The 61,227-nt window shown below is 32.3% G+C and overlaps 2 protein-coding genes across 2 annotated transcripts; both read right to left on the bottom strand.

The window, feature by feature from the left end:
- Positions 1–6: 6 nt before the first annotated feature.
- On the bottom strand, positions 7–6,491 carry LOC115886276 (cadherin-23-like; the record flags this gene model as incomplete). The annotated part of the gene is made up of 13 exons (XM_030905367.1): positions 6,480–6,491; positions 5,994–6,388; positions 5,660–5,937; positions 3,080–3,493; positions 2,776–2,990; positions 2,450–2,723; positions 2,117–2,385; positions 1,912–2,050; positions 1,591–1,837; positions 1,132–1,537; positions 885–1,073; positions 695–827; positions 7–636 (listed from the first exon to the last, which is right to left on the bottom strand). Coding segments are annotated over exons 1-13 (3,601 nt in total), but the record flags the coding sequence as incomplete, so codon positions are not given.
- A 23,282-nt stretch (positions 6,492–29,773) lies between these two features.
- LOC115886277 lies at positions 29,774–55,837 on the bottom strand. The gene is made up of 10 exons (XM_030905368.1): positions 55,637–55,837; positions 44,750–44,947; positions 41,695–41,847; positions 40,490–40,665; positions 35,832–36,110; positions 35,623–35,771; positions 35,426–35,531; positions 33,771–33,987; positions 33,192–33,341; positions 29,774–30,078 (listed from the first exon to the last, which is right to left on the bottom strand). The coding sequence occupies exons 4-10, from the start codon at positions 40,639–40,641 to the stop codon at positions 29,941–29,943; spliced, it is 1,191 nt and encodes a 396-aa protein (XP_030761228.1). The 5' UTR covers positions 40,642–40,665; positions 41,695–41,847; positions 44,750–44,947; positions 55,637–55,837; the 3' UTR covers positions 29,774–29,940.
- Positions 55,838–61,227: the final 5,390 nt, after the last annotated feature.

The raw sequence follows: 61,227 nt of genomic DNA, 5'->3' as shown, positions 1-61,227 counted from the left end.
AAATAAATACCCTAGCAGTGTCTTGGAGTCCTCCAGTATCATTAACAACCACCATAAAGTCAAAGTATCCTTTCATGCCTTGCTGGGGATCGAAATTTAACTGGACTTCTCCAGAATCTTTTTCTACAATGAACGGGACTCTGGAAAGACTATCTAGACCTTCTGTAAGGGTCATCTGGACTTTACCAACTAGGTAGTAAGACAAAAGAGCGTTTTGACCGTCGTCTGGGTCTTCTGCTTTGACTTGCATGAACTTGGTGCCGAAGGAAGTTGCAGTGCTGACACCTCCAGTGAAAACTCTTCTGGTAAATCTGGGAGCATTGTCATTGACGTCTTTTACTTTCACTATGACTTTTAATTGAGTGTCATCGTTTACGTCAAAGAAATGTTCGACTGAAGGCGGATGTGAACAGTCTTCTGTGGCTTTGACGAGTAGTAAGTAAAGATCTTGTTCTTCTCTGTCCAAAGGCTGAGTTACTTGGACCGTGTGTTCAAAAGGATGTAAATAAAATATTTCGTTTTCATTCCCAGCAACAATGAAATAACATACAGGAGCAGGAGGTCCTTCATATTCCAGCTCATCACGATCGATAGTTTTTGGGAGAGTCTTAATTTCAATTCCTGGATCTTCGTTTTCTGAAAAAAAAAACACTAATTTATTCATCAAAAACTTCAGAATTTTTTTGTAATTTACCTGTAAATTCTATGACATATTCGTCTTCAACAAACTGGGGTTGGTATTCATTAACATCACTAACATAGACGGTTAAATCGAGGTCAGAACTTAAAGGTGTGGGCATACCTAAATCGTAAGCTTCAACACGAATCTAAAAATAAATTTTCAGAATCTGAATGTTTAATAACTTTTAAAGGTACTAGATTACGTCAAATATTTTTTGTTTTTTCCTATCCAGAGGTAATCGTAGCTCTAGTATTCCTGAAACAGGCTGTAGAGTGAATGTTCTCCAATGTCCAGCTGGGTCAGTCTTTAGTTTGTATCTAACAGCCCCATTACGACCTACATCTTCATCCGTGGCTATTATTTGGACTAAGGCACTGCCCACTGTAGCATTCTAATATAACAAAAAATAGTATTACATTAATAATGATATTAAAGTATTTTAAACCTACCTCTGGGACACGTAGTGTTGAATTATGTGGAGGTGATACAAAAACTGGAGGATGGTCGTTATAATCCATCACGCATATCCTTACAGCTTCTTCAGTTAGTAAACTAGGGTTCCCTAAATCCTGAGCCCTAAGTATCAAGGTATAGTTCCCATGTCGACCCCTCAAAGAACTTCTAGTTCTGATCTGAGACGACCACTCAGACACCTGGTACAATTCAAATAAATCTTCAGTGTTTCCATCGGATATATCGATTATAACCTGGCCATTTGGAGTGTTGGGGTCATCATCATCTGAGGCATGGGCTAGAGTAATTGGCTGGTTGACTTCCTGGAATTCTGTGATGTTAATACAGCCTGTTTCGACTACTAGTTCTGGTGTGTTATCGTTTACGTCCAAGAGAGTGACACTATAAAGGAACTAAATTAAATAAAACGTTATATTAATGGTCGCAATACATACTTAAGATGTTTAAAAGCATTTCTGCTTTCCCTGGCGTTAAATCCATATTGGTAATTATCCCAAGCTTCTATAATAAGCATATACGAAGCTCTGTCTTCTCTGTCTAGTTCCTCAGCTACCCTTAATACTCCACTGTCACTGTCAATAGCAAATTTTCCTTGAGACGATACTCTATCCAGGATATAGGTTATTTTACCGTACTCTCCCGAGTCAGCGTCTGTAGCTCTAATTGTACTTATTTTACTGCCTAAAAATATACGTCTATGTGAGATCCCGATAACCTAGAATACACGATATATCAAATAACAATTATGTGCTAACCTGGCTGAATATTTTCAAGTATAACGAGTGCTTTGGGTTCAGGATCAAATTCAGGATTATTATCGTTTTCATCTAGAATTTGTACAAGGACTTCTGAGCGTGTTGAAAGACTGGGTACTCCAGAGTCGACGGCTTTAATCTTTGTAATAAAAGAAAAAAGAGATTTGTGTATTTTTAAAACTATTTTTAGACTCAAAAGACTTACAGTAAAATTGAGCCATTGATGACTTTCTCGATCGATTTTGCTAGCCACTACCAGATCTCCAGAACTGCTATCTAAGTGAACTAAATTGTTGTTTTGTTGCTTACCCTCGATCTTGTAAAATATTGTTTTGTTTTTGTCTGGATCTATTGCTCTAACTGTGCCGATTAAAATACCATTCTTGCCGTTCTCTTGCACGCTGAATTTGTAGAAGGGTTGGGTAAACTTAGGGTTATTATCGTTAACATCCTCAATCTGAATTTTAAAAGTAGCTGAAAAAGTTATATCATAAATACCAAGAGAGAAAATTCATTAATACTTTAAAAATAAAGATACCCGAGTCTATTTGTTGTCCTGTGTCAGAATTCTCATCTGAAACGATCACACTGATCCGGAACATATCAATTTCTTCCCTGTCAATCTGTTTGCCAACGCTTAGGACTCCAGAGGAAGGTTCCAAATTGAAATAACTAACGCATTTAATATCATCAGCTTTTAAAAGAATATCTCGCTCGTTTTTTGCTTGACAATTGTCTTGGTCGAGCATGTAAATCAACTTGGCTGTTTCGTCTGGATCTCTAGCCCGTATTTTTGCTATGACAGTTCCAACCTAAATATTAGAACACATAAAATGACAATAAAGTTAAACTAAATAAACTTACGGGGGTATTCTCTTCCACTGACAAATCTTCTATGTCCAGAAGCTCAGGGTTCTTATTATTTACATCCTGAATCAGGATTTCCACTGTTACAGCTGCATGGAGTTGATTTTCTCCTTGACCGCCATCCAGAGCCAAAACGTTTAGAGAATAGAGACTCTTTCTAGGTTGTGACAGATCTGGATCCAGGTTTGCACCACTTGCAACTGATATAACACCTAAAAAATACTTTTATCTATCAAGGAGGTCCCAAGTGGGCAATACTATGCCGGTCAAGCTTAATCACGTGACTAAAATTCTCAACTACCTGTCTCAGAATCGATCACAAACTTATCAAGAGCTCCTGTTTGAATTCGATAAACTATTCGATTGTTTGGTGATGATCCATCCAGATCAAATGCTTCCACTTGTATGATTTGAGTACCACCTTCCGCGTCTTCTGGTATAGAAGCATTGTAAAAAACATAATCAAAGAAGGGAGCATTGTCATTTACGTCTTCTATGTATATATGCAACGGAACCTCGTTGTAGAGGCTCGGAGTCCCGTGGTCTCTAGCTCTGACAGTAAGGTAAAGTATTCTGACATTTTCCTCTTCTGGTCCTTCGATGTTTTCAAAGTCAATCGGGTGCTTGGGTTTGATTATGCCGGTTACAGGGTCTATAGTGAAGTTTTGGTGGAGTTCTCCGAACAGTAAGTACTCAATTTCGCTGTTTTTTGTACCTAGTTAGAAGAAAAATCATTTATACAGGGTAATTCTAGAATTTGAAAACTTTCGCAGAATCGTAACCTCATTGTATTTTATTTTGTATTATTAAAATTTTTGTCTAGTGTTGTTACGTTATTGGTAAATTCAAGAAATTGTAGAATTTGTTATGATTGTACAAGGTTCGTCAAAGAAATCAACAGACGAGGACTACGTTCAAATTTAGTTTTAGTTCTTTTTTTTCGTCTAGTCTAGGAGCTAGCCTATGTCACGTGTGCCGTTGTATGTCCCCTAAATTTTGTTGCGGGGATTTGTTAAGCACCTCTAGGAGTAATTGACAAAATTGGTCACATGGTCCAGAACATGGTCATTCGTTCGCAATATTTAAAAATGGCTGCCAAATTCTAAATTTTTTTTGACTATATTTCCGTAAAAAGTGCTCCGATTTTGCATTTTTAAAGATCGATTTACTCCTCTTATGAAGAAAAAAATTGTAAACAATTTACTGACAAATTTATTAGTTATTCGGATATTTTTAACATTTCCACTTAGCGGAGGAATCTGGAATATTTTCTTTAATTTTATTGAAATTACACATTCTTGTGAGCCTCCTGTCAAAACAAAGAATTATTGCAGTCATACTTTGTTGATTGGGTATCCCGGAAAAAAGATTCAAAATATCACTGCATCTATTCCAATTTACCTGGTTGGCGTTGTTAAAGATGGTAAACCAAGGTGTTTCAGTATAAAGAATGGCAGAATTGAAGAAGGACGTACGTTGGAATATATGAAACCCATATTTCTCACATGACACTGACTACAAACGTAAAGAACGTAGTTATTTGTTCTACCGATACTGATGTTTTTGTTAGTGCACTTTACCACTAAAAAATTACGACAACAGATGGACCACAAAAATGACAGCATGGTACCCACGAGGTAGACCGAGGTAGAACCCACGAGGTAGAACTGGTAGAAATGCTGGAAGAACTGGATACAGCAGCTAGAAGAATAGGCCTAAATATGAACTACACTAAAACTAAGATCATAACAAACACAGATGAAAACATAACAACCAGAATAAACCAAGAAAAAATAGAACAAGTTGAAGAGTAATTCATCTGGGACAAATGATTAAACTGAAAAAGGAAAACCAAACAGCTGAAATAAAGAGACGAGTAACACTGGCCTGGGCAGCATTTGGAAAATTAAGTTCAAGACAAAATCAAATATGGATAAGGTAACAAAATCTCAAAGATCTATGGAAAGACAAATGCTACATGTAAGGCTGGCAGATAGAAGAAGGAATGAGTCGATCAGAGGAAAAATTAAAGTAAGGAATGTTAGAAGTGAAGTAGCAAAATTGAAATGGAAGTTTGCCGGTCACAATGTCAGACAGAAGGATGCTCGATGGAACAAATGCATCGTAAACTGGAGGTCCTGGGAGAATAGAAGAAGTAGAGGAAGACCTCAGATGAGATGGGCGGACGATCTGAGGAAACATGCAGGCACAAGATGGATGAGCACGGCAACAGAAAGGGAAGAGTGGAAGAGATTGAGGGATGCCTATGTCCAACGATGGACCGAAGAGGCTGAATAGATAGAAAGATAGACCCAAGAGGAATAAAGATATTTAGTAGAAGACCGAACCTGAGATGGGACCATGATATTAGGAAATTAGTAGAGATAACTTGGGCACGCATAGCCAAAATAGTTAATAATGGGCCTAACTAAAAAGAGAGTATCTAAATATGTGAGGAAGGCTGCACCATAACTGGAAATGGTTGCTGAAAATGATGATGATGAAATGCCGATGATTTCGCTTCTAGCAAGAAGCTGGTTGAAATTGTGTCTTGACTATATTTTTATTAGTATATCCAGTTCGTAATGCGTAATAGTCATAAATTTGAACCTTAAGGTACCTCTACCAAATAGAGAGAACAACTATGATCAGGTGATAAGGATTTGGCAAAACAAAAACATTAGATTTCTCTAACAGATTATAAAACTTTTGAACGCGGATTGCTTTATGCAAAACAAAACTTAGTTAAATTAAAAATAAACGTTAGAATGATATATATCCGGCTAAACTGGAACCTGGATCACCTTTGGATGTAATTCCAGACCTGAATCTTTTAAAATACCCGATTACCCTGTTTTAAATTAACAAAACATAGCTTTACCATTCAGATCAGCATCTCTAGCCTCAACTTTAAGCACTGCCTCGAAGTTTTTCTTGTTTTCCAGTAACCTAGCTTCGTATTTAGTCTGAACAAACACCGGATTGTTGTCGTTTTCATCCTCTATGTTAATAATAAGCTGTACGGTGTTTCTGTTTCCATTTCCTAAGTCGTCTCGGGCTTCAACTGTCAAATAATGCCTAGAGACTTGTTCTCTGTCCCATGAAGGTCCTCCTTCCAGTTTTACAGTGATAATTCCAGTCACTGGATGAAGATTTAATCTAAAAAAAGATTCTTTAATGAAACTAAAACATTTTTTCTTGTTATTTCTTCATACAAATTCGAAATACTTCCAGCAATGTTAGTGTATCTCACACCGGTTGTACCAAACGATCCAGAATCATCGTCAAGCGCTTGCACCCAGGCTACGGTAGTACCAACCTCGCAATTTTCTGGCACCCAAACCTCATAAGAAGTCTTTGTAAATTCGGGATAGTTATCGTTTCTATCTAAAATATGTACTATAACCGGTACTTCACTGGATTTAGGACTGACTTTAACTACTTCCTTGGCTACAATTGTGAAGTTTAGTAGTTTTATTCTTTCGTAGTCCAGTGCAGTACTATTTTTGACTTTAATAGTGAATGTAGCTTCGTTGGTAGCTTTGTTAGGGGTCAGTTCGAATAAATCTTTGGCATTTTTGACGTACATTTGGAAGGTACCGTTAATACCCTGGAATAAAGTGTTTTAGTTAGAGTTTTCATATAAGTTTTTGGAAATTCTGGACAAAGTAAGCTCTGAAATCCTGGATTTATTTATGTACAGTTTGTCTCATTAGAGAATATCTGACAGTGAGAGTTGTTATTTGTCATTTTAATTAAAAAATAAACTGTATAGGGTGAGTCAACGGTAGAGTAAAATCCATTATCTCATTTGTTTCGAGGTTTACAAAAAAACATTAAATATAAAAGTTATAGGGACGGTTAAGATACACATTTTAAAATTATTATAGAGTATACAGGCTGCTTCAAAATTGTGGCAAATATTGTGATTAAGATGCTATGTGGTTTTCGAAAATATATTTAGCGAATTCTCGTATACAGGGTGTTTTATAATAGTGTACAAATTTGGTCAAGAATTTTTTTACCGAAAATTTACAATTTTTGAAAAATCGAAATTTTAACTATGTACGACTAATCTGCATTGAAATTAGAAAAAACAATTTGGTGTTTATTTTTAATTTTTTGTTTTAAGGAAAATATGATTTTTTTTCGTCATACATTTGGTTCTAAATGTAACAAAAGGCATTGTACATTTTGCATAGGCACACAATATACTGATATAGCGTGTATCTTAAACTAGCTGTACAGAAATTTCGACCGATGAATACAGGGTGTTAAAAAAATATATTTAATATTAAATAAACATAAATTTTATTATAATTTATCTACTTATTTTATAAATAAAAATATTATTCTGATTTTGAAGGTTTTTTCAACTTGTGTTAGTTATGTGCTTTTAGATACACTTTATATCAATAATTTTTTGGCATGTGCAGAATGTACAAAGCTTTTTGTATCATTTAGGACCATCGTATGACTAAAAATGCATATTTTTCGAAAAAACGCCGTATTTTCCTTAAAACAAAAAAAAATAAAAACCCGATCAAATTATTTTTTCTAATTTCAATACAGATTAATCGGACTTGGTAACAATTTCGATTTTTTAAGAATTTTAAATTTGCGGTAAAAAAGATTCTTGATCAAATTTTCACACTCTTATAAAACACCCTGTATACGAGAATTCGCTAAATATATTTTCGAAAACCACATAGTACATTAATCACAATAGATGCATCTAAAACCTGGTCCAAACCGCATCCCAAAATCTTTTTTAGTTCAAGAGATATTCAACTTTAAATTTACCTTAAAATTTTGCTTGTCCCGATAATTATGTCCGGCAGTTTATTTGACGAAATTGTCCAAAAGTACTAGTTAAACGCTTTTCTTCACTTACGCACGCCAGAAAGAAATATAATAATAATCGTATAAATTTTGCCCTTTATTAAGTTTTTTTTTAAACAAAAGCAAATAAAAATAGTGTTTAAAAAAGTAATTTAATAATGTTTACATTACCTATCGGCGTTTCTTTGCCTTCTTTCAGTCTTAAAACGATCTCAGTTTGGCCATCAATAAGAAATCTTGGCGGTCTATTGCACGCGCTTCTTTCCACACGAACCACCAGCAAACACAACACAACGTAAACACTAAAACTAACACTGATCCGTGCCGGTTTAAACTTGATTTTCACGAAAAATCCGGTGAATGTTCTCAGGAAGTTCTTCATTGGCATGTTCGTTTCTTGCATTCGAAATTTGTATGGCCTGTAAAGTCGTTGATTCTGTTTCTATATTTGGTTTTCCTTTATTTGAAGGTGTTTTTTGGGAGTATGTGGAGGATTCTGGATATTTTGTACCTCATAGTGTTGTTCTCTGAAATGGAGAAAATATAATTTGTATTAAAAGATATAAAACAAATTAATTTCTGGGGACGATAATGCAATTTTATCGTCGTGTATAAAACAATATTTTTTTTCCATTAGCGAGTTAACTTTTAAAAAATATTCAGAAATTATTATTTCAAGAATCATTAGAGTAGAAAAATATTGTGCTGGGTTGGCGTTATTTCTATGTAATTTGACAATTGAATTAGATAGCCAAAAACATTTAAATAATCCAATGAAAGTTTAAAATCAGATTTAAAATCTGATTAAGTTATTCTAACACTACATACCAAACAAATAGGCGGAAAAAATGATAGTTATTAATAAACAATGCAGAAGAATAATTACTACTATTGTATTTTTTAGGTTTTTATTTTTTATGTTGTTTTACTTAATGTCTCCATTTCAGTTATTTTGTGTTGTTGAAATAATATTTTGAAATACAAATAAATCAGCTTAAATGAGTATTATATTATTCCATATCCCCTTATTTTGTTCTATATCCCTAAAATCGTCTCAATGCACAGCTAATAGACACATTTGTTCTATATCCAAATCTAAATCTATTAATATCTTTTTAAATAAAGCTTCTAAACACTTCTAAAAGCAAAATAAATACATATGTTTGATAGGTTTTTATATTACCCTTAATTTATATGTTTAATAGAACCATTTTGGAATATAGTGTTCACGGATATCCATCAGTTTAAACTTTAAACTTTGTTTTCTCAGTTTCATCGAAATGGTCTATAGAAAAATCTTATTCTAGGGTGACGGTATACCAAATCTCGTTTTTTTATCTGAAAAAATAAATAAGTTATGGAGGCGAGTCTCTTTTGAAGAACACCCAGCCCAGTATACCAATTAAAATTTCAAATTGTCTCTGACTGTTATATTACTTTTGAATATTTTTTAAGTATAAAAACATAGATATTCTTATGAAAGACAAAGTAATAAAACACAAATAATATAAAACTCACATAGAAGCATTTTAAAGTAGGTACTCGCGTTCTAGTTGCTTTTAAGAAACCGAATCCCTTTGAGAGATGAACTGTAGATTAGATTTGCGCGACTTGTCATATTATTATTGTACTCCTAAAAGCACTCTTTCGACTTTGAACTGCGAAATAAAGGAGTTGTCTTTGCGAGTTTGACTTTGTGAACTCGCACACGATAAAATAAGCGAGAATTGGTAGGTATACTAGGGAAAATCGAATCTAAAATAAATAAAGAAACTCGGTTATTTTAGTTTTAATTTGGCCAATAAACCTATGAATGTGGAATGTTTAGAGAGTTAATCACCGCGACCTCATAGATCTATTGTGTGTTCCTTCTTCTTGAGTTATAACGAGTTATAACTCATCATACAGTCTCAGGGGCTTTAACAAAAAGCCAGTATCTGAGATTGCTCCACAGAGGCCAGCTCCTCCATCCTCCACATCAGACGTACCAAAGTTCATGGCACGAATGGTCGCCGTCTCTGCGCACTCAGTAAGGCTCCTGGTGTTTCCATTTTGTTTCTCAGCTTCAGCCTACTGAGGTGTTCGTTGAGGAGACAGTGTCCTGACCCCCGAAGACAATCCGAAGATTGTTTTACTTAAATCAAGGAAAATCTGATTTTTCTCGGTCGTAAGTTCTGAGGAAAATTTTCGAGTGTCTTAGACCGTTGGAGGACAATTCATTCCAAGTTACGGATGGAGTCTTCCAGATTCTTCAGTTCCGCTTTCAGTTGGTTCCCGTTTGGAAAACAGAACGGTTCTGGTCCAGTTAGTAGAGTGTTCGCTCCTTTCTTCGCTAGATCATTTGCTTTTCATTGCCTTTATCCCTTGGTGAGCAGGCACCCACAGTAGGAGTGGACTTTATTTTTGCCTAATTTGTTGAGCTTGTATTCTTTGACCAACTTAAAATTGATGGTTACTGAGTTGATCGCGTTAAGTGCTGCTTGACTATCGGATAGATGACAATTTCCGGTTTTCGGGATAGTTCCTATCTAAGATAAATTGTACGCATCTTCAATAGCGTAAGTTTCTGCCTGAAGGATACTGGCGTAGGTGCCCATTGCTCGGGAGTATTTAGTTTCGGCCCAAATACTCCTATCCCTGTCCCTGCTTTGGTTTTGGAAGCATCAGTATACCACGTGATGGTATGGTCTTTTGTTTATGCTGAGTAAGCGCTTCTTCCTTCCCAATCGTTTTATTACTCAATACAACAGTGAGGTGTTTCTCAAAGTTGTAAATTCTGGGTATGTCATCCACTGGGAGTTGGAGAAGTGGAATTTTCTTTTTGAGGGTGTTCCAAGCCCCTGACCTGAAAATTCTCCCAGTACTGTTTCCGTCAATGATCATTCTAATCATTGTCGCATTGACATAACTACCGACGACGATGTGCAGTGGTGTTAGGTCTAGAATAACCTCCATTGCTGCTGTTGGACATGTTCTCATTGCACCTATGATGCAGGTACATGCCAGTCTCTGTACTTTGCACAGGTTTTGCCTTGCTGTACGTTGTAACAATATAAACTTATAGAAAAATCACAGTAATGAAAAAGCAAACGATCTAGCTAGAAGAAGAGCGAATACTCCATTAACTGGACCAGAACCGTTTTGCATCCCAAGTGAAAACCAACTTAAAACGGAACTGAAGAACCTGAAGAATAATGAGTTATAACCTCAAGAAATACAACTTATACAATACAAAAAAGACAGGTTTCTACATTCCAAAGTATATCACAAATCAGCCCTATAACTGACAGCTAGACAAGTTACAAACGAGAACCTTTAACAAGCCAACAGAGAATAGGAAATAGGACTTGCCGAGCTGTTAACTACCGAGAAAATAATTGCGAAATTGCAGTACAATTAACAATTAAACTGTCTCAATTATCAATTGATAGGCAATCATACTGCATATTTAGCTAGTCTTCCTCAAAGTAGCAGATCGCGTGAGCGAATAAAGTCTTTAAAAAGATTTAATACGATAAATGAGTTCCTTTACCTGATTCTAATTATAGGCACTAATGACGTCTATTATTAATTGCATAATTTTGTAAAGCGTAAATTTTATAACTAAAATTTGGATTTTTTCCCAAAATATGGTCGAAAAACTGTAGTTTCCGATTTTCGTTTTTATTTTTTTACGAGTTTACTTTCACCAGTTAGAAAAAAATCTATAAAGGCATCCAAAGAAACCCTTTTTTAGCTTCTTTCCTTCTTCTGTAACCATCTTTATTTTTAGCCGACCATACCAACAGGTATGGTAGATCAGTATTAAGAAAGGCAAAAAATTTTTTTAATTTCACTCAAAATGGTTATTTGGGTCATAAATTATCTAAATACAAAATATTTTCAGTCTGTCTGTCTGTGCGTCTGTAACATCGATAACTCAAAACCGCTAAACCGATTTTAAATTTGGCCTAAAATACTGTGGCACCTGGGAATCTGGTCATTAGTTTTGGTGGGGGAGGGGGATTGGTAATGAGTATGGGAGGGTTAAATATTATAAAAATCGTAACCCAAAATTACAGTAGCTAGCGAAACGCGGTTCTCAATTTAAGATTAGAAATAATATTTAAATAAAATTTGTAATAACATCAAAATCAGTCAAAGTCGCAGTTTTTGAGATAAAAAAATTGAAAAATCCAAGTAGTTTATTTTTATCCGTCAAAATATACTTGTAAAAAAAATAAACCAAACCGGAAACTTAAGTTTTTCCGCCATATTTCCGGAAATGACAAAGATAAGATTCAATTAGAGGAAAGTAACTACCATAGAATAGTAGACTTAATATGGAATACCGGCCGCGGCCATTTCTCGGAAACGAATACGTCTAATCGCAAAAGATAGTGATTTTTAATCTCTTTTCATCATTATACTCATGATTGTGTGAAATAATATTGTATATTATAACAATGCATTGATTGTACCGGGTGTTGCATCGTCGGACGGGACATAGGAAATCCCATGTAAATTTTAATCGGGTCAATTATTATTTCCCTAATTATTTTAGAGAATAATTTATTTAGGTTTATTGAAGAGTTTTTGAACTAAAACCCACATTCAAAGAATAACTTTAGATATTTTTGATTAGCTCTTCGTTTTACGAGTTATCTCTGATTTCTTTTTAAATATTTCTCCTTTCTTATGGCCCTGTATTTACTTTATGAGCAACAGTCAAGGTAAAAGATAACTGTCAAAATGAAGTTGTCATATCAGAAATTTACCTATTTAGTGCTTTATTATTATTGAAACTCACTCCTACATCGGAAATCTTAAATATGTATTTATAAATAAAATTAATAGAATTACAAAGTAAAATAAAGTATCAATTACAAGGTTAATTATAGTATTATTACAATATTCAATAACTTATTAATTTAGGTACTACTAAATTCATTAGAACTTTAAGATTTAAGAAGATGTTCCAATATTCCGCCATCGACCATCGACTGCTAGACAATAACCCAGGCAATCATAAAAATCTCTTCTTACATTCGCTAGTTGGTAAACTAGCGAATTGAAATTCTATTGCATTCCGGCAGAAATAGCATTTTTTAACTCGTCTAGATTATATTTTTATCCTTTGTATATCCTGAGTTTTTTAAATGGCCCCAGAGAAAGAAATCTGGGGCCAAATCTGTCTGAATGTGTTTAATAAAAACGTTTTGATTAGTTTTAGCGTTTTATTTTTTTAGTTTTCCATATTTGGGTACCAATTCCATTTTTAGGTGCCTTTATGTTTAATTTTGAGAAAATTCTATATTTTAACTTAATAGATACGAAACAGATAACAGTTATTAAGTTATGCGCAACTCTATAACTGATAGAGAATAATAAAATAAAATTTTCTTGTTTTACAATACCTTTTTTATAACACAAAACTAAAACGGTATTCCCAGAAGTCAATGGTGAGAGCCGAATTTGAGACACTCTGTAGATATAGAATAATGCATAATTGATGATTTTTGCCCGGTTAATGCCTCGAAAAATATCAAATTCACCCTTTTCACTGGCGCTCTTCATGGTCAACGTCCGTTTGTTCATTCACTCGATTCGATTCACTCGAAAGACTCTAACGGAAGAGGGAATTTTAGCGAACTTTTCGTAAAAACACCAAATTATTTTTACAGTTAAACCATATTTTTTAATACATTTATTATTCTTTGACGATATAAGCTTATATTAATTCAGTAAGAAATAAAGAAAATTACTAATCTACAATAGAAAGTCAGTCGATGATACTTTTTTCATATTTCTGCATCTATCATTTTTCAGTTATTTAAGTAAAAGTAATCAGGATACTAGATAAAGTAAAAATAAAAAAAAAAAATGCAGTAACACAATTGCATTGTTTTGCTCCGGATTCAATCAGGTGTGTAGCTGGAGGCATTGCCACAGACACACATTAAAATTGGTAAAAATATGATCTCGAAGAGATATTAACAGCGCTAATAGAAAACTGGAGCGCTGCAATAGATTTTCACAGTTGTTTGATGATTGTTCTGCATTCTGACAGTGAAATTTCAATAATTCATGTCATTACTGGGCTAATCTACATAATAGAACGCGTAGAAAATTGTTTATCACGTGTAAACGTCAATCAATGAACGAATTTCTATAAGTTTAAACTCTCTATAGTTTTGATATAAAAGTTTATCAAGTGGGACAGTAGTATAGAGAAACCAATAAAGGTTAACATGCACGCCATCAAAGGTTTTTTTTCACATATTTGAAATTCAATCTGTGTATTATTTAGTTAAAACTGCGGTTTTAAAAAAGCACTAAATAATCGGAATCAGCAACTTGTCTCGTCTCTTTTCATTTAATTTAAACGAGAAGAGATTATAGCGGGCCCTTTTTGCCGTTAAACTGCGTAAGGTAAGTCCAAAGTGCACCGGCTTTCAGCTTTCCGGTGCCTGGCTTATCTCACGGCAGGTTTCATCCCTTTGTGAACCTGCGTCAACTACATTTTAAACCTTTTGCGAAAAGTATATTTTCACAAAACGGTAAAAACTGTTTAAAAAATATGTGTACAACTTTAAAAATATTGTACAAGGTGGGCCAAATTGGACGCTTTTGAAGGAAAACACTTTTTTCTATAGGAGATAGACGAAAACTAATATCGTTGTCTGGAGCTCAATTTTTGTCAAAAACATGATGGTGAAAACCGTATATCGATATCTGTTACCGTTTTGGAGTTACGGGGTGTTTTTCAAAAATGTGCATTTTTAACAAGTCGCTGTAACTTTTTTGCTATGGAAAATTTTCTATTTTTATGAAAACATTTCCAAAGCACCTATTTACGTAGAATTGAATGGTTTTATTATATATTTATTTAAATGAATAATTTAAGAATTATCAACAGAAAATTTGATTTTTTATATGGGACTCTTTGTATGTTTTTAATTCGTTGAAAATAATTTAAAATTACCTTTCCAAAAATATAGCACACTTGATATTTTGCTCGATTCCTCTTCGAGAAATAGAATTTATAAAAATTCGCCCTCTTTAAATAAGTAGTCTTTGAACGACGCAGGCTGTTATGCAAAAAATTCTAGCCTGTGAGCAGCAATTAAAACGAAAATAATATTTGCAATGAGCGATGGAGAATTTTTTAACAAATTAAAATATATTTAACTAATATCAACACATTTAAACTATAGCTAATAACAACCAAGACATGAGATTTTGCTACAGGTTTTCTGTTATGAATAGACGGGACCGTTTTTGAACATTTCTCGCGGAATTCATTAAATTTAAAATAAGAACCTTTATTCTTCCGCAAAGATATCCATTGGTATATATCAATAGGGCACTACGTTCGCCGGCCGCCGACCAACGGGTGGAACCTTGGTTCTTGGTTAGCAATTATTCTCGAAATTGGCTGCAAAAATTTGCTGATAACTTCAGCATTCTGAGGCGGTGTCTAGTTGCTGGAAAAATATGTTTTCCAGTTCCATTAGGGGCATATCATCAATAAGGGGTTCAAAGCCTACTAGTTAAAAGTGGCAAACTTTTAAAAATTCTGTATTTCGAAGGGGATTATAACAAAATATCAATTCTGCTATATTTTTGGAAAGGTAATTTTAAGTCCTTTTCAGTTAGTTAAAAATATACAGGGTGTCCCAAATAAAAAATCAATTTTTCTGTTCATAAATCTTAAATTATTAATTTTAAAAAAATTATACTTAAAAGTATATATTTTTTTAAATTATACTTTTGAGTATAGTATCGCGGTAAGCGACAAAAAGAAACAATAATTCATTCCGGTAAACGCGGATAAACGCAGATTACTGCAGCAATATTGTTGTTCATCTATTTTTCACCACTAGTCTGCTGCGATAAAGCGAGAAGCGGGAAGCCGGTGCACTATGGACGTACCTTTAGAGAGGTAAAAATTGATATTGTTGATTAATTTTTATTGAAAATTCATAGATATTTTAGCGGTTTCAGCTACACTCAATATCATTTTACGGACTATGAGTAGAATCATAGATAATAGAGGTAATTAGGAGAATCTTACAAAAAGTGAAGACTAATGCTAACCAATTAGAACTTTTCAGCTTTTATTTAGAAAACTTGTTTATAACTTAAATTTAATTAAATTTAATGAGCTTATAATTTTAAAAAACGTAGAAATTTTGAAAATAAATTGCTATGATGTATAACACAAGTTGTAAAAAATAATTGTCCCACTTTCTTGCAACATTTTACCATCATATATCTTCTTAATCTCTTGAGGTGTCCAAATCCGACGTCTGGCTCAAACGACATCTAGATCACCAAGATTAATATCACAAAAAAGGAAAAATATACATAAACACGAATGTTTGTTTTAATTTTATTGCAGTTTCTAACGCTTGCAGTTTCTACTGCATATCATAACCTCGTTTCTCATAAATATTTATAACGGCGATATTATTTTATAGAGATTCAGATAATTATGTGAAAAGCATTAATTTCAGGCTGGAGATCTTGTATGTAGATTTTTTCCGTTGTTGATTTCATTAGGAGAAAGTCCTCGAGGCATTGTTGGTAGCAAAGATAATTGCAAAATTGCACAAAGTTTGTTATACTTTTTTTTTATATAATCAGTAAACATGAGACGGTAAATAAGAAAATCAATCTATGGTGGAAATTGTTTAAATTGCTATGAAATAATGTGGTTTAGTTCGAAAAATGTACAATAGATATGCTTAAATTGATTTAGATTTAACGAGAATAATAAAGAAAACAGTTAAGTCTAATTATATAATAAAATAAAAATTTTATTAAAAGAAATATATAGGGTGGCTCGAAATGTGTCCGGAAACTTCGGCAGCATATTCTGCAGATAAAAATAAGTAAAAAGTTCGTATAAATGTACAGTGGTGGCCAAAAGTATGGAAACTTTTTTAATTTGTCATTTATGCTGAGAAATTAAAATATGAAATAAAACGACTTATATAATCGTGACCTACAAATAATTTCCTACAAAACCTAATACATTTAAATAAAAAATTACAGCTATCAAAAAATATATAAAAAATTATGAATATTTTCTTGGTAAAAGTATGGAAACTTAAGAAGAATGTTTATTAAAATTCAAGATAATATAAAAATTACTAATATTTAGTGGAATATCCCTTTGAATTAATTATTTCTCTACATCTTCGTGGCATCGAATCGATCAATCTCGTACAATCTTTACTGGAAATGGCCGCCCATTCAGTTTTTAGCACTTCCCATAATTCATTTTTATTTGAAATAGAATGGCTTCGAATTTTCCTATCCAAATGGTCCCATAAATTTTCTATGGCGTTAAGATCCGGAGACTGTGAGGGCCAATCCATTAGTGGAACATTATGTTCATTTAACCAATTTTGAACAAACTGAGATTTGTGCTTGGGATCATTGTCTTGCTGGAACAACCATCTGAGTGGCATTTCTTCATCAGCATGAGGCAGCATATTATTATCCAATATGTCTTTGTACAAAAAACGGTCCATTATCCAACCTGAGCGAGAGGACCAACACCTGAGCGAGAAAAACACCCCCACACCATTATACTCCCACCCCCATGTTTTACTGTGAGCATCTGGTACTTATGGCTGTACCGTGTACCTTTTGGTCTTCGGATATAACGTCTCCCGTCACCACCAAACAGTTGAAACTTGCTTTCGTCGCTAAACAGTACATTCCATTTCTGATAAGACCAGGTGAGATGATCTTGAGCAAATTTAAAGCGGGCCATCCTATTTTTCTTTGATATTAGTGGTTTCTTCACCGCGACTCTTCCAAAAAGTCCCATGTCATCCAACCTTCTTCTCACCGTGCGTGCAGACACCGATATTCCCCTTTCACCCATTTCTCGAGAAATGTCTGTGGATGTTTTTCTTGGATCTCCCATTGATATTCTCTTCATTACTTTCATTGTCCTGTTGCACAACTTTGTTGGTTATCCTGACTTAAAAGCTGTTGAAACGTCCCTGTTTTATTAAATTTACGAATTATTTTCGAAACTGTGCCTTTTAAAATGTTTAAATTTTTACTTATTTGAATTTGTTTATAACCGCTCTTGTATAATTCAACTATTTTATTTTTTAAATCCATAGAGAAATATTTAGACTTGGGCATGATGTTTATATTTATCTGAAGAAAATCGTACCGTTTTATCATATTTGGAAAAAATGAAAATAAAAATGAAACTTCTACACCCTGTATCTCCGGAACTAAGCATTTTAGGACATACATTTATACGAACTTTCTTACTTATTTTTATCTGCAGAATATGCTGCCGAAGTTTCCGGATTACAGTTCGGACCACCCTGTATACCGGGTGAGTAGTTTAAATTAACAGATAGAGTTTATATAATACATACAGTGCGGCTCAGTCTTTATAAAAAGCCCAATTTAAGATTTTTACCATAATTGTCTTGTATATGCTGAGAAAAATGTGGAGTACATTTTAAACATATTTTTGTAGATATTATACAGAATGACTCAAATATATTTTAACTGGAATTAACACTGTAGTATATTTTTTTGGTCAGTGGATTTGTCATAAAATTTTCATCAAAAAAATCATACTTTACCGTTTTTCAGAAAAAGTCAAAAATAACCGAGTTATTTTACTTGAAATTCGAAAATTTTAAAAAAATATATTTTTTGTTCAAATTTTGAAAACCATTGGATTTTTTCTGGGTTTTCAAAAAAGGTTTTTGTAAATTTAATCTACTCTACCAATATTTGCTCTTATTTTTTCGCTCTTTTTTGAAACTAAAACACCAAAATAAACTGTATTGCCTAGTGTATACAGGGTTGTTCACCACATACGACACGGAGTATTGTAGCTAAACGATTAGATTTTTACAAATTGTAAGTTTTGGGTTCGTTGAAGGACTATTAGAGCTACAATTTTAAAATATTTTTACAACATACAGAGTGTCCCAAATAAATAAAAAAATATCAAAGTTGTATTTTTTTAAATGCAACACCCTGTATATTATTACGTTTTTAGTTTCTACGATTAAAATAAAGGTAAATTTGATAAAGGTTTATTACACTTAAACCTTACCGTTTTTGAAATATTTTCAATTTTGTAAAATTGCAATAAACATTTTAAGGCTTCATTTCACCAAGGGTATCAAAGTTTTTTAATACTAAATATTTACTGAAGTTTATTTATTGATCAGTTATTGTGTTGCAATAATAAAAATTATACTACCTTATACAGAGTGTCTAAAATTTTATTTTAAATAATTACTAGCTTTAAACGGCAATAACTTGTTTAATTTAAAGGGAACACCCTGTATATTTTATGAAAATCAGATGCACAATTTAATTGTCTATCAAATTGTTTTATAACATTTTTACCTATCTCTTCAAGTTTCCGTAGAAAATGCATTCTCTTGTAATTTAAAACTCATTTATTAATATACCCATGGAATACTGACATTTTAGATTATTTTTAAAAATGTACCAAATTTTTAAAGAGTACAGATACTAATATTGTCGATATAGTTTGTTTATTTCATTAAAAAATAAAAAAAACTGTTTAAATAGTTGTTAAAGAGTTTATTAATATGATTCCAGTATTCGAACTACATTAATTGACTGTTTGGGTTGATTAATAATAATTGCTCCAAATACCAAAAAACTGAATTTTGTATGTGTATTAGACAGTGTAGTAAAAAGTAAAACATTAAAAATGTTATTTCATTTTTTGACAAATGCTTATTTATAACAACAGAGACATTCATTTTCATAACTTATTATTATATTGATTTCTGATTCAAATCCACATTTATTTAGAATAATTTATTAACGAACATAATTAAGTATGTAATTAATTAATATTTGGGAGGAAATAATGGTGATATATTTAATTAATGGTATATTTTTTTATAAAGATTTAAATAGTTTTCTTTTTGCATACAAATGGGCTAGTAATATTATCATTTTGCTAAAAACGATAATATTACTAGCCTGTACATTTTGTACATTTATTGCTTTAAAAACAATCTGAAATGTCAATATTCCATGGGTATATTGATAAATGAGGTCTAAATTATAAGAAAATGCATTTTCTACGAAAACTTGAAGGGATAGGTAAAAAGTGGTATAATACAATTTGATAGACAATTAAATTGTTCATCTGATTCTCCTAAAATATACAGGGCGGTCTATTTAAACTAAACAAGTTATTCCGTTTAAAACTAGAAATATTTTAAAATAAATTTTTATACCCTCTGTATGAGGTAGTATTATTTTTATTATTGCAACACAAAAACTGATCAATAAATAGACTTCAGTAAATATATAGTATTAAAAACTTTGGTACCCTTGGAGAAATGAAGCCTTAAAATTTTTACTGCAATTTCACAAAATTGAAAATATTTCAAAAACGGTACGGTTTAAGTGTAATAAACCTTAATCGAATTTACCTTTATTTTAATCGTAGAAACTAAAAATGTAATAATATACAGGGTGTTCCATTTAAAAAAATACAACTTTGATATTTTTTATTTATTTGGGACACTCTGTATCTTGTAAAAGTATTTTTAAATTGTAGCTCTAATAGTCCTTCCACGAACCCAAAACTTACAATTTGTAAAAATCTAATCATTTAGCTACAATACTCCGTGTCGTATGTGGTGAACAACCCTGTAGAGGATAAATGAAAACTAGATGTATTTTTCCCGGCTATGGTCAAGCTAAAAGGAGCCCTACACGCAACGATTTGATCTGCATGTCAAATCGCACAGTTGGGAGCTTAAGACCAAATTTTTATTTTTTTTTAAATAAATCCAAGGCATTTATTCTGAATTAGCCTTAATACGTTTTTTGTCATATTACTATCAAAATTTATAAACATGTATTTTCAAAAAATAACCAAGTAAATTAACTAACACAATACTGTTAAAATTTCTCTACAAATTTGCTTTTGCTCCTTTGCTGTTTTTATACACAAAAGTCATCAAAACAATTATAACCGCTATCTGTATTTCGTCCAAATACTAACATTACCGTTAAAAACACTCTATAAACTAGTTTTTTGTTAACAGGAAACGGAAAATTCTCCCAGCGATGCGTCAAAATTCTCGAATCTCGATTTTTTCGGTCTAATTTTTCAAAATCAAGCGTAAAAAACCGAAACTTATTACTAAACTCTTCTAGATTTTTAATAGAATCGATTTGTTCTGAAGTATGAAATTTATTTCGTAAAATTACTCTTTTTTTGAATAATATTCGTTTAGCAGATGAGTCAATGTACTACTTCCGGTGTTTTGAACCCTACTTCCTATCTTTTGTCATGGAACCCTTACTTCTATGTGTTAATTACCATGATATCCTAGAGTTTTATCGATAAAATGGAGATATACAGTATGTATCAATCTAAGTGGAACGAATTTGATAATAAATAGATGAGGGTGTGCTCGAAAAAGACACTCTGACACCTTGATTGATATTTTTACTTGCGCATTTGTTTTTAAACAAAATTTTTTATACAGGATGTGTCATGTAACAGTAACAAATATCAATTTTTTTTATTTACAATGCTATACTCTGTATATTATTTAATTTTTAGATTTTTCATAAAATTTTAAACATATTTCATGTAAAATATACAGGGTGGTCCGAACTGTATTCCGGAAACTTCGGCAGCATATTCTGCAGATAAAAATAAGTGAAAAGGTTCGTATAAATGTATGTCCTAAAATGGGCTTAGTTTCGGAGATACAGGGTGTAGAAGTTTTATTCTTATTTCGATTTTTTCCAAATAATTTCTGAAGTAACGTCAATATTTGGATGAAAATTGGTGTCTGGGAATTTTTTGACATGAGAAATTTGATTTTGATGTCATATGTCTTCTATTTGTAAGGGGCGCCACATACATGTGTTTTAACTGGTTTGAAGAGTAATAACTTTTCATCTGTACCTGTAATGTTTTTGTCCGCATTCCTTTCATAGACACAGACCCAGCAGACGTACTGTATGTCTCAAAATTTAGCAAAAACTAAAGTAATGTACAACAAACTGGTAGACAGAAAAGACATTTTAATAAATATCATTGGAAATAGTAGAAGAATATACAGGGTGTCAAAAATAAGTGCAAGTATTTTAAGGGGTGGTAGATCTTGATATAGTCTGTGAAACGAATAACTTTGAATTTGACAGTTCCCGCGGCCTTTCTAGTGTTAATTTTATTAGGTTAGCAACTTGCGGCCATGCTGACGCAATGCCGTCTCTAATAGAACAGCCTCGGAGCGAGATTTATGACGTCACGCTAACATAATTATTCCTTATATTTGACTATGGCTGAAATCGTACTCCATAGTCAATGTAGATAGTTTTAGTGTTAAGAATAATAATTTTAAAAAATATGTGGTCATCTTTTGACAAGTTTATATTAATTGCCAATTAATTATATTAATTGTCAAGTTTATATTAATTGCAGTAAACATTATGTGGTTTGTGCTGTGAATATTTTATATGCAATTTATTGGATTATATTCGACACTATTTTTTTATATGACACAACACTGATGAAGGCTATAATGTTAGCCGAAACGTTTTTTTTAAACCAAAAAAAATAATGGAAAACGAAATGAAAACTTAATCAGCGTTTTTCCTGAACCTAAATCCCAAGAAAATCAAGAATTTTAGAATAATTTTACATTATAAAATGACAGCAATCTTTATTTCATAGCCATCGCTGACGCATTTTTTTCTATGATATTGTATTATTTGCAAATATAATTTTTCGAACATTGATACTAAAATATATATACATATAAATTTTAGAATGCAAATAATAATACATCACTATTAGTATTATTATTAGTTTATTGAATGTTTTTTGTTAAATTAGATCGATGTTCAAACCCCAAAATTTAAAAATATATTTTACATTTTACCCATTATCTTATGTACCTATTCATTATTTGTATATTGTAAAACATTTGCTGCATTTGTATGGTTCATAGTTTATTTGCCAAAGTGTTTATTACTATAAATAGGTATATATTATATTTATTAACTGTATATTATGTATATTTCATGTAAACTATATCATTTTTAAAATACAAACCAAAAATACGAGGAATAATTATGTTTTCCATGTATTCTACAACATATTTATTAATCCGTATCTAATTAGCGTGACGTCATAAATCTCTCTCCGAGCCTGTTCTATTAGAGACTGCATTTGTCTGATATTTAGAAATGTCAAAAGCTGATGACATTTTACTTTTGACAATTATGCCATTTCGTGTTGATTTTTGCAAGAAGAGGAAGAACTGTCACTTGTTTTATTATTTTCCTTTTCTATTTCACGAAAGTAAAAAGAGTTACCTATCTGATTCGTTCAGGCACTCAATTTAAAGGATACTTAAAGAATATCTGTAACTTTTTTGATAGAGGGATTTTATATTTGCCATGTTGGTAAAAAATAACGGTCAAAATTCAAAGTTATTCATTTTATAGACTATAAAAGAAACATATTTTCTCTTTATCGTTTTTCAAGTCGAAAATAACGGAGTTATTTTACTTTGAAAATTTCCAAAAAAATGATTTTTTGCTAAAATTTTGAGAACCACTGGATCTCTTCTGGATTTTCTTTCTTGTAAATTTAATCTAATACCTATGTTACAATTTTATCAAGAAATCCCTGAAAAATCCCTTCTTATCGAACTTCTACATCCTAAAGTCAATCTGTTTTCCAAAAATCAGCTTTTTACGTCAAGCGCTTTAAGCAGGATCGTGATTAATCAATAACCAGATTTTTCGAAACACTCTGTATACATTTTTAAAAAATCTTAAAATATTTAAAAAACAAAATAAAATATACGTGTTTAAGCGTTTTCTCGGAAACTTGACCGTTTTTTAAATAAAAAATATTGAAATATTTGAGGGGTGGTTTCACACCCTTGGAACTGGAATTTCGAAAAATCCCTTCTTATCGAACCTCTACACCCTAGAATCAACCTGTATGCCAAAATTGAGCTTCTTACGTTGAGTGGTTTGAGCAGGATCGTGATTAATCAGTATGTCAGTCACTTAAAGATTTTATATATTAAAGGATATTAGTATAGATGTATTTCATTATTTTTCTAATACACACAAAACAATTTTTTTTTAATTCTCCAAAAAGCATTTTTTATTTAATAATATTTAAGTTTAAACTTACCTTATATCACCCTGTAAATTCTGCAGAATTATTTGCACCACTTAGATCACCTAGACTATAAACACACGAAGAATTCGGTGGAGATCCATCAGCACATGCACTACGTTCGCGACACAACCAGCGAATGAAGAAGCGGTGCTTCGACGGACCGTTTGTCCATCAGACTGTGACTTCTTTTTTTCATGGTGGTGGAAGTATCAGAATAATCGATTTTTTTTCACTAAAAATCCATAAAAATACTCCCAGTTTACCTGTAGTGCATTTTTTTAGCTTTGAATTGAAGAATTAGTGGATTTGCACATGTTTTTTTCTTAAAAAAAAGACAGTATCTACCAGAAAATAGTGTATTACATACAAAGGAGGGAGGTGTTTCATTACTGTCGAGAGATTAACTAAATCTCGAGGCAATAATGAAAACTTTCCTCCGAGGTTTGTATACTATTTTATTTACAACCACATCATTAATTAAAAAATTGGCGCCGGGAGGCACGTATAGCCGCCCATACTAAAATATGTTAATAAAAAGTTGGTAGGCCGTTCTTTTAGTTTCAAAGTAAAGCAATTTTTCCAATTTTTTTTATCTCAAAAACTGCGACTTTGACTGACTTTGATGTTATTACAAATTTTGTTGCAAATATTATTCCTAATCTTAAATGGAAAACCGCGTTTCGCTAGCTACTGTAATTTTGGAGTTACGATTTTTAAAAATTTTTAACCCCCTCCCACAGACAGACAGACAGACAGACAGACAGACAGACAGACAGACAGACAGACAGACAGACAGACAGACAGACAGACAGACAGACAGACAGACAGACAGACAGACAGACAGACAGACAGACAGACAGACAGACAGACAGACAGACAGACAGACAGACAGACAGACAGACGAACGAACAGACAGACAGACGAACAGACAGACAGACAGACAGACAGACAGACAGACAGACAGACAGACAGACAGACATACAGACAGACAGACAGACAGACAGACAGACAGACAGACGAACAGACAGACGAACAGACAGACAGACAGACAGACAGACAGACAGACAGACAGACAGACAGACAGACAGACAGACAGACAGACAGACAGACAGACAGACAGACAGACAGACAGACAGACAGACAGACAGACAGACAGACAGACAGACAGACAGACAGACAGACAGACAGACAGACAGACAGACAGACAGACAGACAGACAGACAGACAGACAGACAGACAGACAGACAGACAGACAGACAGACAGACAGACAAAAAAAATAAATATGCGAAAATTTTTCGTTTTCTGTTTTGGCATTTCCATATATATAGTTACCGGTACCAGTGGTTGTTATGGCGCAAACCTTCAACAGCAAAACAAACAACTAAGTGACAGTTTCGAATTTCTCGTTCGCAAATTTATATAACGTAGAAAGCCAGAATGTTGTCGGAAAGTTCTGATAATGAAGACTACTTTAGTATTGGTACTCCACCAGAACTTACAGAAGCTGCAAAAAGAGCAGAAGCCAGTTTACTTCCAGAGAAAAGTCGGGGGCGATATGAAATAGCATTGAACGTATACGAAAAACGGTGTGCCGAAAGAGATGCTAAGAATTTTGCTTTGGAGACAGTCATGATGGCATATTTTAGCACCATGGCAAAGGCAGAAAAAGTACATCTACTCTTTGGGCTACGTACATCATCATGTATCATGCTGTACCCAGTGAGGGAAATGGGTGAGGGAAATTGAAGAGGAAAGAAATGTAGATAATTTGACACTTTCAAATTTTTTCAAATTCAGTAATGTCAGTATTACATAAAATGTGATTGTCTTCGTGGTTGTAAATAAAACTTTTGTTTCATTTAAAATAAACGAAAATACTGCAAGGTTACCTATACTGTATTTTTGTAGTTTTTGAAAGAATGGGTATAGTTTAGTTGATTTTTTCGTTTATGAGACACTACTGGTGAAACTATCAGAAAAATCGACTTTTCTCACGCAAAATCCATAAAAAAATACTCCCAGTTTACCTATAGCGCATTTTTTAGCTTTGAATTGAAGAATTAGTGGTTTTGTAGATTTTTTTTCTTAAAAAATGAGACATTATATCAGAAAAAAACTTTTTTTTCATTTAAAATAAACGAAAATTCGTTTCCTATACTGTATTTTTTTAGTTTTTGAAAGAGTGAGTATAGTTCTGTTGATTTCTTCGTTTATGAGACACTAGTGGTGAAAAAAAATTACTTTTTTCACTCAAAATCCATGATAATATTTCCAGGTTACCCTACACATAAATGACCTAAATACAAAATATTTTCGTAGTGTCTGTCTGTCTGTCCGTCTGTAACATGATAACTCAAAAACCGCTAAACCGATTTTAACCAAATTTGGCACAAAAATACTGTGGCACCAGAGAATCTGGCCATTAGTTTTTGGTGGGGGTGGGGGGTTGGTAAGGGGGTATGGGATGGGGTTAAACATTTTAAAAAATTGTAACTCCAAAATTACAGTAGCTAGCGAAACGCGGTTCTCAATTTAAGATTAGGAATAATATTTGCAACAAAATTTGTAATAACATCAAAATCAAAGTCGCAGTTTTTGAGATAAAAAAAATTGCAAAAATTCGTTTACTTTGAAACTAAACGAACTGCGTACCGACTTTTTAATAACATATTTTAGTATGGGCGAATGGCAAAATACAAGAGACAAAAAATGTAGTAAATACTAGAAGAACCATTTTACGAAAAAAAATCGGTCGGCTAGGGATGGGGGTAGTTTTCAACTTTTCAGTACTTTTTCTTGATTTTGGTGAAAATCAAATGTTAAAGCACTTAGCAAAACATAGACACCTAAAAAACGGTTTTTAAATATCTGTGTTTATTTTTTTTATTAGTTTGGTCCCTTTAACTAACAAACGAAGCACTTTTGTACAGAGACAAATTGTAAAAATACTTAGTATGTAGTTCTATGTCCAAGGAATATTTTAACACCCTGTATAAAGAAACAGAAAGGGCTGTAATAATAAAACAACAATTATTTCATTTTAAGGTAAACTTTATTTCTTTTTCATTCGCTTTTCTTTGGTAGGAAACACAAAAATAAAATCTGTTACAAAAAATAACTCTCTTAAAAATTAATAATAATAACTAATAATAACCTTAGTATACATTTTCCGAAAAAATCGAAAATGTTTTTGTAAAATGTACAATTTAAAAACTTACTTGTAAACTTAGAACTTAGAAATAAGACGATCACAAAAACAATATTACACAAAAAAATTAAAAAATATAAAGAAGACAAGAATAATAATAAAAACAAACAAAAAAAAATTAGTGGAAATTTTTTTTCTTCCTTTCATTTCTAAAGATACATTCAGATAAATATATTATTTTTATATTGCTAGAGCGTTTGATTATATTTATATCTCACGTTATTTCGATTAGAATTTTTTTTATAAAATAAACATACACAGTTCAATATCATCTATTCAGGCAAAAATTTAGAATGTTATTTTACTTTAGTATGTATATTATCAGCCATTTTCTAATAGGTTTTCTTCCAAAATGGCCTTAAACGTATTTACCATTACCCAAAATTAAATTGAAGTCAGTTCAGAATTTTTTTATAACCCACTCGAATTTAATTTTATTTAATCATATGTTGTTTTTATGTAATACTACTAAACATATACTAATTTAGATCTTAGGTTTTGATTAAGTATTCTTTTTTTAAATTTCTAATCAACTTTTTTTTCGGTCATGCTGAATTTTAACTACAGGGTGAAACAAAAAGTTTTTCTGCCAATTCAGGATGACCAAAAAATAATACTAAAACAATATTATATTACATTGACAATTTTTTTTTCATAGAACTGAATAGTTATTATGTTTTCTGAAGGGAAACCATGATATTGGAAATGGAAAACCGTATGATTTTCCATCAAAAATATAGGGCCGAATATTATATACATAGATAATATTTTAATTATGTTTTTTGCTTTTAATTTTCTAGACGATCACTCAAAAGATAAAGTTATTTTTCGGGATAATTTTTTATACCTATATTTTTGCAAACGCCAACATATTTTGAAAGTCCTTTTTTTCAAATTCTAGTATTGTGTTGATATTGGAATATACTTTTGGAAGAAAATAGGACAGATTTGGATACAGTAAACACTCTGGATCAGTGAGTTTATACTGAAAATGAAATTTGTACAAAAGAAGATTTTTTTTGGTAGAGTCTAATAGTTTTTTTCACGCAAAATGCTGAAAGAAATACCTAAAAAAATAATTGAAAAACATTTTTTATGTTGATATTAAAAATGCTTCAATAATACATCACCAAAAAACACTTTTGAAACAGGTGAAATGTCCACCCAGAATGATAAAAAAATGTTTAAAGTACATTTTTGCTGTAAAATTTCTGTACTGTTATTGATTTTTTATTTAAATTTTACTGTATATACAGAGTGGTCAATTAGTGCCAGGAAGTCCAATATATCGTCGTTGTTATCCAAGGTATAAAAAAAGTTTTATATAAATGTGGCATGGTTTATAAAGGTCTATATCCTAAAAATATTTAGTTGTATACAGGGTGTACCAAAAAAAGTGATAAAGTTTTAATTTCTTTTAAATAGCAACATCCATTTTTCTTTACATAATCGAAATCAGAATAAAATTCTGCATATAGTATTTTTATTTGAAGCACTATGCTGAGTTGCCATTTTATTTCTTATTTACTAAAACTTTTGTTAAATAAACAAGTTCCAATCAGTTTATAACTTATAGGAACACTTTAAACACAAAAAATGTTCATTTCTTAATTATGCATTTAATAGAAAAAAATTATACAGGGTGTTGCATTAAAAAAAATACGATATAGCATTTTAAATATTGCTATGTTGGCGACGCTATAAAAAAACCTGTATAAGATTATGTAAATTTTCCTTCGCAGATTTTTTTCTGTTATCTTTGGTGTTTAGGAAAATATAGCTAAGTTTTAGTAAAGTTAAATTTATTCGCATACAGTGTTTTTAACCAAAGTTTCAGTAAATAAGAAATAGAATGGCAACATTGCATAGTGCTTCAAATAAAAATACTATACTATATGCAGAATGCAGAATTTTATGTTGTACTCAATTATGTACAGAAAAACAGGGGTAGCAATTTAAAAAAAAACTTCTAACTTTATTATTACTTTTCATGGGACATCCTGTATACAAGGTGGTCCGAATTGTATTCCGGAAACTTCGGCAGCATATTCTGCAGATAAAAATAATTAAAACATTTCTTATAAATGTATGTCCTAAAATGCTTAGTTTCGGAGATACAGGGTGTAGAAGTTTCATTTTTATTTCGATTTTTTCCAAATAATTTATGAAGGAACGTAAATATTTGGATGAAAATTGGTGTCTGGGAGTTTTTTCACATGAGAAATTTGATTCTGATGTCAATATGACTCCTACTTGTAGAGGGCGCCACCTACATATTTTTTAACAGGTTTCAATAATGACATGTATTTCCATTCTAAATATCTTGAGAACGGTTGCTCGTAGCGATTTTTACCAAGAGACATTTTTCACGTAAAAAGTCACAAGAATGTATATTTTTTCATTCAGTAGTTTTATACAGGTACAGAAGAAAAGTTATTACTCTTCAAAAGAGTTAAAACACATGTAGGTGGTGCCCTTTACAAATAGTAGATATATTGACATCAAAATCAAGTTTCTCATGTCAAAAAACTTCCAGACACCAATTTTCATCCAAATATTGACGTTACTTCAGAAATTATTTGGAAAAAATTGAAGTAAAAATGAAACTTCTACACCCTGTATCTCCGAAACTAAGCATTTTAGGACATACATTTATACGAACTTTATTACTTATTTTTATCTGCAGAATATGCTACCGAAGTTTACGGAATATAGTTCGGACCACCCTGTATAGCCATGCAACATTATTTATATAAACATTTTTTCATTTCTTCGACAGCAACGACGATATTGGACTTCCTCTCTCTAATGAGCCACCCTGTATGTTTATCTCTCTCAGCATAGAGCGTCCGACTTTGGAAAACTAAGCTTTAGCTATTTAAATATATCTCATCGTGCTACAAACTACGAAGTACTTTGTCAATTCTCTGCATTGCTTTTAGAACAGTCTTGATTAGATTTAATTCTTTTTACAACTATACAGACTGGACCGCGCACAATGCGCAGCAAGTCGATGATCTCGTTAGTGTTCATGTGATCCACGCTCTCATCGTTCACCTGAAAATACAAGGAAAAAATTAGATATTAAGCCAAAGATGTAGAGGTGCGGAGAATGAGCATGAATGTGTGCAGAAATTCTGAAGGTACGTCCATGGTGCACCGGCTTTCCGTTTTCCGGTAGCCGGCTTAAGGAGGGCACGCACTAAATGGGTATCGGCGCGAGCGAGCGGCACGTAATTTTCAGTTTACGTTGAAATAAATGTAAGCCCGCGCACCGCACTAGATCGGTGCGCTTCGAGCTATCGGCGCCATTCGAGCTATCGGCGCCATCAGGCGAAATCAGAGAATGCATGGGAGGGGGACAAATAGTCTACGCCGAGCGACTCTTTTTAGTGGAGCGGTTTTACATTAAACATGTCCGATGAATTATTAATCGAAAGTGTACGAGACCATATCATACTTAATATGCGGTTTTTTATAAAAATTTCTTACAAGCACGTAACCTATATTGTTTACTACACTTATTCAATAACTGAATTAGAAAACCTTCCGATTAAACCCATTTATTTCTCATCTCGTTTTGATTATCTCACATTATTTTGAAAATCGAATTTAAATATCGTCAAAAAACCTATCATATTATTTAATTTTTGGTTTGTTTTGACGTTAGTAATAACAGCTGATAAATAATCATCCTATGTTACTATGATGATCGCTCCGTAAAAGGTACAAATAGAGAAAATAATATTTATGTTTGAATAAAATATTTGTACATATATCTACCGTATGATAGAAAAAATCGGCGTCCAGTTGGATGGGAAATGACGATTGATGACATTTCCTATATAAATTTACATATAAAATGGCACCGACCTTCATTTCATGGTCATCGCTGATGCCGTTCCTTTTCGATAATACGGTACTATAAAAACTATTTATATTTTTTCTTTTTCAATTTTCTTTGACTTTTTTATTATATTTTAAGTTTTCAAAATCTTGGTTTTAAGTCAGTAGTGAATAAAACGAAACTTGTGTTTACATTTTGTTTAATGATTGACGTTTCGACTAATTTTAGTTCGGTCTTCTTTAGAATCTATAATATACAATACAATTTTATCACTAACAATGTGTTTAATATATAATTTTTTCTTACCACAAACGTAGAAAATTATTTATACGTATATTATAGATTCTGAAGAAGGCCGAATTAAAATTGGTCGAAACGTCAATCATTAAACAAAATGTAAACACAAGTTTCGTTTTATTTACTACTGACTTAAAACAAAGATTTTAAAAACTTAAAATAAAAGCGATATATAAATGTTTGTAATGACACTTATTTAGATTAAAAAACTAGAAATAAAAGTTTTATTTGACTATTTTTCATATCTAGCTTTGTTTTTAAAGAACAAATTAAACCCTTTTGAGTTATACCAAATTTGTTAAAATCGGTTAAGCTAAGAGTCATGTAGTATATTTTATCCCCATCTTCCACTCTATTTCACTAATTTTATGTGGTTTGTTAAGATCTAAATTTATTAATGTGTGTTTGGTTATATCTAAATAATATTAATTTCATCATAAAGCATAAAATATAAAAAGTTACATAAAAATATAAATAGTAATAATACTTTATAATTTTTTGAAATGCCGAATGAATTTGACTAAATTGGAATAAACTCCTCCTCGTCTATGCTCAAATTTATGCTGGTGACGTACTCTCGACCGTCGATCGTGCGACTCCAGTGCGCGGCTACAATCGACTTTCCGACCGGTCGTGTCGGTCGCGCCTCTCTTATCGCTTTGTGAACCTGCGCCATTGAAGCAGGTATACTCTGTTTTTTTTTCTCAGGTAAGATTTCGACAGACGATGACAGAAAAAAAGCAGATGACGTCCCATACCAATCTATTTATTTTACTAAAAAAAGTTTCTAATATTTTTTAAGTTAACTATGGATGGATTTAAATATAAATCTGCCATACGTCGTCTCTTGCTGTTTTTAACCAGTTTTATTGGTTTATTTCAAAAAGGACAGATCATATTTCAATTTGATTGGTTTGACGGAACGATGAACGTAAGACGGACGCCGATGCGTATGAACTCGCCTTTAGATTTTTGAGGCTTGCCAAATTATACTTAGGTTATAATTTTGTGCCAATTTATGTCAAATACCCTGCATTTTGATTCGTGTTATTACGTGTGTTTTGTGTCTTTTGAAGTCAAGTGGAGGAAAAATCGAGGGAAAATTATCTGTAGACCCAGAGCACAGTTTATAGTTTTAAATAAGTGCATCTCGTATATGGTACAAGGATCGTACTAAACATATATACTAAAAACTGGAGTAGCTCTAAAATATCGACATCACACGATAGGTAAATAATGGATTTTAGTATTGCGGAAAAAAATGTCAAAAGGTACTGGTTTAAAAAAATTAAAATTAAAGTTAATTAATCAACTTTTAAGGTATAAAATTTGGTAAGTGTCATTATTAATAAAATAGTTTGTTTTATTTATGTTGTTTTATTTATTCCTGTAGAATATTACAAATTTGTATTTGTACATAAAGTTATACTGATAAATATAATAATAAATGCGGTAAGTTTCTTGAAACTTGAAAGTAAGAAATAATTCTTTTTTATATCTTTTTGGTATGTGGTGTTTTGTTCTTGTTTGTTTTGTATTAACACATACCGTTTTTTTAAATAAAATAACTCTATTACATTTTTTCAGTTTTATACAGTTTCTTTTCACAATATTTTGAAGTAATCACTTATCAGTCAAATTTTAAATATATTAATTTCCTGCTATGCGTTTCAGTTGTACCAACTTGTTTCTTTGTAAAATAAAATAAACTACTTTGAAATTAAAATGACAGACACATGTATCACTGTCAAGGATCTTGTCGGTGGACACACTGTACATTTGTTCCTCTATTTTGCACCGCTAGTCTGCCGTGATAAAGCGAGAAGCGGGAAGCCGGTGCACTATGGACGTACCCTAAGCCAGGATTATGTAAGTACATATTCCTTTTCATGTTGAACACTATATTTTTATTGAAACATAGTGGGAGTAATGTTTTACGTTGAAAATGATGTAGAATTTGCAAATATGTAATAAACTCATATCATTTAAATTTTCAACATGACAAAGAAATGCCAAAGAAATTTACCTTTATTATCCTATCACCAGGCCTGATGCGTCCATCTTTGGCAGCCACAGAGTCAGCGTGGACAGCGCTGACATACGTCACTCCCGCAGCGCCTTGCAAACTAAAGCCAAGCCTGCTGTTCCAACCCCTATTCAGTTCAATGGCAAGAATCTGCGTAAAAATATATTTTTTTAAATTATTTGCAAAATTAGGTGCTTACGTACAAAAAGTAACTTGTACAGTTATTGTAAAATACTCCGGCCGTCAATAATTTATTCAACTTTATGATATTGTCATTGATACATTTTTGAAGTATTGAAGTCTAAAACATTTTTTTTCGTGTCATGAAATATTCAATTAAAGAGAAAGTCATCACAACCATGATGAAAATTATATTTTGTCGAAAATAGCTACCAACAAAAGTTGATTGGTAGCCTGATCTAATCAAATACTTTAAAAAGTTCCATTAAATGTTTTTTTTTAAATTAATAAATGAGCCAAAAAAACGATACCCTTAAAAGTTATATGGGGTTTACTCTTTGATTGTAGTTGTAGAAATTTGAATTGACAAAGAAATAATTATTGTTCTAAACGTCCTACCTCGTAATCTTCCTTCATTGGTGTCATTTTGTCACCATCCACCTTCATTTCAGGCCGTCTTTCAGTATCTTTCTTCAAAATTCCTTTCTTCCTCTTGATGGTATCCGTTTCTTCATCCTTATGCGTGTTTTGGCTGCTTTTGGAAGTGCTACTGCTGCTCCGCGCATCAGTCTCGACGCATGGAGGATGCGCAGATTGGTAGGCAGGGTTTTTGTAACTGTAAACAGGACAAATTTATGTAGAAATATCTACAAGAATATAAACAACGCATCAATGCTTGTATTATAGCGGGTGTTGCATCGTCGGACGGGACATAGGAAATCCCATGTAAATTTTAATGGGGTCAATTATTGGCTTCCCTAATTATTTTTACAGAATAATTCTATTTAGGTTTATTGAAGAGCACTAAAACCCACATTCAAAAGAATAACTTTAGATATTTTTGATTAGCTCGTTTACGAGTTATCACCGATTTCTTTTTAAATATTTCTCCTTTCTTATGGCCCTGTATTTACTTATGAGCACCAGTCAAGGTAAAAGATAACTGTCATATGAAGTTGTCATTTCAGAAATTTGTCTATTTAGTGCTTTATTATTATTATTAAAAACTCATACCTACATCGAAAATATTAGTCACGAATTACACTACCGAAGAAAAAGTATTGATGATTAAATGGTATTATCAAGGAAATAGTTATTAAAAGATGTCGGACATGTTTGCTGCTCTGTATCCGAATAGACCGATACCTGGAAAATCTACAATCGCAAGGAATATCCAGAGATTTGAGAACAAAGGTACCCTAATAATTAACTGCAGATGTGAAGCAAGACAGGAACAAAGACAAGATGCAAGAAATGATACCGACTTGGAAGTTTTATTGTGCGTGGAAGAGAACGATGGAAAGATCAGCACAAGGAAACTTGAGGATGAAATAGGAATAGATCACACTACAGCGTTTCGAATTTTGAAACGACATAAATACTACTCCTTCAAATATGTCTGACGTTACTTCAACATAGTTGTCTAATTAGTCCAGCTTTAACCACTAATCATTTTGTGTCAGTTAAAACAAAAAAAATTCTGAGGAACAGAAAACCTTAATAATATTTTGAAGATATATAAATTCCCCATTGAACACCAGAAAAATATACTGGGTGTTCCATTTAAAATAAAGGAGTAACTTGCTTTTAAAAGTGTCTTAAAACTGTATAACTTTTCGGGTCAAATTTCAATTTGGTTTAGCATACAATGGTTACTGTAATTAAATATCAGACAATACAAGGTCAATTAAAATTTAGATGTTATCGAAATTTAAAATTTACTCCTCATTTTCACAAAATGTGAAATAAATCAAAATTCTTAGATTTTAGGTATATGCCTCTTTAATAAAACTCATCTTTATTTTTTTCCTAGAATCCGAAAATCAATTAATATATAGCGTGTTCGATTAGAAAAAACACGAATTTGATGTGTAACTTTTTTTGGGGAAACTCTATATAATTCTATATATTTTTATAAAATGCTTTCAGTTAACCTACATATGCTGCCAAAATTTAATTTCGATATAAACTACCGTTCTCCTTGGAGCTTCTGTGACCTATGGGAGGCGCCACCCTGTATATAGGTAGAGTGTTTAGTACAAATGGTATATTACCTGAAGGTACTTGAGGTTCCTTCGAGTGGAATGTGAGGCATGCTGGCAGGTTCAGAGGGAAAACTGGCTTTATTTTCTAACTCTATATGACTTCCATCATCGACACCTGCAAAAAAATATTTATTACAATTCACATCAAGACATTTACAAAATACTTTAAACATAATTATAAAACGCTTCAACTAGACTTAACTTACCAAGGTTATAGGCTAAATTTGGAGCATCCAAAACTTCCGGATCCAAATTATTCAATTCATACGCGTTATGAGCCAGCGAAAAATTGAACCTCGGCTTCCTAGTAGCTACCGGAGTCTGATTTGGGTTGTACAGATCCAAAGAACTGGGCCTACAACAAGAACTACAGCTAAAATTCTTCGATATCCTTCAAAACCAAACCAATCTATACCTTGAAGGCCTGTCCATATCCTCACTATCGATACTAAACAACGAATTGTAGGCGTCCTCTTCGAAATGAGCGGCGCACTTGAGCAAACCTTCGTGGAACTGTTCCTCTGGAATGAGGTACTTGATGCCGGAAGAGGAGGAGTCCTGGGACGCGTCACTGGGACAGTTGTGACGCCTTAGTCTTCTGGGTGAGGAGGACCTGTGACCTGGAGGTTCTTGGAGGTTGCTGGGTAGGAGTTTTCGTACTGCGATATCGTTCAGCATGTCCACAGCTTCTTGCCTGTAACAAAAAATAAATCTAGTAGAATTATTGTTCCATTTTAAGTGAAGATTTTTATTATTTGATCATCAAATGGTAATATGGGAGGAATTCTTTAAAATAGCTTATAGAAGATTATAATACACTGATAAAAAAGATAGATTTGAACTAAAGTCGTCATCGTTCTTGAAAAAAAAAATTAGTGGCAGGAGAATTTATTTTAGCGCAAAAGAAAATATTTTGCCTGAAGAAAAACTCTCTTATCTCAAGAAAACTTGTTCTCTTGAAAAATTCGAAAATTTCTCTTGAATCTATTTTCATTTAACCAAGTGCAAGTTACTTTGTTTTAAGATAATAACAAAAATATGTATAGACTTCTCTTAGATCAAAATAAATTTTAGTTGAGTCAATGTATTCGCTATTGGTTTAAGAAAGGTGTCTCTTTAATCAAGAAATGTCCCTTTTCAATCAAGAATTTATGCATGAATCAAAGAGACTATTGTTCCTGTAGCAAGAACTTCTTTGCATATTAATTTTGGGTCAAGAGTGAAATACTTTGGACAGATAGATTCTTCTATTCTCTAAAGTAATGTTTTAAAGCTTATGAAAAGATAGTTAATGCTTTGGGCAAAGACACGTCGTTCTTGGCCCTATTGAAAAGCGCCAATCTTTTGGGTCAAAGTCATATTCATTTCAACTGAGAGATCCTTTTTTCAGTGTATACACACTTTATTATCAATATTTGTTACATTTGTAGCTGCTTTTTTATCTGCCTTACATGCCCAAGCTTGCAAAACTGTTTTTTAGTCACGATTAATAAAATTAAAATAAAAATTAAATTAATAAATTATACATATATTTTACCTAAATTATTATTAGATATTATTGCTATTAGTTATTATTACTATTAGTCCAACCTACAACAATTTCAAATAAAAAATTATGGTATTTAAGATAATTACAAAAAAAAACTAATTTTAAGAAGTTTTAACATCCTGTATCTCTAAAACTATAAAAGTACTTGGAGGAAAATTATAATAAATCGAAAAAATATTACGACTTTAACACCCTGTAGCTAGAAAACAAAGCAGAATCGGACCTATGTTGATATGAAAAATAAATCTTATTTTTACGTGAGGAATCTCCCCACGAGAGATGGCACATGTTTTCTGAAACACCCTGTATGTGGCAAATTTGTATTTTTTTATGATATAGTATTGAGCAACTTCCATTTCTATCAGTCATTTGTCATCATCTATAACCAATAATCTGTAGATTTTCTGTCCTGCGGTAAGACGTCTATTTGATAAAATCACTTAATATTTCTGAAACAGTTAAAGATAGGTATAGGACATTATATATAAAATATGTCTAGAATTTCCCGAGGAATCCAAAAATCGAATAATATATAGGGTATTATATTTAAAATAAAAAAGTTGGTATTGGTAACTATTACACAACACACCCTGTATAAAAAGTTTTTACTGAAAAAAATGCGCAATTAAAAACACTAATCGACGTGTCCGCGGTTTTTTTTTGAAAACACCTCCGTTTATTTATTATTAATTTTATTCTATTTAACTTATACACAAACTGTATATATTTAATATTACTGTTTATAAAAAGATACACAAAACTATTTTTAACAATATTCCTATATAAAATTTGTAGGATTCCTTTAAAAATATTAAATAGCATAAAAATTAAAAAAAATGCTTCAGTAAATCATTTCATTAACGTCTGATTCAAGCTTTAAATTGCTGAGAAAAATTAGTCTAGATTCGCCTTTAGCTTTTCCGTTTACTAGACACGGCGCGCGCTTGGGTAAAATTTCGAAAAGTTGGCCGTGCGCGCTGGGCTGTCAAGATCAACAGAAAAAAAGACGTTCTGAAGTAAAAAATATACTAAATTATGTCGTGTTTGTATTATTTTGTGCAATTATTTGTTCAAATAGTGCTGTTTTGTACTGTGTGTTGTTTTAAAAAGTGTTTTACACGAGTGTTAATAGAACTTTTGTGTCAAGCTATAACAGTTTTGCTGAAACTTAATGTAAGTAACGATATTTTATATACATATATGTCCACGTTTATTTTTTGAGTGTTCCATACAGGCCTGAATAGCTAAGATGACTTCAAATACTGATAGAAACGTGTACAGGGTGTCTTATTTTCGTTTTTTTTATGGGTTTCTCGTTTATGTGTAGAAATACAAAGATCACTGTGCTACAATTTTATGAAACTATAAAGATACTATAAATGGATTTGTCCTACCCCCCTTGGTTCCTGAAATACAGAGCGAACTTGAAAATTTTGCATTTTTCGACCCTCTTCGTATCTCGGTTATCTTATAACTTATAGAAAGGGTGAAAACTTTGTCCCATAGAGTTTTTCACGTAGAGTCCAGTGGCATATGTAAAAGAGGGGCAACACTGTGCCGGTCAAGCTTAACCACGTGATTAAAATTTTAATTGGTGTTTTTCAAAAATAAGGTAACAAATGCATTATTTAACTTGTTTCTCTTCTGGTGTACGAGATTCCTGTAGCGTGCATTTTTATATGAGACACCTTGTATACACGTCTGTTAAATTGTTTGCTATTCTCCTATTGTTCCCGGAAACATGTAATGTATATTTATAAGAACAATAAAAGAAATAACCCAGCGACAGCGAAAATAAAAAAACACGCTACAAAAGGGGAGTGGAAAATGAAAAACCGTCAAAAATTCTCGGGCAACGAGATGCTCTGAAATGCGGGCCAGCTACACACATCACTAATTTACAAAAGAGGTAGCTATATAGCAACGCCATATTGCACACCAGAATCCGCACTGAAATTTATTACTAGGGATGTGCTGTTTTCAGGTGAAACATCGATATACTGGGCGTTTTTCAAAAGTGTATATAACTTTTTATTTTTTCAGATAAAAAAACGAAAATTGGTATGTTAGAACATAACATAATATTTCGTACAGTTTCGAAAAATCTGGTCATTGATTAATCACGATCATGCTTAAAGCGCTTGACGTAAAAGCTGATTTTTGGAAAACGGATTGACTCTCAGGGTGTAGAGGTTCGATAAGAAGGGATTTTTCAAAACTCGACCTAAGGGGTGAAACCACCCCTCAAATATTAGAATATTTTTTTAATTTAAAACCGGTGAGTTTTTCGAAAAAACTCTTAAACACGTATATTTTATTTTGTTGTTTTACATATTTTAAGACTTTTTTTAAAAATATACAAGGTGTTTCATAAAATATGACCATTGAGTAATCACGATTCTGCTTAAACTGCTTGACGTTTAAAGCTGATTTTTGGCAAACGGATTGACTGTGGGGTGTAGAGGTTCGATAAGGAGGGGTTTCTCGAATCTCAAATTCCAAGAGGGCGAAAACGCCCCTTAAATATTACAATATTTCTTATTTAAAAAACGGTTAGTCTTTCTGGAAAACGCATAATTTATATCGTTTTTTTACATATTTTGAAATTTTTTAAAAAATCGTACAGGGTGTTCCAAAAAGTTGGGTAGTTGATTAACCACGATTCTGCTTAAACTGCTTGACGTAAAAAACTACCCCTCAAATATTACCAAGTTATATAATAATATCGCCATATTGTTTTTTCTCATGCTGACATAAATGTGAGAAAATGTTATCCAGTTTGTATGTTAATGGAAATTCTTGCTTTGCTTTATCATCACCATTACAAATGATTAATTCGACGCGAACGAAGTCGCGGGTACACGCTAGTATATCAATAATTATGAAAAAAAAACTCTATCGCAATTTCGATATATCGATAGTTCCAGGACATCCCTATCATTGCAGCAATATAATCCGACGGTGCAGGATAATACTGCTTTGCAAATTTCAATTATCAGGTCGAAATTTATGTTCTTTCGAACGAATGGCATATTCACACGTCCTCAATCAGACAAAGATACAGAGCAGATCTATTCCTGGTGTACATTGTTCGTTTCCAAATTAATAGAAGACCGTATAAAGGACCTTTGAAACTTTTGAGTTTAAAATTTAATGAAAAATCATGTTTTCACCATTAAATATCGAAAAAAACATGATTTTGTGAACAAAAAGTGACATAAAATGCTTAGGTTTTATTTTTGATGGCAAATGATCTGAAAAAATAAAATATCTTGCGATTTCCGTTAAAAAAAACTATACTTTTATATATATTTTCAAGTAATTTTTTTATTACATTTTTATAGTTACCCTGTATGTATATGTATTTATTAAGTTAACAATAGCAAATTATGTTCTCTTTTGATAGAAGATCGAGATAAATAATTAATTAAAAAATTAAGATATTATTTGGTTAATTTTAAAACTGTATTATTGTATTAGTTTATTGTTATGTATTATAAAATTGTAGCAATTAAAGTACTGACCTCAAGTTAGCCTTTCTTGAAAACGAAGCCCTAGGAGTGGTCTCTGTGGGGCTCAATGTAGCTACTGGAGTTTGCGCTGAGTCCCTGTATAGCTTTAATTTAACTTTATCTCCACACTGACGCAGATACTGTACGGCTTGTTCGTGGCTCATTGGTGATATCTCTACCTCATTTACCTGAAGAATAAAGAAAATAATGTAATGTTAATATTAAAAAAAATAATATTAATAGTACTGAGTATGTGGCTGGTTCTTTGCGAAACATCGTTGAAATAGTGTTAGTAATATATGTAGGTGGCGCCCCCTACAAGTAGGAGTCATACTGACCTCTAAATCAAATTTCCCTAATCAAAAAACACCCAGACACATCCCCTGTATCTCCGAAACGAAGCACTTTAGGACATAAATTTATACGAAATTTTTACTTATTTTTATCTGCAGAATATGGTGCCGAAGTTTCCCGAATACAATTCGGACCACCCTGTATATTAATGTTTCCACTGAGGTCAGAGAATTTTCAAAAAGAGATTAATATTATTAAACAAATCGCCATGCGCCATCAACAATGGATATAAGTAGTGTTCCCTTATTGATAATATGATAAAAGAAGAAATACTGGTATAATAATATTAATCTACGACAATGTCATTATGACACATGTAACATTGTCATTTGGATGTCATTATGGCTTTCATAATAGAGCTATTATGAATTCCAGAATATCACGCAAATTTTAAAATAAGAAACAAGCAAAAAAAGGTACCTAAATACGATTATTTATTGTAAACATTAATTATATCAGTACAATTGGTTAAATTAATTCCAGACGATGACAGGTGAGTTGAATTTTTAGAAAGTAAATTTATTTCCTGAGCGCTTGAACTTGTTGAAGATCCATAATTGCCAGAAATGTTACCCAAAATATTACATGACACTTTTTTTCTTATTTTCTTTGGAATTTTCTATATAGCACCTGATAATTTTGAATTTTAATTTTTATGAGGATATCTCTGATATTTTAAATTAAATCAAATCTCTTTGGATCGTCCCTCGTGTCGCGTCGTAGATTAAATTTTGAATGATACACATTCGATACGAACTTTTTAATGAAACTTGTGTAACTAACTAACTTAACGTTACACGTGTTTCATTATGATGTTCGTATCGAACTTGTATCATTAATAACAATAACTATAATGTTCTTACTGCGATGATCTTGTCTCCTGCTTTGATTCTGCCATCAGTTAGGGCTGGCTCTCTGACTAAGGCTCTGACGTAGTGACCTAGGGCACTGTCATCCTCCTTTCTAAGGGTGAATCCCAACGAACCTTGGATTTTCGTAAGTGTTATCTCGAATTCCTGGAAAAAAATGGATAGCAATAAGTAGGGGTGAGAATTGTATCTAATAAATCTATAGTGAGGGATAACAGGAAAAGATTAATAGATATTTATAAATTACTAGCTGATCCGGACTGCCCAATAGTAAAGTGATGTGAAATTAGAGTATTTTGCCAATCTTGTGATATGGATGACTGACTGCATGGAATAATTGAAACCTATCGATTTGACAGTTGATATTTGTTCTCTGTATTTTTGTTTACATTCCGATTGAAGTATTTTCTGTATATTTCAATATCCTTTCTAGATTTGAATATACATGTCTTGAATTTGAATATACAGGGTGGTCCGAACTGTATTCCCGAAACTTCGAAGCATATTCTGCCAGATAAAAATAAGTAAAAAAGTTCGTATAAATGTATATACTAAAATGTTTAGTTTTGGAGATACAAAGTGTAGAAGTTTTAATTTTATTTCGATATTTTCCAAATAATCTCTGAAGTAACGTCAATATTTGGATAAAAATTGGGAGAAAATTGGTGTCTGGGAGTTATCTGACATGACAAATTTGATTTTGATGTCAATATAGCTCCTCTATTTGTAGGGGGCGCTTCCTACATATATGTTTTGACTGTTTTAAAGAGTAATAACTTTTCTTCTGTACCTTTATAAAATTACTGAGTGAAAAAATATACATTTCCGTGATTTTCTTCGTAAAAATGTCTCTTGTTAAAAATTGCTACGAGCAACCGTTCTCAAGATATTTAGAATGAAAATAGTCAATACTTTACATTATTGACAAAAAATAAACTTGTCGAGTAGATAGTTATTTGACTGAAATGATAAATTTGGGAACTTTTTGTTTTTTTAAATTAATCACAAATTTTTCTTCGAAAAAATTATTAGCGATTTTTACTAGGAGACCTGTTTTACGTAAAAAACGTCGTAAATGTTTATTTTTTTTACTCAGTAGTTTTATACAGGTACGGATAAAAAGTTATTACTCTTTAAACCAGTTAAAAAATATGTAGGTGGCGCACTCTACAAGAAGGAGTCATATTGACATCAAAATCGAATTTATCATGTCAAAAAACTCCCAGTCTCCATTTTTCATCCAAATACTGACGATACTTCAGAAATTACTTGGAAAAAATCGAAATAAAAATGAAACGTCTGCACCCTGTATCTCCGAAACTAAGAGAGAATATGCTGCCGAAGTTTCCGGAATATAGTTCGGACCACCCTGTATGTTGTTTAGTATGGCACTGATTTGTAGTGGACTTTAATGATTACAACTTAGCTGTAAGCGTGAGTGACGTGAGCTGTCAATTGCAGAAAATGTCGGAGTTCCATACCTAATTTACATAAAACTTAATTTTCTGTATAATTTTTGTGACTTACTTAGTTACTCTGCTGTTTCAACAAATCAGAGATATATGTATAGATGGTGTAAATAACTCCACTTTATTCTTTGAACCATAGACTATGTGGTATAGACTAGACAGTAAAAATCGTACACCCTGTATATACAAATATAATTTAAGAATCGCCGAATGTCGAGTAGAATTCATCACTCCGTCGATCTTTTTCTTATCGATTTTCCATTTTTTCTTTTTCTTGACAGCTCAATTCCCTTTATACACGCTTGATAAAGACCGCTAGGCATCTACATTCGCATGTATTTGGGTCAGAGCTATTTCTACCCTTGTGTGCGATGCGGGGGACTTACACGCACTCCGTAATGGATTATCGCGGGCATTCGCCTTACAAGAATATTAAAAAATACTAAAAAATCTCAAAAAGTAGGCTAAATGGCGTTTTTACAAGAGATAAAAATTGTAGTAAATACTAGAAGGACTATTTTACAAAAAAAATGGCGCCGGGAAGCACGTATAGCCGCCCATACTAAAATATGTTAATAAAAAGTTAATAGGCAGTTCTTTTAGTTCCAAAGTAAAGGATTTTTTTTCAATTTTTTTTATCTCAAAAACTGCGACTTTGATTTTGATGTTATTACAAATTTTGTTGCAAATATTATTCCTAATCTTAATTTGAAAACTGCGTTTCGCTAGCTACTGTAATTTTGCAGTAACGATTTTTTAAAATTTTTAACCCCCTCCCATACCCCCTTACCAACCCCCCATCCCCACCAAAAACTAATGGCCAGATTCTCGGGTGCCACAGTATTTTTGTGCCAAATTTGGTTAAAATTGGTTCAGCGGTTTTTGAGTTATCGTGTTACAGACGGACAGACAGACGGACAGACAGACGGACAGACAGACGGACAGACAGACGGACAGACAGACAGACGGACAGACAGACAGACGGACAGACAGACGGACGGACAGACAGACGGACAGACAGACAGACGGACAGACAGACGGACAGACAGACGGACAGACAGACGGACAGACAGACGGACAGACAGACGGACAGACAGACAGACAGACACTATGAAAATATTTTGTATTTAGGTTATTTATGACCCAAATAACTCATTTTGAGTGAAATTATAAAAACTTTTTTTTAAAAGACTTATATATTTTTTTAGCAGACCATACCTATTGGTATGGTCTGCTAAAAATATTTAGGTGACACCCTCTACAAGTAGAAGTGATATTGACATCAAAATCTAATTTCTCATGCCAAAAAACTCCCAGTCACCAATTTTTATCCAAATATTGACGTTACTTCATAAATTAATTGGAAAAAATCGAAATAAAAATGAAACTTCTACACCCTGTATCTCCGAAACTAAGCATTTTAGGACATACATTTATATGAACTTTTTTACTTATTTTAGAGCTAAACAGAGATATATTTACCACTTTTTTTTCTGTTTAAACGAAGTTCAAAGAATATTTCCATCCTTAGGAGGTACGAAGTTAGTCGCGACAGTTAATTTTTAAATATTTTGACTCACCCCGTGGTAGTACTCGTCTTCGGGAGTAGTCCCATAACAATTCCCCGCCAAATTCAGACTATTCGGTGGTTCCCGGCGTGTGGGGGGAGGCGGGGGCACCTCAGAAATGGGACTCACGCAGTTTAGGACATCGGGAGGGGGCCGACATACCCTGAGCTCCACCTGGTTGGAGGCCGTGCGTAAAACATCTAAGGCTTCCTGAAAAGAAAACAGATCATCAATAACAGTTATTTTTTATACACCGACCGAAAAGATTAATTCACGAGGACGATAATGCAATTTTATCGTCATGTATAAAACAATATTTTTTTCCATAGCCAGTTACGTTTGAAAAAATATTCAGAAATTATTATTTCAAGGAATTTATTACGAGTGGAAAAAAATATTGTGCTGGGTTGGCGTTGGTTTCTATGTAATTTGACAAATAAATAAATCTGTCTCTTTAGTTGTCAGTTTTGAGTCAATATTTTTTAATTCTCTTTCGTGTCGATTGCTGATTGAATTGGAGCCAGAAATGACTCAAAAAAAAAGTAAATTACCAACAGATATTCAGATATTCATTCAAACGCCATATCCAAACTATAGCCCGTCTAGAAAGTATCCGGAATTTTATATTTTTCCTAATTTTAATGTATTTTTTTCTGTAACTCTCTAAGACAACCAGGGGCGCAACTAGACACCGACTTTTGGGGGGGCTCAAGCCCTGAAACGAGTGTATTTGCACGGCTAGGTATTTATTTTTAAGGTAATATTGGTTTGATGATAATACCAGTTTTAAAGAAACAGTAATTTTTTGTTCATATTTTTTCCAAACCACCCTTTTCTATAGGAGATAGACGACAACTAATGTCGATCTCTGGAGCTCAATTTTTATCAAAAACATGATAGCGAAAACCGCACATCGATATCTGTTACCGTTTCGGAGATACGGGTTGTTTTTCAAAAATGTGCATTTTCAACAAATCGGTCTAACTTTTTTGCTATGAAAAATTTTGAATTTTTATGAAAACATTTCCAAAGTACCTTTTTACGTAGAATTTAATGGTTTAAGTATAATTTTTTTAAATTTAATAATTTAAAAATTATCAAAAGAAAAATTTATTTTTTATTTGGGACACGCTGTATATTTTTGAAAAGAATTTGAAATTACCGTTCCAAAAATATAGCACACTTAATATTTTGTTCTACTCCCCTTCGAAATAGAGAATTTTTAAAAGTTCGCCACTTTTAACTTGTAGGCTTTGTGCCCCTTATTGATGATCTGTCTCTAATGGAACTCGAAAACATATTTTTCAGCAAAACGAGGCATCGCCTCAGAACGCTGAAGTTATTATCAAATTTTTGCAGCCAATTTCGAGAATGATAGAATAGCTAACCAAGATTCCAGCCGTTGGCCGTCGAGGCTGCCGGACTTAGCGCCTATGGATTTTTCTGTTTGCGGAAGAATAAAGGTTCTTATTTTCAAATTACCCGTATAAACTAGACAAGAATTATTATAAGTACTTAGAGGTTATGTGAGGGTATCTTTCACACCCTCTGAGTTAATGAATTCCGCGAGAAATGTTCAAAAACGGTCCCGCCTGTCCATAACAGAAGACGGTCGACATATCGAACATCTGTAGCAAAATATCATGTCTTGGTTTGTTATTTATTTTTATAGTTTTTAGTTTAAATAGTTTATAGTTTAAATTGTTATAAAATTCTGCATCATCTCTCATTGCAAATATTATTTTCGCTTTAATTGCTGCTCACAGCAAGCATTTTTTTGCATTAGAGTCGGCACGGTTCAAAGTGGGTGATTTTTTAAAACTCTATATCTCGAGTTACTATAACATTTAATCTAAGGACATTTTTAGATTAGGAATTTCAAACTCAAAAACTTAAAACTGATATTCTACCTATTAGTCTTTATTATATTCTAGGACATTAGTCTTTAGCAGAATCACCGATAACATAGTAATTTATGTAACATAGTTTATTATGTTAGCTATGGTAGAATACACTAACAATCTTTGTAGAATACACTAACTTAACCTAAGAACATATTTGTATTTTTTTTTGAAACGTTACAATAGTACCTATTCATTTTTGCGACGTGATATAAAAAAGTAATTTTAAGATCTAGGCATAAAAGTACCTTTATGCCTAGCAGTACGAATATATATTATTAAATTGACATAAAGTGTCAAATTCAACGAGTGTAACCATAGTTTCTCTATATATAATTACCTACGAGGTACTACTTTTAAATTTTTTTATATTATATGGCAACATTTAAAATTGTTTAAAAAATTACTCGTGACGTTAGAAAAAAAATTGCATATTCTATTTGGAATAAAAATGTCTTTGTGTACCTCGCCTGAAATGTCAAAACGTACGCTAGGGAGGGCTAATTTTGGGCGTGGGTGGGCTAAGCCCCCCCCTAGCCCTCCTCCTAGTTGCGCCACTGAAGATAACAGTAATCCATCACGTAGGTTGTGCCGATAGTAGGTTATGATTTGGAAGTCAGCGAAAATGAATGGTATGTCCAGAAACCGTCCGCATGTCACTGAAAAGACAAGGCTACATAACAAGGAAGCCAAAAAAAATCCCTGCAATAACACCTCTACAAAGGCAGCGAAGAATGGGTTTTTGTCAACGTTTTCAAGAAGATAATTTTAATAATGTTTTTATTTGTGACGAAAGTTGTTTCCAGCTTGGTGGAAACCACCTAAATATCCTATCAAAAGAAAATGATACCGTTCAAGTTTCAAAATGTCCGACTAAAATAATGGTTTGGGGAGCAATATCTCAGCGTGGTGCTACACCTCTGTATATAGTCGATGGAACTGTTAATAGTGCAAAATATTGTAATATTTTAAATGGTTTTCTGCTTGAAACGGCTCATGTTTTATATCCAGAGGGGTGGCCTTTTCAGCAGGATAATGCAAGATGCCATACGTCTGCCTATACTCAAGCTTGAATGCAAGAACACCATTTGGCAACAATTTCATAGCCACCAGCTTCACCAGACCTTAGTCCCATTGAAAACATATGGGAATTGAAGTGGGACGAACAGCTCTACGAAATAAACAAGATTTGATTCGCTCAGTTTTACAGGCCTGGACTACCGCCACTGAACATTATGGTGTGGACCTAGTTTCGGGTGTACCTGGACGTTTGTTAAGCGTTTGGAGTTAAATGGAGGTTGTACAAGTAAATAAAATTAATAATTTGTTATAATTGTTTTAACTCAAGTCCTAAAAATATATATCGATAATTGTAATTTTGCTTTCTTTTTTCCGGATACTTTCTAGACGGACTATACTTCCATTTAAATCCTGAATAACGAATACAAAAATTTTCAAAAATGGAAGCAATTAAAAAACGTGCGAGAAGAAATAAAGTTTTTAACCTATCCTCGCTGTTAAAGTATCATTTAATATACCCTTGCTTTTAAAGTACTATTTTACCTACTATTTTTGATAGATATAAGGCAATTTTAACAGTTGATATGGAAAAAAAAATGATTTAAATCAAAAAATAATTAAGTTTTCTGTGAGCTTGCAGCTCTGCCAAAGACAATGTCAGTTGGTGCTTTTCGAAGAAAACAACCCGATTACCAAATCAAATTAAATTTTCTTCTCAAAATTCAGCAGAATTAAGAGCTCATAAATCCTGTACAGGACCGAGGAAATCGAAAACGTCTCTCAATCTCCATAAGGGATGAGAATTAATTTTAATCGGCACTTAGAGAGCGTTAAATTATAAATGCGTCACGCTGCGGCAGGGGAGGGGGGAGTACCCCGTGCTTTTTAGCAGGGCAGAAATTAGGGGAGACCGGTCGCAGCTTCATTGGAAACAAGTTTCGAAAGTTTGAGCAGTCGTTAAAGAGAGAATTAAGTCTTGCCTTGTTTAATTTGGAGGAAAATTGTTGAAGAACGGCGGAAAATGGAGCCGAATTTCGCAGTTTTCCCGGTATTATTTAGGTTTAATATGGTAATGGGTTGGAGACTTAATGTTTAAGCATTTATTTTTCTTCAGGGTGTCCTACTACTATAAGAATGGCTTTCGGCTGTATCTCGGAAAATATTAGCTGTATGACCTGCGGAAAAAAATATTCTAATTAATATACAGGGTGTTTCAAAACAAATGCGAAAAACTTCAGGGGGTGATTCCTTGTTCAAAATAAAGGGTAGTTTGCTTCATAAACGTTGGGTCAAAAGTCAACCATTAGGGAGATATCGTGGTACAAAGATGGCGGAAAAATACTGTTTTTATTTTTTATCTTGATAACGAAAAGAGATAGACTAATGACATTTCATGGAAGCATTACTGTTATGAAAACACACTTTCTGGTAATTTTTCACTTTTTTAAAATGAGTGGAAGGGGTTGAAATAAACTACCCCTATCATTCTTGTTAACGAAATTTAAAGAAAAATCTTATCAAACACATGCAAAAAAATTAATTTGGATAGTTTAGTTTGTTTAGAAACTTTTTTATCTCTTGTGGTTTTTTGATAAAACTCACCGATTTGAAATTAAAAAATAAAATGTAAAGCATTACATGTCAGGACAAAAAAACATTTTTAAATTAAGAATCTAGTGATAATAATGATAATAATAATAATCTAAATAATAACGTATTGGCAGTAGAGTAATGGTAAAATAAAATAATATTAGAAACATCCTAAAAAGTGACAGCGGCCGATTAGATTTTTTCCTAAAAAAATTACAGCAGCCCCCTAGATTCTTTATCTAAAAATGTTTTTTGTCCTGACATGTAATGCTTTACATTTTATTTTTTAATTTCAAATCGGTGAGTTTTATCAAAAAAACCACAAGAGATAAAAAAGTTTCTAAACAAACTAAGCTATCCAAATTAATTTTTTTGCATGTGTTTGATAAGATTTTCCTTTAAATTTCGTTAACAAGAATTATAGGGGTAGTTTATTTCAACCCCTTCCACTCATTTTAAAAAAAGTGAAAAAATTACCAGAAAGTATGTTTTCATAATAGTAATGCTTCCATAAAATTTCATTAGTCTATCTCTTTTCGTTTTCAAGATAAAAAATAAAAATATTATTTTTCCGCCATCTTTGTACCGCCATATCTCCCCAATGGTTGACTTTTAACCCAACGTTTATAAAGCAAACTACCCTTTATTTTGGACAAGGAATCACCCCCTGAAGTTTCTCGCATTTGTTTTGACAAACACCATGTATATTCGAAGAATTTTAAATTTTTTAGCCGCAGATACCTACTATATAACAGTGTCTTTTTTAAAGTTCAGCCCACCAATAATTTGCAATCTTGTTTGATATATACAAAGTGGGTTAAAACTAAATGTTGTTGTACGTATCTTATGATAGATCTTTGAAACATATTTTTTCTCTCCATTTTTCAAATACCTCCAAATCCAAAGTTCTTTCTTAAATTCCATTGGATTTCTTCTGTGTTTTCATTCCTCTAAATGTAATCTACTACCTATGTTGCCATATTATCAAGATATTATATTTTTTAACTGATTTTTTTATATTTACCCCTAAAAATATGTGTACTTATTTAAGACTCATCCTCTATATCAATTGTTTTTATAAAATTAAAAAGAAAAATGGAGGTGACTGAAATCAGATTCAATCTTCACCAAAGTGAGAGGAGTTCGCAAACAGAATAAATTATAACTTTACACCATAGTAGCGTTTAATAACTAGAGAACATAATTAATAGAGATCGATGAGCTAGCTCCTCGCGTAAGTGTGCAGCCAGAGGCTCAATTTATTATTCATCTTTTATAAACACGACCATAAAAACCGCCCAGTCACTGTCCTGTTTATTATTTTTATCTGCACACGATCGGTCAATTTAATATACAAGATGGTCTGGTATAAGAATGGGCGATAATGGACTTTGCCTATCGATAAGTTATCGCAATTCATCCATCGATATATTATAATTATCGATATACCGATAGGTATGTATACAGGGTACTCCGAATTGCATTCCGGAAACTTCGGCAGTATATTCTACAGATAAAAATAAGTAAAAAAGTTTGTATAAATGTATGTCCGAAAATGCATAGTTTCGGAGATACAGGGTGCAGAAGTTTCATTTTTATTTCGAGTTTTTCCAAATAATTTCTGAAGTATCGTCAATAGTTGGATGAAAATTGGTATTTGGGAGTTTTTTGACATGAGAAATTTGATTTTGATGTCAATATGATTCCTACTTGTAGAGGGCGCCTTTTACATATTTTTTAACTGGTTTGACGAGTAATAACTTTTCATCCGTACCTGTATAAAACTACTGAGTAAAAAAATATACATTTACGACGTTTTTTACATAAAAAAATCTTTTAATAAAAATCGCTATGAGTATTGGTTCTCGCGATATTTGGAATCGAAATTATCAAAACCCTATTACCATTGACATAAATTAAACATGTTCACTAAATAGTTTTTAGACTGAAATCATAAATTTGAAATGTTTTTGTACCAAACTATCTCCGAAACTAAGCACTTTAAAACATACATTTATACAAACTTTTTTACTGGTTTTTATCTGCAGAATATGCTGCCGAAGTTGGAATACAGTTCGGACCACCCTGTATATCGAGGAATCGATAATTTTGACGTAACCTATTGTTATTCAATATATCGATAGTTATCGATATATCGGAGAAAATCCATTCCTAATTGAAACTATCTAGATTGTTGTATTATGAAATTTTAGGGAATAATGATTTAGAGAAAATAAAAATATAGTATATCGTATTTTATACAGGGTGTCCCAGAAATAAGTACAGATATTTAACTAGTAGTATATTCCAACCCCGAAACACGCCAGTGAGGTTATTTTCGCGAAAAAAATTTGAAAATTTGGAATTTTTTGAAAACGGTAAAGAGAAAATATGTTTCTTTTATCGAGATCTATCACCTCTCAAAATATCTGTACTTATTTCTGGGACACCCTGTATAATAATTACAAAATGTCCAGCTAGTATTCAGTTTTTAAACGGGTAAATAAAAATTATACGCACAAAATAAATTTTAAAATATCGATATATCTATGGATATATTAATATTTCGATTGTTATTGACATATCGATAACTATCAATAACAGATACTTATGGAAATGATATAAAAATCGATAGGTGACGATAAATATCGATAGTTATCGATATATCGGGAAAACTCCCATCCCTAGTATATTATACACAGAATATTTAAATGAATGATGGAGAAATTGACTAGAACTAAGACAGAAAAAAGTCGAAAAATGGCTAATTTTTGGCTATTTTTTTCCTTATTTTCAAGTCTCTTAGAAAAATAGTAAACACAGTCATAAAATTACGAAAATGTCACCATTTATGGGAAATTTTACACTGATTTAGAATATATAAAGAGATTTAGAATATGTAAATTTGTCCGAGAACACAAATAATCCATAACCTATTTTATCCTTCTTAAACCTTAACCAGACCAGATTACTAACAAATAAGCCGCCCTATCGATCAAAGGAAAACGGACGTAATCCCTACTCCTTCGCCTCCCTATTTAACCCCCTTTACCCTTACACCGTGATTTTCCCACCCCCCAGTACTAGTAATCCTCTAGTTATACCCTTACACCACCTCCAATTGGGGAAATGAATGCAGAAACCGCGCTATCGACCCACATTATCCCCGCAACTCCTTTAAACGGCGCTGCAACAACCTGGTCGGCGTACTTTTACCCCTGGTTCTCCTGTTTCGGCAAAAATTCGTAATTCGCTGCAGGCTAGCGTGTTTGAGGGGGTGGGGAGTGTATTGGGGGCCGTTTTAATGGGAAATAGGCTAGAATTAGGAGGTTGTTTGTATTGGAGACTAGTGAAGACTGATTATAGATATGTAGAAATCGTTAAAAGTTGAATCATTTGAGTCATTATACATTGAGTCATTGAGTCATTATACATTATACAGACGTCTAAATTATTACCAAATTAAATTTTAAAAAAATAAAAGTAAAGTAGACGAGTTGGCTGAAAAAAAGTAGCCGTGGCAACATTGCGATTTCCTTATACAGGGTGAATCTTAAATAAGTGCAAATATTTTGAGTTATTTCACTTTGAACATTTAAAAAAAAAATATTTTTTTGCTTAAATTTTGAGAACCACTGAATCTTTTCTGGGTTTTCTTTCTTGTAAATTTAATCTACCGTCTAATGTTGCCAAGTGATGAAGATATTGTTTTTTTTAACTAAAAATTTAAACAAATTTTCAAAAAATTCCAAATTTTCAAAAAAAAATCGCGAAAAAAACCCATAGACGTATTTCTGGAGTAGAAATATACTACACCTAAAAATATTTGATAAACATGTATACAGTATGTCCCTGGATTGTCTTTATAAGTTCATAATTGATTGATTTATTATACGTAACGTGTATTATATACAGTATATCCCCGGATCTGTCTTTACAAATAATATGTAAATAATAAAACCTTTTTATTATTTACATATTGAGAAAAATGCATTCTTCATAAAAATGTTCCTTGTTCTAAAATGGTTAATCCCATTTATATACTTTTCCAAATTTCCATATAGTTTTAGAGAAAATTAAAAAAAATAGCCTTAAAAATCAAAACGCGTTTCCATGGTACTATAATTTCGTTTCCATTAATTGATAGAATTTTAATTAACGTCATATTTTTGCTGTTTTAAAATATTAAATAAGCAAAAATAAATATTTATTTCAATGCAACGGAAAGGGAGATAAAAGAGTATAATGAAAAATATACGAAATAATATACATGTAGGTACCGATTTCTTTCGAAAATCGACAACTATGATACTATAAACCCTTCCCCGACACAAACGGTACATTGTGAAACAGGAAATTGTAGAGAGAAACAAGCCCTATACCATAGGATACAACATTTTAATGAACAGTGTTTTCCATAAAATCAATAAAATGAAAAATATACGAAATAATATACATGTACTGATTTCTTTCGAAAATCGACAACTATGAAACTATGAACCCTTCCCGGACACAAACGGTACATTGCGATACAGGAAATTGTTGAGAGAAACAAGCCCTATAACATAGGATACAACATTTTAATGAACAGTGCTTTCCATACAATCAATAAAATGAAAAAATACGAAATAATATTATACATGTACTGATTTCTTTCGAAAATCGACAACTATGACACTATGATCCCTTCCCCGACACAAACGGAACATTGTGAAACAGGAAATTGTAGAGAGAAACAAGCCCTATAACATAGGATACAACATTTTAATGAACAGTGCTTTACATAAAGTCAATAAAATGAAAAATATACATGTACTGTATATTATTATATATTTCGTATAGATAAAGAGTAGTTATCGAAAAATGTGATGCTTTAAGAACAGCAAAAATATGACGTTAATCAAAATTAATAATAACCATCTATCAAAGAATGAAATCGAAATTATATTACCATAGAAACGCTTTTTGACTTTTTGATTTTTAGGAAAAAATTCAACCATATTTTCATGTTTTTTTTTATTTTCCCTAAAACGGTATGGAAATTTGGAAAAAGATAAACGAGATTAACCATTTTAGAACAAGCAAATTTTTTTATGAAAAATTAATTTTTCTCAAAATGTAAATAATAAAAAAGTTTTTCCGCTTGTATAGACAATCCGGGGACATACTGTATATTTATGTAATTAACTTACAACAAAGTTTCATGCACAAATATTTTTTTAACTTTTCAAATTCTTTTTTCATCATCAGCTGATTTTTTTATTCTTTACATGCATCATTCCTTCAAAAAATTTACTCTAAAAAAATCATAATATTAATCTTTTTTTCTCTCTGTAACCTGCCCACCCTAACCAAAGATTAATAGTCGTTTTAAAATTACGACAAGACCAAAATGACACAGTTTAGAAGTGTGAGCGAGATGCTGAGCAGAAAAAAAATCAGGAAAGGCCTAAAATGACAAAGTACCTTCCTCTGAAGGGACAGGCAAAAAACCGGTGTTAAAATTTTGTCACTGACAAACTGTAAAAATTAGATGAGAAAATATAGGGTTGGTGTAAGTTACCCTTTTTCCCTTAGTTACTTCGTAAAGGTTAGAGGATTTTGTGGGTGAATAAGAAAATAATAAGGGATGAACACCCTTTTTTATGAGTATACAGGGTGTTTCAAAAACATTTGCCGTCTCTCGTGGGGAGATTCTAATTATCTAATAATATTATACTATTCTAAAAAGTGTTTTACGTTTAAAAATATTCAGAAATTATTATCATGAATTTATTACGAGTAGAAAAATATTGTACTGGGTTGAAGTTGGTTTCTATGCAATTTGACAAATAAATAAAGCTGTCTCTTTAGTTGTCGTTTTGAGCTTCAATATTTTTTAATTCTCAAAGATTGTTGATTGAATTGGAGCCAGAAATGGCTCAAAGCGAAATAAGTAAATTACCCACAGATAACAGGTTGAGGCGACAAACGCCATATCCAAACTACTTCATTTAAATCCCGAATAACTTATGAAAAGGAATACAAAAAGTTTCAAAATGGAAGCAATTAAAAAACGTGCGAGAAGAAATAAAGTTTTTAACCTATACTCGCTGTTAAAGTATCATTAATCTACCCCTGCGGTTAAAGTACTATTTCATCTACTATTTTTGATAGATATAAGGCAATTTTTTATCAGTTGCTATGGAAAAAAAAACTGTTGATTTAAATCATTGCACCACGGGTTAAAGGTTAAACTCTTCATTTTTTTTTTCCATTAGCGGTTTACTCTTTTAAAGGTATTTGGTATCATGTATAAGTAATTGCGTCAGCGTACATATCAAACGATACGTTTACGTATACGTCTTTCTTAAGTATAAGATTCGTATTGGCGATCACTAGTACTTACGTAATTTGTTAGGCCTGTGAGGGGCACACCGTTGGCCTCCAGCAGGAGGTCCCCCACGTTGAGCAGGCCGCAGGACGAGGCCGGTTGGTGGGGAAACAGCCTCTTAATTCTGACCAATCCCGGCCAAGAGCCCGCGCTGTCCACGCCGCCGGTGACGCTGAGGCCTAGACCTCGCGTGCCTTTGGCCAGTTTGACAGAAAAAGTACTTGAAACAGAAAAAAATTATTTAACATAAAAATAAACCAGAAATATAATGTGTGATATAGAATTGAAATACAGAGTTGTTCACGCTCTACTACAGGGATCTGTATTACCAGAAATCAATGAAGAATTACGACTGTATTACGTTGCTTACATTGGTTATAGTTGTTCGTGCTGGCAACTGTTACTTTTGGGTCGGCATTTCATGTGGGAAGTAAATCGCATAGGAATCTTTATTAAGTCGGAGTGAGAGAAACGAGACGCGCGACGCGCGACGGTGTGTTGTTGCGGCGTTGCCGATACGCCTTCCCTATCAAGTAAAGTAAAATCACGATCGCAAACCGCTTATTTTTAAAAAAGACTTTTTTCAAGAGATAACTAGATAAAATCATTAGACATGTTTCTGAGCATCTGAAATGGAATTATAAGGATATCGTTAAGGTGTCGTTTTTTTATAACGAGAAAAGGTCAGTAATCGCGATAATTTAAAAATTCAACTTTTAACACAAGAACTTTAACACAAGGCCATAACTCAAGAACCACTTTTAGTATTGAAACTTTTTTTGTTTTCAAGATCGGATATTTTACAATATGTTAACTAAGAAAAATTCGATGAGGTTGTTTTTTCCATTCAAAAATTGTAAACAATCCATCCATTTACTTTTAGAGGATAGCAATTTTTCAAAGCAATCGTGTAATTTTTTATTGATAAAGATTTTCACATACTGTCATTAAAGAAAATTCAGCAGAAATATTAACAAAGTTCTTGAAAAACTACAAGCTATTTTAATAGATTTCGAGATATCGATTTGTGAATTCAGAGTTCTAATAGCGACCACTATCGAACACCCACTCAATTCCACTTATTTTTACCAAAATGCAAGTGTTTCTAGCTTGCACTTAAAAAAATCAAGCTATATAGGGAAAATTACAACGACTGTTAATAAATAAAACAAATTCAAGTATCACGAGACGTAATTAAACCGTGAAGCTGAACGCATGATGTACACCTTTCCGTAGAACTTTAAGTACTGACAGAGGTGTTGATTGGGTCGACCGGTCAACTGCGACAAATCTACTATATCCCCTTCCACGTCTCTAGCGATGTGCACAGTTTCTCGGTTTATTTCATACGTTTGGCAACGTGTTTACTGTCCTCTCTTTGTTCAGTACATTATAAAACGCATTGTACTCTTCTTATATAGGGAAATCTCGACCCAGGACTAACCTTGCCAGCCCTTAGTATGTTCTGTTTCTATCGGTTTCCTGAAAGTTTTCTTACTACGGAACACAGTTCCTGAAAAATATCTATCATAATTGCCACCGAACTAACCCATGGTACAAAGAATACAAGGCATGATCGATAGCGGCTCCATTTTCGTTCAGTTCGCGCATACGACCTGTAACGTCACTAGGAAAATAATGAATAAATAAAAAATAAAGAAAGTTGACAGGAGTTCTGCATTTTTGAGGTTATGCTTAAGAATTGTTTATTTTAAGACTTTTAGTTCGTTTAATAAGTTAAATTACTAAACCAGCAGTTCCAAAAATATATTTAAAAATAATAATTATCTATTAACATGGATTTGAACGATAATAGGTAAAAATACTAAATTTATTTCTATATTCGGTATAAAATTGTTTATTAGGTTTTTAGTTTGCGATGTTTTTGGTAAATAATTTTCATTTTATTGCCTTTGAATTCACATGAGGACAGAGATGAGGATATCTATGGGAAAGTAACCACAAGAGGAATTGTTACATCATTTAAAAAATGTTGGGAAGTTGCCCATCGAAAAGTAGAAAATGCCAATGCAGATGAACGTATTGTAATTGTGATAGAAGTAATTCCAAGGGTGCAGTTTATTATAATTAGTGGAAGTAATACCAAGGGTGAAGTTTATTATAATTACCTGTGCTTCTTTTTATAGGTAGATGTTTCTTGGTTTGAGAATAAATCGGTTGAATGACACCTAAAATTTAAAGGAAGTATTTGCATACTCAGAATATGCCCATCAAGGGTTATATAGCTCAAATTTCCTTTAATGGTAGGCAATTATTCAATGCAAATTAACTTTTAAGTGACTGAAATATTAAATAGTTTACAATATGGTATACCACTAAAAATATATTACTTTTTAGGGTACAATTAGGGCCCGATACATTTCAAAAGTAGAATATTATTTTATATTAAAATGAGGTATTGTATCAACAATCAATTTATATTAATAACGATTAAAATAACAGAATAAATAGTTCTTTTTTTTATACTACAAAAATAAACTATAGAATACAACAGTATTTAAAAACACAATAGAAAGTGATGTTCCGGCCGAGATTCGAACCCCGGTCTCTCGCTTCCTAACCCGACTCCTTACGCACTGCTCCACAGTAACCTGCTTAGCGATAATTCAATGACGGTATATAAACAAAAACACAGGTTTATAACAATATCTTGACGATTTGAACTGGCGCGCGGAGCGTGTTGACCAATAGCGCCTGTTGTCACCTGTGACGTAGCGACCAACCTGCGCAATATCATACCTTGTATTCTTTGTACCATGGAACTAACCAGCGCGAGAAGGCTGGTTTGGTTTTGTTTGTCAATCAATGTAATTTATGTGACAGAAATCAGGCAAATATTGGAAGTTCGAGTGAAATTCTCTCATTTACTTTCTAATATTTGTAATAATATTTTGTATTTATATCCAAAAGCCATGAAGGTCGGTAGTAAAATTAAGTCAATTTCATTAACTAAATAGAATGACTTTTTGGACCATTTAAACTTATTATGCAGCCATTGTTTCTTAAAGTTAAGAACATTTAAAGAAAACATGATGAGAAACAAGACAACAAGTAAGCGTGAATGTTTGTAAGCTATAAAATATAAATATTGATTAGATTTGTTTAATGATTTTGATCTGTTTGTATACCAATTTTATCCTTGCAAGAAATTTAGTCAGAAATAAGTTTGGTTGTGTATATTTTAATTAAGTAACATTAAAACTTTAACTCTCATTTTCTTCATAATTATCTTCTAGGACTTGATCCAAGTCACTTCTAAACCTCATATATTATTACATTTTAGTTTCTACGATTAAAATAAACTCTCTGAGCTTTAAAAGGTAAAATATAAACAAAGCGTACAAAAACGAATTAAAATAATTTGGAGGAACATTTCCAAATGTCATTTTCAGTAAAAATATTGAATCTTAATTCAATTGGTATCGCTGGAGAGCCTCAACTTTTTAATTTAGCCCTTAACAACAGCCCTGGGGCACTATATTACGTTCAAAAATTTGAAATGCAGATTCGGTTTTGTCTTGGTGAGGGTTTTTGAGGGTGCTTTGAAGGGATATAATACGCAGGCAAGGGTGATTTTTTTGCTATAAAGAAATTAGTGCCAATTTTGACTTTTTTCTTCATTGAAAACGACAGTATTTGTAAAACTAAGTGGAAGTTTCTGGTCTGAAGAGTATACAAAAATATTTTTCGATTTTTTTATTACCTTTATCGAATCGCGTCTCCCTCTAAAAATTTCAGCGCAAATTGTGTTCAATTAACATATTTTGATTCCAAAAATACGTAGTTTTTCTATGTCCACGCAATATGGGACACCCTGTACATTTCTACCTAACCAAGATGGACTCTATGCATTGTACAGTGTGGCGCCTTTCATATGATTTTTTTTAAACTTTTAAAACATAGAGATCTACAGGGCGTCTCCAAAAAAAGTTATCCATCAAAGTTGTGCTTGTTATAATAGAACATCTTATATATCACTAGATTTTCAGATCTGTATTGAAAAAATAAAGGTGACTTTCATTAGAGGAGTATATTATGTTTAAAATGTAAGGTTTTTGACATACATATTTAACATTTTCAAATGAGGAACAAATTTTAATTTCAATAAAAGCTAGCTAAATTGGATTTACCCAGTATATAGCCTAATATGTAGTTAAATAACTATTGTACCTTAAATCAAATTAAAAAAAAAAAAAAAAAAAATTTATACAGGGTGAGACAAAATTAATATTGAACATTGGCCATTTTTAAAAGCAAGTTACCCTTTATTTTAAATGGAACACAGAGTATATTATTCCGATATTCTATGAAAAAATTATGTATCTTCAAATACTATTAAAGTTATGTTAGCCTATCCACTAGACAAAGATTTTCCGAGATATTTTCATATTTATGATTTTCCGTAAGTAGATTTTATAATTTGATAAAATCTAGGTTGCTGTCATGGGCGCCGGAAGAATGAGATTTAGGGGGGGGGGCAAGGTAAAAAATGAATAAAAAAAAAAAAAAATTTGGTAATTATTGGGAAAACTGGAAATCGTCCGATTTTCACCAAAATTGGTATACACCCTATTATGAAGTCGTAGATTGCGAATCTGAACTTTTTTCTTGGCGGTCTCTACCGTTTTTCAGAAAACGGAAAGCCACTTCAATATCGAATTTTTCTTAATTTCTCATATTTTTAAGGTTTTTAGCACATATTTTGTTAGGGTATTCAATAATCAATGATGTTTTGCTATTTCTTGTTACTTTTTTTAACCAATTTATGCATAATAGAGGAAAATTTGTTAAAATAAATTTGTAAACAATCTGAAATTGTTAGGTTATGGTTTTGTTCGGGTTCTTGCTATTACCGATTCTGAACAGCCCTAGAACTCTGCAGCGCATGCGCAAATGAAATAATGTCTTCATATTTCCTGCTGCGCATACGCATCACACTAGGACGGTTCAGAATCGGTAATAAGAGAAACCCGAAGTAAGCTTATGTGTTTCTGGCATTTAAGCAACGTTGCCAATGCTAAACCTAAATTTAGCGTGTTTTGTTCGCTCATTCTGGAATTACAAAAGGCGGTCGCCAGAAGAACGGCTCCTTCCCATAACTTTTTTACCAACGAGATCTGACTATTTATAAACAAAATAAAAAAAAAAGAGTTTTGATTGCATTGTTACAACTTCTATGGAGGGTGTTAATCTTTGTTGTTATATTATATCAAAAAAGATTAACCCCCCCAGCAAAGAAGTTAAACCAATGCAATCAAAAATCAAAACTCTTCCGCGTAACTTTGTGATATAGGTGTATATTTAATTATTGTCGATCTCATAATAGTTATTTATTTAAAATCTCTAATCACCCGAAAAATAGAAGATATGGCAACGTTGTACATTTTCAAATTTCTAGATTAGGTCTAGAATATATTTGTTTCTCTCATTACATAGGAGAGAGAGAGAAGGATATATCAAATGTCAAACTTCCATCTGGTCTCAATTTTCTTTTGTTATTTTGTTAAGAAAGTTTTTTTTTTATTTAATTTTAAAATGTTGACATTTTTGTATCCAGCAATACGTAACTGAACGAAGCATACTGA

The sequence above is a fragment of the Sitophilus oryzae genome, unplaced genomic scaffold (assembly GCF_002938485.1).
Source record: "Sitophilus oryzae breed Bouriz unplaced genomic scaffold, Soryzae_2.0 scaffold_47_pilon_pilon, whole genome shotgun sequence".
Classification (NCBI taxonomy): domain Eukaryota; kingdom Metazoa; phylum Arthropoda; class Insecta; order Coleoptera; family Curculionidae; genus Sitophilus; species Sitophilus oryzae.
The sequence above is the reverse complement of the archived record's forward strand: the minus strand, read 5'-3'. Positions and strand labels throughout refer to the sequence as shown.

Excerpts from the sequence above, each read along its gene's own strand:
- LOC115886277 (XM_030905368.1), bottom strand. The coding sequence starts at position 40,641 with ATGAGCCACGAACAAGCCGTACAGTATCTGCGTCAGTGTGGAGATAAA. Across the intron at positions 35,532-35,622 it reads AAATTTAGCCTATAACCTTG|GTGTCGATGATGGAAGTCAT; the intron begins GTAAGTTAAGTC and ends ATTTTTTTGCAG. Across the intron at positions 33,342-33,770 it reads CAATGAAGGAAGATTACGAG|ATTCTTGCCATTGAACTGAA; the intron begins GTAGGACGTTTA and ends ATTTTTACGCAG.